The sequence below is a fragment of the Miniopterus schreibersii genome (assembly GCF_964146895.1).
Source record: "Miniopterus schreibersii genome assembly, chromosome: X".
NCBI lineage: Eukaryota > Metazoa > Chordata > Mammalia > Chiroptera > Miniopteridae > Miniopterus > Miniopterus schreibersii.
In genome coordinates, this window is record NC_138104.1 from 106,716,268 (window position 1) to 106,784,749 (window position 68,482).

The window sequence follows — 68,482 nt, forward strand, 5'->3', positions numbered from 1 at the left end:
CCCCCCCAGTATTTAAATTGCTTCCTCCTCAGAGACTGCGGTGGGCATTAGTCGCCCCCTCTTCTCAGTGTCCCGCTGCACGGCCTCCATGCTGGGACCCGAGGGCCTCCCGCTGAAGGAAGGGTGGCTAGCGCAGGGTGGGCTGAGGGTGTCCCCAGGGACGCGCTCAAGGTCGTGCCCCCCCAGGCCCACGACCCTGTAACACGTGGGGGAGTCGCCCTCAGAAAAGCGCTGGGGGCGGGGGCCTTGGTGATGCCCGAGGTCTCTGCTACCTCCCTTCCGCATCCGAAAACGAGGGGCCGGTGTGGCTGGGTGGTGGGAGCATCGGTCCGCACACGGAAGGGCCTCGGGCTTCATTCCTACTCAAGGGCAGGGACCTGGGTCGCAGGGTCGATCCCCGGCCGGCCGCAGGTGTGCCTCCCTCACATCCATGTTTCTCTCTCCCTCTCGCCGGCCCTTCCGCTCCCTCTGAAAAGCTAACGGAACAATAACAGGAGAAGTAAAATCTCCCTTCCCGCCTGGGAACCTCATTCAGACAGGTCCCTGGCCCCTCCGGGTACCGGCCACAGGGCACTGGGACAGACGCAGAGGGACACGGATGCGGGACCAGCGCCTTGGGCGGGCGCCGGCCTGCTCGGTATGGACCACGGTGGCCACCCCGGGCCTCCAGGCACGTCCGCCTCCCCTCAGAGGAGCCAGCCGCGTGCCTGTGACTCCCGCAGGCCGGGCTGTGGGAATCGTTCCTGACGTCCAGGCCTAATTAAGGGCTGCGAACCAGCCTCCCGTCTCCCCTCATCAAGAGGCCTCAGCCTCACCCAGGCACCCCCAGCCCCATCAGACAGGCCCGCGCTGGCGAATACCAATCGGCAGTCATTACCACAGCGTGCTGGGGACCCCATGCTGGTGGTGACCTGGGGCCTGGAGCTGTGCCCCATCCAGACCTTGCTCAACACACTGATGAGGGTTCCACGCCGGCCCGGGCGGGAAGCGGGCACCTTTGCGGGCCCTTCTGAGCGCACAGGTGTGAATGCCCAGGAGTCCCGTCTGCCCGCCCCAGGAGCAGCGGGTCCAGGGGCCTGTGGGACGCCTTCTCACCCGAGACCCAGAGCTCCGTCTCCCCAGGACACCCTGACCACTAAGCCAAATGCCCGTGACACCCATGCATGTCTCCGCCGACAGGCAGGAAACTCAAACACCTTTATTTGGGGCAGGTAGTCGTTGCCACCTGTGTTTTCATGGGCCGGACGGTCCCTCCCATGGAAGGTACGTTTCATTTTCTGCTCCCTGCCCTCCGTGACTCACCTCCCCTTCCCCTCCGGCCCCTCCAGGACCTCAGCACAGCCTGAATTCTTGCCCTGGCAGACAGACAGGCAGACACTGCAGGGTGGGCCCACGGGGACCCTGCTCCCCAGAGAAAGCGGGTCCCTGGGAACAGCCTGGATTTTCCGTCCCCGGAAGCAGTGTGAGGGATGCAGGTGCTCGGTCAGGCAGCAAACAGCCCCGCCAGCATCGAGGGGTGGGGTGGGGTGGAAGACTGCAGGTGTCCCCAGTAAGGCGCCTGATAAACCTGCTTTAATAAGGTATTTGAGGCGCAAAAGCTGATGGAGAGGTACCCCCCCCCTTGCCCCGTTCAGCCCTAATTTACTTATTCTAAGTCAGGCCAGGCACCCTAATTCCATAATAAAGGGCCCCCAGTGAAAGCTCACCTTATCCGGAGGTAATTAAGAGAAATCGTGTTGAATTAAAGATTTGAGCCCTTACCCGATGGCGGGGGGGTGAGGGGGGGTAAGGGACTCGGTCTCCAGGGCGCAAATTATGCCTAAAACAGACCAATTAACACTGTGTGTCTCCTTTAATGTTAACCTCAATTAAGGTTTGTTAAAATTTCTAAAGTAATTTTCCTCCTCAAAGTCTCCACATCAAAGGGCTGCCACTCGGCAGGAACACCACAGGTAACGCTCAGGTGCAGGCAGGTCTGTAGGGGCCCGAGAGAGAGGCCCGGGGGTCGGAGTGGGTGACCCAGGGGCTGGGGACAGAGCCGTCCCCAGGAGGATCCTGGATCAGGTTTGCAGCAATATCTCCAAAATTCAACCGGGAAGGGCTGGGGTGGGCAAGGGTCCAGGCGGGCACCAGGTGGGCAAGACTGCCAGGCTGCTTTCTTTAATCTCTGTTGGAAGAAGTGAGGGTGTCCGTCCAGAGGGCAGCTGGTGGCCAAGAAGGACCTGGAGCTAGTTGAGATCCAGGGGTCCCAGGGCCGAGCTCCCTCCAGAGGCTCCAGGGAGGGTCCTTCCTGCCTCTTCCAGCTCCTGGGGCTCCAGGCGTCCCTGGGCTGGTGGCCGCCTCCCTCCCGTCTCTGCCTCCGTCTCCACGTGGCTTCGTCTCTGTGTCTGTGTCTCCTCTTCTGCCTCTTACAAGGACCCTGCCCTTGGGTGTAGGGCCCCCCGACCCAGGACGACCGCATCTCAGAGCCTTCGCTTCATCCCATCTGCACATATTTTTTAAAAACAAACAAAAACGACATACTCCTCCTTTCCCCAGCTCCGTATCTGCACCAGCCTAGACTTCACCGTTGAAAATCACGGTTATTTTGCGTTAAGAAGCGCTCTTATCATTTATGGTACCGTAGGATGGGTCTATGATTACGATACTTAAGTAAACTGATAAATAATCTTTAAAATTTTACATTTCTCCATTTCAGTTCCCGGTGTGGTCACTGTGAAGCTCCCTGGGTTCTCAGCACAGTTCAGGACCGAAGGGGCTCTGCTCTGGGTGTTGTGTTGGTTTGTGTGCATTTATCTAGCACGAGTTACACACGTGTCACAATCGACACACGGATCACAATCAACATACATGTCAGAATCAACATGCTTGTGAAAATAGACAGGTGTCTGAGGTTGCTGTGTGTGTTAGAATCGACACACTTTGCCGCAATGGACACACATGTTGAAACTAACATGCTTTGTCACACATGACACACGTTGCAATCAACACATGGGTCACAGTTTACATATGAGTCTAAGCGTGTGTCACAACGAACATACATGTGATCAGACACGTGCATCATATTGCTTGATTCTTTTTTTTTGCAAGTTGTTGGGGGTTTTTAAAACATGTTTTTATTGATTTTTAGAGAGAGAGGAAGGGAGAGGGAGAGAGAGAAACATCGATGATGAGAGAGAGTCATTGACCAGCTGCCTCCTGCACGCCTGCTACTGGGGATCGAGCCCACAACCCGGGCCTGTGCCCTGACCAGGAATTGAACCCTGACCTCCTGGGTCATAGGTCTATGCTCAACCACTGAGCCACGCCTGCCGGGTGACCACGTGATTCTTAAGTGTAGTAAAGAGTGACCACGGCCAGATGACAATGTTGACAGCACTGTTACAGGTTTACGGGGTGTGCGAAAAGTCCGGAGAGAGGTCCCCTGTCCTTGCTGTTTTCACGGAGCTTTGTCCACCTTCAGGCACCAGATGTCTGGTTTCACCCTCTCCAATCCTGGGCCTGAGCCGGTTCAGGAGGCACAACTCATCCTTCCACCCTAGGGGTCGGCTGTCTCAATGTCACCCCACAACAACTGCTCCCCGTTACCCTCCCCAGCCCGGGTGCCGCTCTGCCAATCTGCTGAAAGTTGCTCCCATGCTTCACCCTCACATCTCCGAGTCGTGTCAAGAAGCCAGGAGATGCTGCCTTCGGGTGTTTTTTAAAGGATCCTCGGAGAACAAAGTGGCTGCTGAGAGCCGGCCAGCCGGACAAAAAAGGGACCCATTCTCTGCACGTGGAGGTCACTGTTTAATGGTGGCAGGAGATCCCTGTCTTCTGCTTAGAGCTGGCCGAGGACAGACACCTGGCCGTCTGGAACCACCTCACGGGCAGCTGCAAACAGCTCAGAGGGATGTTCAGTCCTGGACACAGCACGTGGAATCCAGCCCTTCCCTGGGCCTTTCCCTGCCTCTCACCATCACGATGCAGTAAAACAGTAAAGGTCACCCGGCCTGGTGGCTCAGTTGGTTGGAGCATCGGCCTGGGCACCGAAAGGTTACAGGTTTGACTCCAGGTCCGGCACATACCTGGGTTGTAGGTTCGATCCCCAGTAGGGGGCGCACGAGGGAGGCACCCGATCAATGACTCGCATTGATGTTTCTCTCTCTTTCTCTCCCTTTCACTCTCTCTAAAATCAATTTTAGAGAAACGTATCTTTGGATGAAGATTTTTTTTAAAAAAGTGTCTATCAACTTCCAGAACATTCCACCCGAAGCTTCTGAGAAACCAGCCAGACAGATGTGTGCAGAGAGCGACCACTCGAGGTTACAACCGTGAATACGTCACAGTATTTCCTCAATCGTTCACAAAAAGTGGACCCGCAGGCAGAACTGAAAGAAGGTTTCCTCGGACTTATGAGGGCACTTAAACAATTTCTGCAAAAAAATAAAACAAAAAGTTTCTGGAGGAAACACCAAAAAGCTCAGGAAACTCATGGGGCAAATGTGAGCTAGAAAGTCCCAGACAGGGACCCCCTGGACCCCTCGCAGAAGTGGGGGTGCACGTCAGCCCCTCGACTTCAGCTCTGGGGACATGAGGAGAGGCCGGGCCACCCTCCGATGTCTGGAAGCACCAAGAAAATTGCCTGGCACGGTCCTGACAATTTGGAGCCTGTGTTTGTAAAGTTCCTTCGTCGCTAGTGTGGGGCGGAGGGTGGGGAGTTCGGGGAACACTGGCGCCCCCTCGGTTTTAGTCTAATCTGTGAGATTAGCAGTAAGCCCAGCCGGCCTTTGTGTTGCGGGGAAAAGTCAGAAAGGCAGCCGGAGTCATAACAGTTTATTAGGGAAAAGCCTGCGGGCTCTCCAACATCAGTTCTGAATTAGCGGGTGAACCCTGCAGACTGGACCAACTTAGGAACTGGGGGCAGGAACAGGGGGGCCCATGCTGATTTGTAACGAACGTCACAAGCAAAACAAAACACCGGGCTTGTTAAACACGCAAAAGGGGGGCAGGCGCCTGGAGGTAAAGGGGGTGCAGAAAATAAGCATTTCCAAGTGCAGGAGCCCTGGGTCCCTGTCTTTCTGTGGGTCACACTGCCATCGTGTGGCCGCGCGGGGAACGGCAACCACAGGCGGGAAGTCCTGGTTCAAGTTCCAATCCCGGTGTGAGCTGGAGGTGGTGACGCTTCCTCCCCCGGCCAGGAAATGTCCTGCAGGACGCACCCCCTCGTCTGCCTGTTTGGAGAGAAACACAGCCGCGCCATGCATTTGGGGGGCGATTGTGGCAACTGGAATACGCAATGAGTATTCCGGGGGCGTGCACCATCGGTCAAGGGCACATACCTGGCTTGCAGGTTCGACCTCTGGACCCACTTGGGGTACGTGCAGGAGGCAACCGATCGGTGTGTCTCTCTCACATCAATGTTTCTCTCTCTCTCCCTCCTTTCTACTCTCTCTAAAAATCAATGAAAAAAATATCCTTGAGTGAAGATTAACACACATATACAGACTCGCTCACAACCTCAGACAGTTGAAAACATCAACCTTCTTACCTGAAATACCAGATCTACAGGAGGAGGTAAGGTGTGGGACCCCTGGGCCCCGTGTGGCTGGAGCAGGAGGGTCAGTTGTGTGTGAACAGGGCTGGACCCAACTCTGTTCTGTGAATGGCTTAGTTTTTCTTTCTCTGCTTTCGTTTCTTTCTTTCTTGAAAATATGTTTTTATTGATTTTTTTTTTTGGAGAGAGAGAAAGGGAGAGGGAGAGAGAGATAGAAACATCAGTGATGAGAATCATGGATCGGCCGCCTCCTGCATGCCCCCGACTGGGGATTGAACCCGCAACCCGGGCATGTGCCCCGACCCCGAATCGAAGTGCTGACCTCTTTGGTGCACAGGATGATGCTCCCCCACTGAGCCACACTGGCTGAGCTTGCCTTGTGTCCTTTACATTTGTGAGTCTGCACCATAGAATTTATGCAGAGAATTCACTTAAGCACCAACTCCTGGATCTGAGAGGAGACCCACTCAGGGTCACGGAGGAGATGGGCAAAACCTGAGCCTAAAGAGGCCGGGCCTGCCGCAGGAAGAGGCCTGACGCTGAGAGAGCACCGTGGCCCTCACCCTCGCCTGACCTGGGATAGAGGAAGCCCACCCGGGTGGCCCTGAGCACCCACCCAAGGTGACAGTGAGGATCTTCCTTCCAGGAGCTGCAAGGCCTAAGCCCAGCCCACCTGCTCCGTTGTCAGCCATGACCCCCCCACACCCTCTGCAGGTCAGCAGCCACCCCCAGGGCCACCGTCTTGTAACCACCTCGAGCCCCAGGAGCCAGGGGCATCCAGAGCCCCACACGCCCGTCTCTTAAACACGCTTTTATGACCTAATAAACTAAGAGTGTGTTTCCGAGGGCTCGCAGGGCTCGTGGGCACAGGAAGCTGCAAACATTTATTGGCACGAGAGAGAATCCCAGCAGAGGGTTTACAAGCCTTGGGAGAGAAATAAGGTTTGGTAGCTGGAGTGTTGAGCCCAGCACAGCAGGACCGGGTGGCTGGTCAGCACCGTTCTGTTCAGCTGCGTGGCTGTTACATCATCTGACCTTAAAGGGGACAGTGTGCATGGCACCCTGGAATCTCCTTTGAGCCGCCAAATAGTCCTGAGTCCTCAGGGCAGGCGAGTGAATCATTCTATTAACATTTATAGTCGAGGAAATCAAGGTTGGGGGTGGGGTGCACTGCATGCTTGTCATGGAGGTGGGGCCTCTGGGGGTGGGATCAGGTCACGGGGCGGTCATAAACCCTGTTGGGTTCCGTGCCAGGGGCCTGCAAATTAAAGTGACAAAGGACAGCCCAGCTGGTGTGGCGCAGTGGTTGAGTGTCTAACCAGGAACCGAGAGGTCACAGTGTGATTCCGGGTCAGGGCACATGCCTGTGTTTAGGGCTCGATCCCCTGTAGGAGGCGTGCAGGAGGCAGCCAATCAGTGACTCTCATCATCGATGTTTCTATCTCTCCCTCCCTCTCCCTTCCTCTCTCTCTAAAAATCAAAGCAGACATATTTTAAAGTGACAAAAGACAGTTAGATGGGATTTGTGCCTTATAAATAGGACCCCAGAGAGCCCCAGCCCCTGCCCCCACCTGAGGACACAGTGAGAAGACACCATCTATGCACCAGGCACAGAGCTCCCGTCAGACCGGGAATCTGCTGGTGCCTTGATCTCGGACTTCCAGCCTCCAAACTGTGAGAAATAAATGTCAGTTGTCCATAAGTCTCCCAGGCTGTGGTGTTTTGCTACAGCCACTCACACATGCACATGTCCATGGACCTGCCCAGCGTTAATCCTTCTTGTTCCAGGGTCGGCCATAGTTACTGTGTTTGAAGCCACATTGAAGACCCAGGGATGGTCCTGAGAACACAACCAGGGACCAGGGGCAAGAGCCTGACCCCAGGGTCGTCTCCATCTCTCATGCAAACTGGCCCCAAAACCATTCTCCTAAAAATGCACCAGAATGTGCCAACCCATCTCCGTGATTCCCGCTCTCTTAGCCACTCATCCAGGTCTTTGTAGGACAGGCCACGTGGGGGATCTGTGAGGCTGTGGGCACTTCATGTGGGAGGCGTCTCCAAGCCCTTCATGACTTAGGAAGGAGCCGTCCCCCTGTAACCAACAGCCCCTGGAAGGCCAGGCTGCGATGTCACTGTTTACAACAGCTGGTCCCTGGCGTCCACTCTTCTGTGGCCCCAGCTGACCCCTCTATTTATAATCCCGGCAGCTCCCAGCAACCACACAAACACAGCTCCGACAGCTGGGCTGCCGGGTGAAGGTGCGGGTCTCAGATGATTGCATTCTCTTCTTTAGATGGACCCAGAAAAAGACCTGAGCCCCACGGTGTCCCGGGTCCCCCCTGTGGACCCAATGTCCAGCTGTGGGGCAGCTGGATCCTCGGAGGCTGTGAGCAGCAGACAGCAGGACCAGACAAAAAGAAGAAACAGGGTGCCATTCTCGGTCCCCACCAGTGGGAGGGTCCAGCTCCTTCCTAATTCAGAGGGTGCCACATTCCCCCAGGCTGAGGTCTACGCTGGCTGCTGGCGGGTGGTGACAGATCTCAGGGTCACTGTGCCCAGCGGCCTGGCCTGGGGTCAGCCTGGCGTGGTGTGGGTGGAGCCATGGCCCGAAAGGCATCTTGTGGACACGGAGGAGCCCAGGTGCCTCAGCTCTGGGAGAGCTCCCCGTGCCTTTAAAAGGCAAACGCAGCATCTAAATTCGGACACACGCGTTCCTGCCCGTAATCTTGTCCCAGCTCATCCCCCTCTGCAGGCGCGTTCTTGGCCCCTGGGAATGTGTAAGGGAAATGCTGTCGCCAGGTGGGCCTGCTGCCCTCGGTGCCCTGGGCTATTTATAGCCGAAGCTCTCAGGACCTTTTCCCGGGAGGCACCCACCAGCCCGCCAGCCCGCCAGCCCCTTGACGCCCCAGGAAAGCAACCCTTTTGGAATTTCGGGCGCGGCCGTTGCCGGGACAGGCCTGGGAGAGCAGCAGACTGTCCCAGCTGTCCTCGGCCTCTGCGTTTCCATTTTTACTTTAATCTCTCTCCCTGGACCCCTGGAGACCCTAGAGCTATAGGGCCCATGGTAACCCACCTCCACCTCCTTCCACAGAAAGTGCACCTATTTCTGGTGTCACTCACTCAGCGTGAATGAGCCAATTCCTGCCTCCTGCTCACAGGTGTGCCCTGCTGACTGGTTCGGTCCTGGGCTCCTCAATCTCCACACATGTGTATTTAGCCAAGCGGCAAAGTCTGGGAGCTCTGTCTCCAAAATTCACCGCAAGCCCAGCCGCATCTTGCCCCCTCAGTCATCGCCTGGCATATGAGTTGCCACGGTCTCTCACCTGGGGTGTGACCCTGGGCTCTGGTCCACACTGTGGAATATTACGCAGCCATGAAAAGGAGTGAAGCTCTGACACAGGCCACAATGTCCACAGCAGGCCTGCAAGGCCAGCCGGGTCTGCTCCCCACCCCCACCTGTGCACCTCGGCCAGGTCACCTACACACCTGTAGGTCCTGAGTTCTTCCAGCTTCCTTCCCTGGGACACTTTCCCCTCGATGTCCACATGGGACAGAGCTCTGCTCAAATGCCACCTGAACACACACACTCACATGCCCACGCATGCACTCACACAACACATGGATGGATGGATGGATGGATGGATGGATGGATGGATGGATGGACGGATAAAAGACGGAGAAATACAGATTATTGATAAATACGTGGATAACATAGATGAGTGATTGGATAAATGTCTGAACCCCACAGCCCAGAGCACCCCTTGATAAGGCTCCCTGAATCCCACCCCATCCCTGCAACCCTGTCCTGCAGCAGGTCAGGAGTGGGCAGGTTTCCTGGGACAGAGAGTGTGTCTGCGTCACCCTTGCAGGATAGAAGGGTGGCAGAGACAGGAAATGTCACCCTGGGCGGCCATAGCGACGGGTAAACAGACTCCCGGCCGTTCGGACAGGAAGGAGCCCACGAGGCAACCTCTCCGTGCTCTGGAGGTCATGCCCCAGCTGTCCAGCGACAGCTGCTCGCCCCCACCCCAGCCCTCGCCTCCCAAGGCCATGACTCAAGGGGAAGCATGGCCATGAGACAGCCCGACGCACACACCTGAGTGGGGCCACGTCCCAGCTTAGTTACCTTCCCGGCGTAAACTGCTGTACGGGGTCGAATTTGCAGAGTCGCTGGGGCGCAGACACCAGCATGTGGGGGAGGACATTTCTGCGCAGGTCACGGCCAGGTTTTGTTTGCTAGTCCCTGTGACCAGGCTCTGATTGCGTGTGGAGCCCTGAAGGTGACATGCCCACTGAGAAGGGCGGGTAGGACTCTGCCGCGGGTGTCATCTCCGTCTGGTCCGCCAGGTGGCGCCGACCTCCCCGCAGCCCCTGGGCCTTAAACAGGCTGGTTCCCAGAGCAGGTGTAGGGTCCTGGGGCTTTATTCGTGCCCAGCCCACCCCACGTCCCTAAAGCCCGGCAGTGAGATCGTTTAGGAGTAAAAACTGACTGAACACACACATTGTAGTTAACAAAAAGGTAAGTGTGAGCATCTGCTGGTGCCCCAGGAGGTCATTGGTTTGATTCTTTGGTCAGGGCACATGCCCGGGTTGCAGGGGCATGACCCCCAGCAAGGGGCATGCAGGAGGCAGCCGATCAATGATTCTCTCTCATCCATGCTTCTATCTCTCTCTCCCTCTCCCTTCCTCTCTCTGAAATCAATAAAAACATAAAATAATAAAATAAAATAAAGTAGTAGGTGTGTAGTTCCATAATTCTTAACTGAGCTTCTCAAAGGTGAGCCTTATCATGCACTGCTGGTGGGAATTCAAAATGGTGCAATCGCTGGGGAAAAGTCATATGGTACTTCCTCAAAAATTAAAGAAAATTACCATGTGACCCAGCAAATCCAGTTCTGGGTATATTTAAAAGAATTCAAAGTAGAAACTCAAAGAGATGTTTGCACACCCAGGTTCACATTAGCATTATTCACAGTAGCCAAGAGGTAGAAACAATCCAAGTGTCCATTAGTAGATTAATAAACAGAATTAGGTCCATCCACACAATGGAATATTACTAAGCCATGAAAAGGAAATACATTCTGGCTGAGGCTACAATGCAGATGGACCTTGTGAGCATAATATATTGAATGAAATCAACAGACAGAAGCATAGACCTTCGATGTAATAGGCATTGGGCATCTAAGGTTACAGAAAACCAGGGAAAGAGGGAGGAGGGAAGAGGAAGGACCTTGGTAGTGACACAAAGGACATAGGAGACTCTGGCTGGAGTCCAGCTCACGGTTGACCCCAAGCTGCTTGCTCTACCCAGCCTGGTAGGCCCAGGAGGAGGAGACAGTTGGGATGCTGTGGGTCCCTGAGCACCTTAGGAACATCCAACAGCCCCAGGAATAGCCAAGACGGCACACAGAAGAGAAAGCACAGGCAGTGACCTTGACCAAGGTCACACTGTCAATCAGGGAGATTGCAGGGCACATTCCTTGTCAGAATGGGATCGGAAGGGAGTGGCCACAAACAACTGTGAATGGAAGGATGGCCTTGTGATGCCTTAGCCCCCCCAGGCTTGGCTACCTGTGTTTGGTCTCCCTCATGCCACCAAGGTCGGAGGGGAGGTGACTGGGATGCAGAAAGAGACTGAGGAAAAAGTAGACACCTGGCCCAGAGCCCATTTGTGCCCTGAGACCCTGACTAAGCCACTCTCTTCTCCTCACTGTCACGCCTTTAACATAGAGCGACAGTAACGCTAGCCTCTCTCCCAAGACCTGCATGAGAACCAGAGGTGGCCACGTGTGTGGACGGGATGGGTGAACACGGAGAAACCTCAGAACGTCCAGACAGATTTGGGACGTGTGAGGGGGCAGCCGGGAAGCATCGAGATCGGAACGGGCTGCCACCAAGTTCCTCCCGCTCAAAAAATAAAAGAAGATGCCCCATGATTGATTTTCATTCATCTGATGCCCGCGTCATGGAAAAACACAACTTCGTCACTGAGAACAAAGTAACAATGTCCACAAAGGAAATGAAGTAGTTTCATTTAAAACGAGTAACAAAGCAAATGTTACAACAGCTACTTACTTCCAAGCACTTTTATGTTACTTTGAGAAACAGATTTTACAAACGCTGCTACAATGTTTCAGATCAAAGCAGACATAAAGCTCCCTGCGCCCTTCTGCTTTTATTTTTTCTTGGTAGAACATTTTCCCATTAAAATCATTAAGTTTCGTCTGGAATTATGACCTCCTTGAACCAAAAGCACAGTTTGTTATTTTTTTGTCTCAGGAAGAAAAAAAAACACACAAAACATTATGCTATTCAATTTTTGGCTACAAAGATGTACTGTAATATGAAGTAATAAAAAAGAAAAAAAAACAATATAAAGTAAGAGTTAGACAGATTAAATTACCTAATAGAAACCTGAGACTGGGAGGCCGGTCGGCTTTATTGAGAAAGCTTTTACGAATGTGCAATCAATAATAAAGTTTATACATCCTGTTTTATGATTTGATTAAAAAATTCTTCCATTTATTAAATGAGTCCCCATCATTCTGAGAAGTAATGAAACAGCTGTGGTGGATCTCAGGTCATTTTTCTCTGGAGAACAGTCAGCATTCGGCACGACCCCTGTCTCCTCCAAATGCCGACTTTAACGTCTGGAACAAATCCAGTTTATGTCGGGGACGACCAAAGTCCGTGGTCACTGACTTTCCCAAAGAAAGAGGGAAACGCAGGTGCCAGAAGTCAGAACCCTACATTATCCAAAAGGCGTCGTTTGTGGGATGCGATCGCGTGGCTGTGATTTAAGACAATTTCTAGGTCCAAGCTGTAGGGAAATAACAAAGAGCTTTAATATCTGAGCTCAGAGCCTCTGGGCCGAGCTATTCAAACTGGGCCCTAATTCCCCAACCGAGGGTGCTCACCCTGCACTTTTTTAATGTGGCTGGAGACACCTGTCCCTTTGGAGGAGGAGGTCGCATCAGGAAGCCGCTCAGGTGCACACGAAGGGTCAGACTGCCCTAGATGTTCGTACCTGTGCAGTCTATCTCCCCGCCCCGGTGTCTGCCTTGCGGGGGCAGGTGGCTATTGGACCCACGGAGAGTGGGAGTTTGGGCTGCACACCAGGGAGCATCCCTCCATCCCTGTATCACCAGGACCTGCCTCGGGTCTCACCTCTGCGGCTTCCACCAGACTTCATGGAGCCCCGGCTGTGACATTGGAAGGATGACACCAACCTACAGAAACGCTTTGTCCATGCAAGTGTCCAGGGCCCACCAGGTACAGGAAACCTGCTGCCCATCGGCCACCTGGCCCTCTGAGGGCCCTGCACACCTTCTCTTCAGCACAGGAGGAGAGAAGAGGGCCAGCCGTAAATTCACTGCCGCTGGGTCCCCTTGGCAACCCCTCTCCACCACCCCTGGCCACACACACACTCTCGCATGGTCACGGTCACACACACACACACACACACACACACACACACACTCCCATGGTCACGGTCACACACACACACACACACACACACACACACACACTCTCCCATGGTCACGGTCACACACACACACACACACACACACTCCTGTCTACAAATATTTAATTCTGAAGCCAGAGTGTAAACAGACCGCAGAGGTGAGCAGTGAGATTGTGGGGTGACATTTTCCCGACTAGGAAAATGCTGACCATCGGAACTTCAGACACCTGCCTCGCTACCTCCCTCCCCCGCAAGAGGGGCAGGGCTCAGAACCCCTCACCAGAACCTTCTAGAATTCAGATGACTTCTCCACGTGACAAGAGCGTCCCTGAGATCCAGGGGTGCAGAGACGGTGGGGGAAAAAGCCACGTTTTCTTTTATGAGCAAACATCTTTTTCCAGCTCACCTCTATTCCCAGTCAACGGGTTAACTGCATAGCACGGCGGGGGGGCGGGGGGGAGGGCGGGGAACGGGACTGTTGGCTTCGGCACAGACAGCTTTGGTGGGGGCTGGTCCCCCCTGCTCTTCTGAGACCAGCCTCTTGGACAGCCCAGGAGGGAAACTGATTTAACATGGAAGGAAGGAAGCGTGAAGGGCCAGGGTCCTCAGGAGTTCATGTAAAAAATACGCTTTGTCCTGGCGGGTGGGCTCGGTTGGTTGGCGTGTCGGCCGGTGCACCACGAGGTTGCGGGCTTGACTCCCGGGCACTGCACAGACCTAGGTTGCGGGGTCCATCCCCGGACAGGGCCCGTAAGGGAGGCAACCCATCGATGCTTCTCTCTTCCCCCTTCCCCTGTCTCTAAAATCAATAGTAACATATCCTCGGGTGAGGATCTTTTAAAATTGCACTTTTTGCCTGGCCGGTGTGGCTCAGTGGTTGAGGATCAACCCATGAACCAGGAGGTCACAGTTAGAGTCTTGGTCAGGGCATGTGCCCAGCTTGACCCCCAGGAGGGGGGCGCTCAGGAGGCAGCCCATCAAACACTGCACCGGGCACCCCGAGTTGAATGCCAGAGAGGGTCCCCCCCAGGGGAGCTGGCACGCCAGCAAAAGTGTGGGGACCAGGCTGCTCAAAGGGCAGCGGGAAGACAGGACAAGCCCTTGGCAATAACGAGGGGAAATGTCACCTTCCAACTAGAAAAAGCATCATCTTTGCACAGAGCCCCTTGGCCTGGGACTCCCTCCCGGCGCTCCAACCCTACGATCAGAGGTTTCCTACCCCCAGCGCAGGAAGTCTAAAAAAATTAAAACATTAACAACAGTCGGAATCTGTCAGCGTCTCCACCCAAAATAACCAAACCGCCCGGCCCCTCCTTCCGCCAGCTGCCGGCCCAGAATAGAGCGGCTCCGAGCGACCGTATCAAGTGACCGCGCAGAGGTGTGTCCGACAGATGCCGTCCTCAGGCCCCACGGGGACGTCTGCAGGGTGTCGAAATCTGGGCCACTTGCGCTGTGGCTACAAATAAACCGACCCGCTCCAATCCGAGGCGTCCCGGAGCCGTGGGCCTGGCAGCGTCTGGGCCACCTCGGTGTGTGCGCCGACGGGGCGGGGCGCGGAGAGGTCACCTTGTCCCCCGCCTGCACGGCCACGTTCGTCCTGAGGGGTCACGCCAAAGGCTCCCCTTTTTTTCTTTTCTTTCCGGGCTGGTGTTGCTCAGTTGGTTCAGCATCATTGCGTGAACCAAGAAGTCGTTGGTTCGATTCCCGGTCAGGGCACGTGCCCGGGTTGTGGGTTCGATCCCCAGCAGGGGGCGAGCAGGAGGCAGCCCATCCATGACTCTCATCATTGATGTTTCTCTCTCTTTCCCTCTACCTTCCTCTCTCTGAAATAAAAAAAAACATATTTTTAAATATATATATATATTTTAAAAATCCCTTTTTTGCCCTGGATGGTGTCCTCAGTGGTTAGAGCGTCAGCCCTCGCACCCGAAGGGTCCTGGGTTTGATTCCCGGTCAAAGGCACGCACCTGGGTTGCAGGTTCGATCCCTGGCCCCCGTCGGGATACGTTCAGGAGGCAACCCATGGATGTGTCTCTCTCACATTGATCTTTCTCTCTCCCCCCCAACCCTTCCACTCTCTATGAAAATCAATGGAAAAAATGTCCTGGTGGAGGGTTAACAGAAAAAAAAGCATGTGGACAGGAGGGCAGCTCCCCGGCTCCCACCCCCTAAGTCCGCCTTGTCCCGTGTGGGTCGCTGGGCCTGGTGACCGTGGACAGCGCCATGCGCCCCATCAGCAGAACCCAGGAGAGTCTGCGTCTGTCTACCCCGGGAGGGCTCAGCAGGCAGGCGTCTCTGTCACAGGAGCGCCGACGGGGCTCCACGCCGAGGATTAGCGGCTGATGACATACCTGAGATTCCGGAGCCAGACCGAGAGGCAGCCTCGGTGGCTGTCACTTCCTGAGATCTGCTGCTACAGCTGGGAGGTGGGGGGCAGGAGCCACAGCCCTGGAAATAACCCGAGAATGTGCAGCCTCCACCTGACCTCGGCCCAGCTGCCCCTCCCTGCACGGCGCCCTGCCACCGGCTTCCCAGGAGGGCGCAACACCCGGGGACCAGGTCCAGCGTCCTCTGGAGCCTTGGGGACCGTAGTGACAAGAGGACCCAGGTGTCCGGGGCAGCCTCGTCTGACCAGTGTGTCACCAAACACCCCACCGTGTTGTTTAACAGCGTCATCTGGGAGTTCTGCTCATAGGCAGCAGCCAGGGGACATGTCACAGTCACTTCCCGATGTCCCCCGCTGTCCCTGCCCTGGGGCTGCTGTAACAAATGACCCCAGACTGGGGGCTTAGACAACAGACAATCATCCTCTCTCCATCCTGGACACCAGGAGTCTGAGATGAAGCTTTTTCTGGATGGGAAACTCAAGGAGCCTCCAGGGAGGGTCCTTCCTGCCCTTTCCAGCTCCTGGGGCTCCAGGCGTCCCTGGGCTGGTGGCCGCCTCCCTCCCGTCTCTGCCTCCGTCTCCCCGTGGCTTCTCTGTGTCCGTGTCTCCTCTTGTGTCTCTTACAAGCACCCTGCCCTTGGATGTAGGGCCACCAAGACCCAGGACGACCTCATCTCAGAGCCTTCACTTCATCCCATCTGCAGAGACCCTGTTTCCAAATAACCACATTTTGGGAGTCGAGAATGGCTCTGAGGGCTTCCCCGTGTCCGCTCATCAAACACTCGTCAGAATCCTGAGGGGAGGGCTCTGGTACAGGCGACGTCACCAAGGTGGAAATTGATGCTCCAAGGAGGTGAGTCAGGTCACGAGAGGGGGCTCACGGAGGCCACCAGGACCATGTCCATGTTGGGGTCACTTTGAGGTCATGTCTGAGAGCAGACTAGGGATAGTGGGGGTCTCAAAGGTCACCCCCGTGATGGTTTGGGGGTCACAGATGGACATACACCAACGTCACCTCCTCCCAGATGGTCTAGCCCGTGTCTGGGCGTCTGTCTGTCTGCTTCATCATTCAGCCCACAGAAGGGCAGAGCTGACCACACCGTTTTATACCTGGGATCCTGGACATCTCACATGACGGGCAACAAACATTTATTTGAGATCAGTAAGAGCAGAGACTCGGAGAGCACGGATTCAGGCAGGAGCCCAAACGGCGTCCCAATGAGACAGAGGTGACGGGTGTTTGTGAGGAAGGGACGGGCCACAGTGACACCCACAGTGGGAGGGCGTGGCTGTGGGTGCAGGTAACAGGACGTCGTGACGCTGATTCTAAATGTGTTTAATCTTCAGTCCTGTCCCCCCATCCAGTAGTCGTCACACCTGCTTCCCGGTCATCTTTGCAGGCAGCTCTTTGGGACACAATGTTGCTTTAGGCCCCATGCAAAGGTTACTTTGTCTCGTCAGTGGTCGTCACACCTGCTTCCCCGTCATCTTTGCAGGCAGCTCTTTTGGACACAATGTTGCTTTAGGCCCCGTGCAAAGGTTACTTTGTCTCCTCAGTGGTCATCACACCTGCTTTCCCATCATCTTAGCAGACAGCTCTTTTGGACACAATGTTGCTTTAGGCCCCATGCAAAGGTTACTTTGTCCCGTTTTAACATGAAAGTTCGAGTCTTCAGATGGGCAGGACAGTCTCTGGGACGGCAGCTCTGGCTCCCTCTTAAATTGACTTATTTTATTGTTTTCACCCCTAATGGCTTCTAAAATAACTAAATGGCAGAGTACAGCTGCCTGAGTCCACGTCTGCTGGTCCCAGGCTCCAAATTCATTTCAGCCACTAGCCGTGGACCCGACAGACACGGGTTTTTTATGCCCAACAGCCCGAGTCCTGCACCCGCCCCACCCCCTCCACCTCTGTGGGGATCGGACAGAAGCACTGTCGAGTTTTGCGACCGGGCAGCGGGATTTGCTGACAAGAACGTGCTTCTGATTCTCACTGGCCTCAAAGGGACCCATCTCCCGAAGGCCTTTCCTCAGTCCTCGGGAAACACGCGGCCGTCTCCCCGGGTCTCCCAGCCTCTCATTTCCAGCCGGGAGCCCGGGTTCCCTGCGATCTGCGTTTGGTCCCATAAACAGCGGTGGGCACCCACCTTTGCTCTGCGGGGCTGTTGCATGTTATGGGCTCTCGCCTACATTAATTCTTAATTTGTGACGGCGCTGTTATGGGCAAGGTAATAAGAGCGCACGGGGTCTCGTGCCGTAATGTGCGTTTCTGCGTTTTATGGGAATATTGAATAGACTTCATTATTTCTCCCGGTACCGGAGCCCGTCCTGCCTTTTGATTACGCGAACCAGCGGCATTTCCATATGCCATCCATCACCCTGACCGGGCCCGAGCGCTGAATATTCAGATTAAATTGGGGACTCTTTCCCTATGAATAAGGAATTTGATTCTATCCTATAATATACACCGTCTCCGGGGACAGGAAATTGAGTTGAAGGTGGCTGAAGGCAAGTGAGGGAATTTTATTATCCAAATACGAAATTCTTTTCCTCATCATCAGGGCCCCAGACGCTGCGGAGGGGAGCCAAGGGGTCAGGAGAGAATTCAATTAGACATGAAAATGGAAAAAGGGGCATTTTTTCAACGTACCTGTTATTTCCGCAAACAAGTGGCAGCGAGGAGCCTCAGGGGACAAAGGGGTATTTGTCAAGGTGTTTGACTGGCTTCCCACGGATCAGGGAGCTGATGCCACGAGTTAAAGGTGCAGGCAGAGCATCCAAACGGGGCTCCCTCCAGGGACCTAGCGAACTCCCTGTAGACCAGGGGACCCAGATAAGAGCAGCATTTGCCATCCGAGGGCTCCCAACCCTAATCCCCTCCCACCTCTCCTGTGTGGTGTCTGCAGGAGGCAGCTGGGCTCATCGTTGCTCCTGCGATTAATTCCCTAAATGTTCCAGCATCTTGCCCAGGTGGGGGTGGCAGCCTTTGTCTCCACTGCCCCCAACTCAAATAGTCACTCCTTATGCCCCTAGAAGCTGGAAAACACCAGGCACCAGTTCTGCCCTGGAGCTTGCAGAAGCCTCCAGCCTCGACTTCTCGACTCCAACCCAGCAAGTCTGATTTGGGGCTTCTGACGCCCAGAACTGTGACGGAGCACGGCTGTGTCGTTTCAAACGGCGGCGTGTGTGGCAACCTGTTACAGTGTCCCAAGGCCCGAACACACCCTCTGAAATCACAATAGCCTCCTCGTTGGTATCTAGAGTCTCACACCTGTCATGGATCTTCGTTCTCCAGACGTAAATGCCTCAGTCATATTTGATCGTCTCAGTGTCCGGTGTGAAAACCTTCATGGCTCTGCATCTTATGTATCAGTCAGCTAGCGGTGAGTAACAACCATCCCAACCTGAGTCGTGACACTAACAACCATTTATCCTCACTAGAGTGTCTGTACCGCGGCTGGGGCTTGGCTGTTTGGACTGGTCCTTCCAAGGTCACCTACGGGGATTCTGGCACATCAGGCTTCTTACCTTGCTGGGAGCCCTTGGACTCACTGGTATTGTTTCAAACGTTTTCACAAAGGGCGTTAAACCTTCGCTGGGGCTTGTCTCTGAGGCCGTTGTAATGGACACGCTTTTTAAAATTTTATTACTTTTTCTTGTTGCTGTTAATCCTCAGCTAAGGATATTTTTTCCCATGGAGGGAGGGAGGGCGGGAGGGAGACATCAATGTGAGAGACACATCGATTGGTTGCCTCCCTAACGTGCCCCGACTGGGGCTGGGGATCAAACCTGCAAACTAGGTACGTGCCCTTGATCAGGAATTGAGCCCACAACCTTTTGGTGCTCAGGGTGATGCTCCAACGGACTGAGCCACGCGGCCAGGGATGAACACACATCTGATGGAATGAAATAACCCTGTAATTTTGGGTCTGCCTGTGCTGTCTCTGAATTCTGCTTGCAAATGAGCCCATTCCTTGCAAACATCTCTTTCACCTGCTAACGTATCAAGGTGGCTAGTGACAACCAGCCCGCGGCTGTGGTTCCCGACCCTTTCCCAAAGCCGGAGCTGTACTGGGCACATTTTCCGCCTGCGTGATTATCACAAGCAACAGGTTCGCCTGACGTTTCAGCTCAGCCTAACAAGTGTCACTATGTTTCCAGCCTCCTAATTTAATTGCTTGTATGTGAGACGGTCCAGACGTCTTTGCGGATAACAGAGGCCCCTCACGAGAGAACTTTGAACGCTGTTTCTACGTCTGTTTCTTGTGGGCTCCTTCAATGCATTCTGATGTCCAGTATTAACCATCCTTAAAACCTCCACTGAAGCCCTGGCTGGGTAGCTCAGTTGGTTAGAGCGTCATCCTGAAATGACACAGTCGCAGGTTCGATTCCCGGTCAGGGCCCATATAAAAATCAACCAGTGAATGTATGAACAGGTGGGACACCAAATCAGTGTTTCTCTCCCCTCCCCTCCCTTCTTCTCTAAAACAAACAGCCCTGGTCAGCGTGGCTCAGTGGTTAAGTATTGGCCTGTGCACCAGAGGGTCTCGGGTTCGATTCCTGGTCAAGGGCACGTACCTCAGTTGCAGGCTCCATCCCCAGCCCCGTCAGGGTGCACGTGCAGGAGGCGACCAACCCATGTGTCCCTCTCACATCCATGTCTCTCTCTACCCCGTCCCTTCCACTCTCTCTAAAAATCAATGGAAAAAATACCCTCACTCCTACGGTGAGGATTTTTAACAAAGGACTCCACTTAAATGCCACTGCCTCTGCCAGGCTTCTCTCCCTTCCCTCCACCAGTCCTTCTCCTGTTTGTTTCCTATCTCAGTCCCACGCTGTGCTGTATAATTGCTCGCTGAACTACCTGGTTACACAATTCCCCTCGCCCTCCCCGCTACACTGCGAGTCCGGGAGATCACGAACCCTTCTATCCACCTCTGTCCTCGGGCTTCAGCCCATGCTCAGAAGAGCCGATTCCAACCAGTTTAATTAGGCCGCGTTCCGGCTTAATAGACACGCTGTGAGTAAATTAAGAGAGAAGAGACTGGTAGGGGCAGGCAAGCTGATGGGAAGAACCCACAGCTAGTAACAAGCATTCAGACGGCAGCTGGATAGACACCAAAAGAAAAAAGGTGCGGCAGTCAGTGGTCACTTAGAGGACGGGGGCCACACGGCCTGTGACCTCTGAGCATCCCAGCCCCTGCCAGTCATTGTTTAAAACTGGGATGTGGGCCAGGCCGGTGTGGCCCAGCGGTTAAGCGTCTACCTGTGAACCAAGAGGTCGCTGATTCGATTCCCGGTCAGGACACACGCCCGGGCTGTGGGCTCGATTCCCAGGACGGGGCGTGCAGGAGGCAGCCGGTCAATGGCTGTCATCATTGATGTTTCTCTCTCTCTCTCCCTATAAAATCAATAAAAACATGTATTTTTAAAAATCCTCACCCTAGGATATTTTTTCCATTGCTTTTCAGAGAGAGTGGAAGGGAGAGAGAGAGAGAAACATCGATGTGACAGGGACATCGATTGGTTGCCTCCCACACGTGCCCTGACGGGGCCGGGGATGGAGCCTGCAACTGAGGCAAGTGCCCTTGGCCGGAATCAAACCCGGGACCCTTCAGTCCATGGGCCGACGCTCTAACCACTGAGCCAAACCGGCGAGGGCAATAAAAACATATTTTTTAAAAACTGGGACGTTGAACACAGAAAGTGACTGTCTGAAAAGGTAGATCACAAATAGTAAAAAACAAACCAACCCCACAATAAAACAAAACAAGACCCCACATGTGTACACTACCTCTGTAAAAGCCTTTCTGTGGTTAATCAAAGGGCAACTTGGAGCAGTCCTCAACTTTTCTTTTTTTTCGGTTCTCTTTAGTTGGGCTAGAGCTAGTATAAATTAGTTTCAATCTTCCTGATCTGTGCAACTCTCATTCCTCTAAACCATATCAAAATGGGCTCTAAGAAAATAAACTTAGTTTTTTAAATGACCAGGCCCACCTGGCAGTTTACCTGACATGCGACTGCTTAGGTAGAAAACTTTAATGCACCCCCCCCCCCCCCCCCCCCCCGCCCTGGTTCTGGCCACAGCTAAACAATAGCCCATAAGGAGTGGCCATAAAGCAGTCTTAGCTGGAAAAAACCTTCAAAGGCCATCTGATTCATGGTTCTGTCGCTCAAAACCTATCGAGGAAAACCACTCTGCTTTTAATCAGGGGGTGCAGGGGTGCGGGGTTCACAAGAAGGAAACATTTCGGCGACAATAACGGGATAGGCAATATCCCCGTAATGGAATGTGTTTGCCCGTCCGCCGCACGTGGGGTCCACCGATGAGAAGGGCCCAGCAAAAGAGCAAATTCCTTCACTTTCAAATTGTCCCAAAGGCAGGCCGATGGAGCCAGAAACGAAACCAAATGTTGAAAAGGGAATCAGCCAGCAATAAAGCGAGTAGAAACGGGAAAAGGGCAAGACCGAGACGGAATTCATAAACAGAGCCCAGACCCGCCAATCAGAAGAGGACCTGGACACGCTGTATTAAATAGATGTCTTGTCAGCTACTTGGAGAGGCAACGGCTTGAGGTCTAGCACGTGTCCCTTAATGGTGACTCCAGCGTCCGTTTCGACGAGATCAGGACAAAAGGAGCGCAGTTAGGTGCACACACCTGGTGCGTATAAACTCCATCACTCTTCCACCTCTGGCCGCACAAGCCACTATGTTTGGAGCTTAGGGTCAGCTCCAGGCTGGAGAAGATCCACCTCTAGGACACGTTCTCTGGGACGTCCTCACTTCTCAGGCCCGACTGTGCAATCAAACGCCTGCATGTGGACAATAGAAGGGCCCCATGCTCACCCGACAAGCTCAGGGGAGGCCTGCGGGGCTGCCTTGCAAACTCAGAGACCTAAAGGAACCACAGAGGATGGTTTGAAATGAAAAAATTTTTAAACTAGAAGCAGTTTATCATGGGTAGTCGCGTCCTAGGCTGGCATCTTCCCCGACAAAGGTCCATCTTTACCAGAACTGAGCCTGTCTATTGTCTTTTTGCATCTATGATCACATACTGTTGGAATGGCAAAGTAATTTCCCTTTTCCTGGACCCCTCAGGGCACAGGCTCCCCTCTGTGGATACTACAAATCCCCTCGTTGTTACTAATTGTTGACTGTTAACTATCCTGCACCCACCTGAGTAAAAGAAGTGTGTCTATCATTTTACTTTCTACCCAATCCCAAGGTTTCCCCGCTTTGCTTTCTCCCGCCTCCCTCATCTATCACCCGTGGATTTCATGGGACCCCCTTAGGTCTCCTCTTTGGATTGTAATGCATAAAACAAGGTGCAGAACTGCCATTCTCTGGAGCATCACCTCAATCTGTTGAGATTCTGCTCCCAGACAATTGTCAACAGTTGGGCTCAAATACACGCACAGCAATTCTTCACAGGTGTGAATGTTTCTTCCGTTGACATGGGGCTGTGGCAGAAGCAGACTGTGTGTGATTCCTAGGGAAGGGATGGAGTGAGATCCAGGTGTGGCTGAAGCTGGAGGTGTGTCCCAGCTTTGAGAGGCCAGAGGAAGGACCCGGGCTCAGGTAACACACCATGGGAACCCACTCAGCTGTTGCTCAGCCCCCTCCTCCATGCAGTCCTCTGGAATTCTCCCATTTGCACCCTCCCCATCTCCACTCTTCTGTCCCCAGGATCTCCCGCCACCCCTGGCGGATGGAAGGAACCAGCTGAACCTCCATCTGTGCCATAGGCAGACTCCTGCTGCCATTGGGGGCTGGCTGTCCACATCTCAGGCCCCACAACACACCTTTGTCTTCCTGGAGCAGGATCCCTGAGCCAGCACAGACTGAAGGTGCATTCTGTTTGGGTCCTGCCGTTTATTTCTGTCCGGTTGGCAGCCGCACAGGCTCTCCCCTCGGCCTCCCCGCTGCCCCAGGAGGGATAAAGCCGTCTTGTGCAGGAGCCCGAAAACCCCTATTCCCCCCGAAACCGCTGATGAATGCACCCTGACAGGCAGCTCATTAAACACCGAGTGAAAGGGACGTCTGTTCATCGACAAGAGGTCTGTATGCGATAAAGTCAGACAGACATCGGCGAGGCTGTTTACTTCTCGCCAGAAGTGACAGCGTCCCCCACACAGGCCTTGGCTTCCAGGTTCACGGACAGAACTTCACAGAAACCCCTCCTGTGGCCCTGTCATCACCCAGGACACGCGGATTTCCATGCCCAACAAACTGAGTTTGAAACAGTTCCACACGCAAAATAGAACCGTATTTAAAAGAGTCATGGGGTGAATCTGGCTATGTTTATCCTACTGAGAGGCAGCAGAGCCCAGCTCATCAGACCTAAAAAATCACCAGCCCAGCTCAGGACCCCTAAAAGGGACCAAAACCAGGCAAAAAACTTTAGTAAAATTTTGTTTTAAAACAAATCTTGCAAAATAAAAAAAATCAGGAATAAAGGGAAAAAGTGCATATGTGCAACGTGGATGATTTACCGACCCTGTCACAAGTATAATCTGAAATAAACTAGGCATAGGGGAAAAAAAAAAGTCATTTCATTCATTTCACCTCCATCGGAACAGATTTATCATCTTTGCAATTTTAAAGACAGCCCCTCCTCCTCCTAAAAGGCCAGCGTTTATAGCTGCACGGCTCCAACCCACCGTTAGGGCTGAGAAACAAAATTAATGTCAACGAGCCTCCTGCGGTGGGAAGGTGCCCATTAGCTGCACAAACTCCAGCCTCGGTTCGCGCCCGCGCCCCGCACGCTCGCTCCCGTCCTCGGCGGGCACGCAGCGCGCATGCCCGCTCGTTCGGGAAGGGGGGGGGGGACGCAGCGCGCATGCCCGCTCGCTCCGGGTGCGCACGCAGCGCGCACGCCCATCCTCCCCCTCCCTTCCCTCGCAGGCCTCAGGGCCTCCAGCTCGCGCTCGGTGGGCACGCAGTGCGCATGCTCGACCTACCGACCTCCTCCCCCTCGCCCCCAGACCCCGGCGAGCAAGCAGCACCGCGCATGCTCGTACCTCCTAGGTCCTAGGGCCCCTTCGCCCGCTTGGGCCGCACCCCTAAAAAGCCTAAAAGGAAGACAACCCGGCTTGGGGCGGCCGCCCCCCCATCCCCGCCCCCGCCCCTACGCGCCCTCGGCCCCACCAAAGTGCCCCTGGGAAATCCCCGGCTGCCGGCTGCCTCTGCAGGCAGGGAGGCGTACGTGCCGCCGTGCAGCGACGTGCGCCGCCGTGATGACGCCACGCGTCGCGGTGACGCAAGACGTAGGCGACCTTGTTTGGGAGCGCGCCCGGCGCGGCCGTTTTGAAGCTGCCCAGAGCCGGCGTCTGCCCCGTCCGCCTGCGCCGGGTCCCCCGAGCCTGTGGAACCCCTGAGCGCGGGACACGCCCACTCCCCGGGCCCCAGGGCCCCGTCAGCCCGGACGCCGCCGCCTCCCGGACTCTGAGCCGCAGACGCGACAACTCCGCCGGGCGCTGCCTGCACCCCGCTCCTCGGACCCTGCGCCCCGGGCCTGCGACCCCAGTCCGGCCGGCGCCGCCTGCACCCCGGAGCTCGCCTGCACCCCGGAGCTTGCCTGCACGCGCCGCCGGGGCTCGGGGCCCCTCGGGCGGCCGTGGTCTGCACCCCCGAGGCCCCAGGAGGCCGGACTCTGCCCCTGGCGTGAGGAAAGGGGGCTCCCGGGGAGGCGGGGCCGAGCCTCGGAGATGCCGCCGGGCAAAGTGCTGCAGCCGGTGCTGAAGATGAAGGTGGACGAGCTGTTCCTGTGCTGGCTGAGCGAGGCCAGCACGCAGACGATGCTCTGGGACTGTCTGCAGAGGATCCAGACGCCCGCGCGCGCCGACGTGGGCGGGGGAGACGCGGGGCCCCCGTCGGCCCCCCCGGCCCCCGCCTGCAAGCCCAGCGTGTTCGACAGCCTGGGGGCGCCCGGCCCGGCCCCCGCGTCCAGCGCGCTGCCCCTGGGCGCCGCCTCTAGCCCCAGGCACGGGCCGCACGCCCGGGGCGCTCGTAGATCCGCGGGCACCAGAGTAGTAAGTCGCTCTTCTTTCCGCTAGCGCGCCCGCGAAGGCCGCTCCGGTCGCCTAGCAACGCGCGGCAGGTGCGGGAGGCTGGTGGACGTGACCCGACGAGGAAACGCTTTCGCATTGAATCGGCCCGCTCCCTCCCCTCCCCAAGAAAGCCCTACATACTGAAAAAATTTCCCCTGCTGCCCTGGCCGGTGGCTCAGTAGTTAGAGCATCGGCTGGCGCACCGAAGGGTCGCCGGTTCGATTCCCGGTCAAGGGCATGTACCTGGGTTGCAGGTTCGCTCCCCAGCCCCTGTCGGGGTTTGTGCAGGAGGCAAGCAATGGATGTGTCTCTCACATCTCACAAAAGCAATGGGTAAAATATCCTTGGGTAAGGATTAAAAAAACCTGACATTGGCAAAATTGTCAGGGTGCTGCTTGACAAATACAGTGTCTGCCACATGCTCGGGAAGTATTTTCCCTAAAATGGTGATTACAGAATAACGTTTTCACGTAAAATGCCTTGAGAGAAGGCCTGAGTTTATATTTTTGAGATATAGTACGAATTCAGTGAGGCCCACCCGAGGGGCAGCAAGAGGCGTGTGGGTCCTGCGCCCTGCACTGGGACCCCAGGACACCTGTGTTGTGGGAAGGGGGGAGGCGGGCCTTGGCTGATGCTATATCTGCACCTCCAGGCACAGAGCCCAGCCCATGGGTCCTACCTGGGTGCAGCAGGTGCACCCTGCTGCAGTCCCAGGTGTCTTCCTTGTGCAGGCCTGGGGATGGTGGCGGCATCAGAGAGTGGAGAGGCTGGTCCTCCCTGCTGGGTCTTTTCCTCACAAGCACCTTAACATGTTTCCAGCTCCAAGGGACCAGAGCATCCTTCAGGGAGAAGGTAACGCAGGCCAACTAGCACTCGGAGAACGTGGCCACGGGAACGGGTGCCCTCGATGTCACAGCTGCTGCCCTGCTGGTGGTCTGGCTCCTCAAGGAAGCCCTCCCAATCTGGGAATTTGGAGGAGCAGTTTCACAGTGTGTAGGCATGGCGGGACCCTTGACCTTTATTGAATAAGGGGCTCTAGGTGTCTAGTTGGCTGTTGTGATGCTGGCCCCCCTACCCCCTCACTCCATCCTGTCCACTGCCTTGGCTTTCCCCACAGCCCCGCCCTGCAGGCCTCACTGTGCTGATCCTCCTCTGGTCACCCCCTGCCTCACCCTCACCTCTGTAGTGCTCTCCCAGAGTTGTCCTCTCACTGACACTCCTCCTGTATGCTAGCCCATCCTGGGGGCACATAACAAAGTAGCACAGGCCTGGGGCTTAAAAACAGAAATCCCTCCTCTCTCCGTCCTGCAGACCAGGAGTCTGAGATCAAGGTGTCCCAGGGCTGAACTGCCTCTGGAGGCTCCAGTGAGGATCCTTGCAGCCTCTTCTAGCTCTTGGGGGCTCCAGGCGTCCCTGGGCTGGTGGCCACACCCCTTCTGTCTCTGCCTTTGTCTCCATGTGGCTTCTCCTCTGTTTCCTGTTCTGTCTCTTATAAGGACCCTGTCCTTGGATGTAGGGCCCCCTGACCCAGGAAGAGCTCATCTCAGATCCTTCACTTCATCCCATCTGCAAAGACCCTATTTCCAGACAAAGTCCCTTTCTAAGGTTCTAGATGGATGTACGCTTGGCTGGGGGCACTGTTTTCTCCCCTATTCAGAGCACTGGGCCCTGGCACCTTCACTGCTTTGCCTGTCATCTCAGGGTTTATTTTCTCATTCTGTGTCTCCCCAACTGAGTATGAGCTCTGTGCGGTGGGTGATTTATCCTTCTGCTCCCTGGAGCTCCCCGGATGCTTGGACATACAGGGCGGCTGCACCACTGTCTGGTGAATGCACGTGAAGGGGATGCAGCTGGGGATGTGGAAGCAGAGATGCTGGGGAGAGAATGGAGAATTGTTCTATGGGTTTTTAAAAACCAGCTCTGTTGAATTAGTTTACACACTGCACAGAGTGATGAGTGGCGTGTGTGCAGGGCACAGTGTGGCCTCCCTGCAGGAGCCAGTTACAATGCAGACCCGTCTCCTCCACCCCTGTTCTGGGCCCCTGGGGAACCTCTGGTCTAGGGTGTCCCTGTCCAGAATCTTGACCGTGCAGCCTCTTGTGTTGGGCAGTGTGAGGTTCACCCTGAGGTGTGTGATGTGGCCTTGGTCCCACTGCGCTGCTGAGTAGGGACTGTGGATGAGTCACAATCTGCCTGTCAGGGGAGTGTGGGTGGCCTCTGAGTTGTTCCTATCCTTACTGTGCACAGACCTGTATGTCTGTGTGTGGACATACGTTTCTAGCTCAGGAAGATGCTGAAAAGTGCAGTTACCAGATTTTACAGTAAATACATGCTAACCTTGTAAGAAACCGTCCAACTCCTCTCCGAGGTGGCTGTACTGTTTTATACTTTCGATCTGTGGGTGAGGCTCCAGTTCCTATGCATTGAGCCAGTGCCGCGTGTCATAGCCTGTCGACCTGGCCCTCCCTGGACATGACGAGCGGGCGTCTCGCTGTGGTGTAGGCGGGATGGTGAACCTAGGCTCTGCTTCCCCATTCTGCTTGGAAGCAGAGTCTCCTGTTCATTTTTCAAAGAAACTTCCCAGGGTGTCGGATCCCAGGCCACAGAGCATTCTGCACAAATGTGAAAATACTCCCTGCCCTGCAGACCGAGTTCTCTAACCCTGCTCGACGTTGAAGGCAGTGCGAGGTCAGTTTTCAGTGTGGGTTTTTTTTTTTTGGAATGAAAAATTGGAAGCTAAAATCAGACTTCTGAAACACTCCTGGGCGAAGGAAGAAATCACTGTGGGCTTTATTTTATTACGTTGCTCAGAACCACACAGAACAGACACGTAAAAAAAAAAAAAAAAAAAAGAAGGAAAGAAACAACAAAAAGGAAGGAACAGTTTCCTCAGGGCTGACCTGTCCGCATCCCGCATCTGTCCTGTAGAGGGGCCAGCAGACGTGATTAGAGCCTGTGGCCCGTTCTGTGTCGTGTCCCTGTGCCTCCCCCCCCCCCCCCACAAGGCAGTGGACTAAATACACAGCTTTAGAAGCCCCTCCCCCTCCCCCTCTAGCGGGGTCTCTGAGGTGGTTTTGGTGATAGTGAGTCCCAGCTTCCAAAAGCTTCCAGGTTGAGTAGCTACAGAGTCGGCCTGTGGTAGGGAAAGGGGTCTCCACCTGGGGAGGGGTCCTAGGGGTCAGTCGAGCCCCGGGTCCCCCGGTCCCCTGCCTGCCTGTCCCAGGCCTGCTCCGTCGCCTAGTAGCCCTGCAACTAGGGTCCTTCACCTGTGTGCCTCAGTTTCCTCACTTGTAAGTGGCAGCGTAACCAGCATCCTGCACTGTGCTCAGCATTTCCAGTTGATCCTGGGGAAAAAACACTTAAAAAGTAGTCAGAGTGGGGCCTGGCATCTCTCTCCATCCTGCCTTTTTCTCCATCATAAGTTACCTTTGAGAGTGCCTGGAACGAGTCGTCTTTCCCCAACGTTTATTTAGACATGGACAAAAGAGTGAAAAGTTTCTGTGTCTATTTGGGTTGAAGTTTGGGTTTGTAGCAAGATTTCAACAGGACACGTTAGCCCTGTTTCATGCTCTTTCTGCCTTACCTTGTATTGACCCCTACTATCGTGGGGCACATTTAAAGCTGAAACCGGGGACACTGTCGAAGGGCCCGCTCTCTGTAACCTCAGCACCAGGAGCAGGTTCAGATGGGACCAGGATTCCTTGTGGACAGGCCACAGGCACCGGCCAGGACTGAGCTGTGGGGGGAGCAGTCCCCTGGTGGAGCCTCAGGGTATGGGACCCAGATGGAGGCTTGTGGCTTGGTCGTCAGGGGCACCCAGGGAGGCCCTGCCCAGGGGGTGTCCTGTCAGTTTCCTTACAGGAATCGGCCACCACATGGCTGGTTCCCCTGGGGAGGCAGGATGTCCTGGAAGAGCGTCCTCTGGGCTGGCCGGGTGCCCCAAACATCATCCCCACTAATCCTGGGTGTCCCTGTGCCAGCACTGGGCGGGTGTGGTGTCCTCTGCCCGGAACAGAGCCCACGCTCAGTTACATGGCCACCGCCAGTGGAAGCCCCTCTGAGCTGTGCGTTCTCACATCTGTCTGTGTCCTTCAGGGTCTGGTTTCAGCCATGGGTGTAGGCTGGGCTGAGGTTCTACCCTGAGGCTACGAGTGCCTTAAGCCCAGTTATTGCTGAGAGATGTTACCCTTGGCTTTGTGAGACGCGGCCTCTCGTGGGCACCTGTTTCCTCCCTGGTGGAGACAGGGTGGGGACACCTGGCTGTGGGCTCCTCTGCATCTTCGGTCTGAGCCCCGCCTTCATCCCCTCATCTGTATGACAATCACTGGGTCGCATTCCACAGCACAGGTGGACAGCCCCAGGTACCAAATCCAAGCGCTCCCCCTCCCCAGTGTTGGAAAAGGGGCCAGCGCCCTGCCCCTTTTCACATCTGTCTTCTCAACTCTGCCCGTGCCATGCAGGGCAGGTGGGGAGGCATGCAGACCCCTCTGTCCTGTGTGTTCAGGGAGGGGCCAGCTGGGTCCTTGGCCAGCACGGGGACCTCGGGGCACGGAGCTGCGTGACAGGTTCCGTTCTGTGGAGGACAGACTTCACGTCTCTGGAGTGCCTCTGTCCCCTCCCTCCTCAGCACTAGCGGGCGGTGTCCCCAGATCTGCTCTCCCACCGACTTGCTCTCTCGCTCCGTCCCTTCCTCTGGGCTGAGCCAGGGACAGTCAGAAGGCCGCTGCGCCCACAGCTGCCTCTGCACCCCTCCGGCTTCTGCAGCCCTCCAGCCTTTGTGCCCCGCCAGCAGCCGGCACAGACAACTCGGGGAGAAGGTCGGAGCCGGGCCTCGGCGCTCCCTCCTGCCCGGACTCCGGCCGCCGAGTCCCCTCAGCTGCTCCCTCGGCCGCTCCCCCCACCTCCAGCATGTGCGCTCAGCCTGTGGAATGCGAGCGGCCCAGGGCCGGCCCCCAGAGCGTCCGCCGGGCTGTGCATGGATCGCGCTGAGCCCGGCCACCCTCTCAGCCCTGCCCGGCGCAGCTGCCGCCTCGACCCCGCCGGTCCCTGCCCGGCCCAGCCCCGCGAGCACGGCCCCCAGCCCGGGCGGCCCATGCGAGCCGACATGCGGCTCCCGGAGCTGTCCCTGCGGCAGGACCCCGACCTGAGGCAGGAGCTGGCCTCGCTGGCCCGCGGCTGCGACTTTGTCCTGCCCTCCCGCTTCAAGAAGAGGCTCAAGGCCTTCCAGCAGGTGCGGCGCGTCCTGTGCCTGCTTGTGGCTGCTCGTCTCGTCCCTCGCCGTCCCGGGAGGTCAGGTCGGGGGCGGGGGCTGCTCGTGCGGGGCTCACTGCTGGGGGTGCTCACCCTCCCAGAACAGCACCCACAGTGTGAGGAGGTCCCCAGTGAAGCTTCCTGGGGTGGTTTTTGTTTGTTTTTTAAAAGAGCTCCACTGTCCCCTCTCCTGTGTTTTAGCGGCTGGTACCGCCGTGGGCTGGGAACTGACTTCAGGGTGGGCTAGGGCTGTCCGTAGGCAGGCTGTGGCCGCACAGGAGCTTGAACTGTCTGTCAGTGCCGGGACCCTGCCCTTTGTAGGGGCCTGAGCGTGGCTCTCCCCACGGTTATTGAGCGGAGTCTTCTGTGTGATGCCTTAGCTTTGTCGGAATGGACACGATTCCCTGTACCCCAGCTTTACTGCGATGGGCAGCACTGTGCTATGAGTGATGTGTTTTTAGGGGGATTTATGAGATATCCACACACTGTACCAACCGGAGAACACAGACCCGTGGTTTTAGGAACTAATTGGCCTTTAAACCCGTAAGCACTCAGAGAGGTGTGTGTCTCCGTTTCCATACGTGGCACATGGTTCATGACTTAGTTTAACAGGACCACATACTGTAAAAGTGTGAGGCTTCCCGTGACCACTGTGGAATCAGTTTGTGGCTGGAGTTTTCTCTGTGGTGCGGCCTCCCCCCCCCTCACCCTGAGGTGGTGGCGGCCTGGGGGCTGGGGGGCTGGGGGGCTGGGGGCCTGGGGGCCGGGCACAGGGCAGGCTCAGCGTCTGCCAAGACTGCACATTAACATCACGTCGTGGCCTAAAAAAGGTCCCGTTCTATCAGACCCTGGTGCTCAGGGTAGACAAGGACCTTTTTGCTGATACTTAACTGGAGTTTGTTCTGGGATCACGATTCAGCTTTTACACACTTCTGAGTTTCTGCATTTGTCCCCTGTGCTCCCCTCTCCGCAATGTTGTCTGCACGTGGGTCGGGGTTGTCGTTGGCTCCTCGTTTTTAGGGAAGGCCTATGTGAGCGCATCTTCACTTAGACGTGGAGTCACGAGGTGTGATCATGAACTAACCCCCTCAGCAGGAAGTTGTCTCAGGTCACAGAGGATGGGCTTCAACAGTGTTTTCAGGGAAGACACTGTGTTATGTACAGCGAGAGTTCCCTAAGGTGAGAGGCAAATCAGGGGCCGTCGGGGTAGGACTTTTGTGGCGTCTCCACCCCAGTGTGTTTCAGGGTGGATGCCCGACATGGTCTGGGTGGGACGGGGAGATGGGGCGGCGGGAGATGATGGAGCTCGAGGGTGACAGTGGGGGGCAGTGTTTCAGATGTGACAGTTGCTCTGCCATGGCCTGGCCACTGGACAGCCCTGGCCTCATCTTTTTGAGGCAGCCAGAACTGCTCAGCCTGCCTCCCTGTCATCTGAGGGCTTCCTCTCCATCCCCCTCTGGCTTCTTAGAGCTCAGACACCCCAGGACACCTCTCCGGGTCTCTGTCATCTCGGAGCCAGGCTCTCTCCTGTGGTGGATAGGGGACCTTCAAACAAACGTTGCCACGGCCCAGCTTTCTCATCTTTATTTCTGGCTCCTCTGTTTTATTCGTTGACCCTTTGACTCTGTTTGGCCATCCCATGTTTGACAGCTGGTGTGGAGAGGACCGAGGAGCCCAGGAGAAAGCCCCTGGCCTGTAGGGCCTCCCATGGGGGTGGGAGGGGACATGTCCCTGTGAGCACTGAACTCGCCTGGAATCCTCATGCTGCTGTGTGGAGCTACCCGGTCAGGTCTGGTCTCAGGTGGGCGTCCACCCTGGGAAACCGAGGAGGTTCTCAGCCTGTGCCCAGTGTAGCTTTGCTTGGCCTGCTTGGTCCCCTCCCATGTGCTCCTCCTGCATGTCCGTGTGGTTGGGGTTGGAATGAGGTCATTTCCTGTGTCCCAGCACGTGCCCTCTGACCCCTCAGATACCTGGCCTCTGAGGCTGGTGTTTAGAGAAGTGTTTCTGTGGACACCACCTAGGCTGACTTCTCATGGACCTTTCCTGCTCTCCTGGCATCAGTCCCTCCGCAAACACACACAGGTTGTTTTACGTGAGACTTGTTTATAGTGGATCTGGATGTGTCTGCACACTGTGTGAGGGGGGGAGGCCCATGGGCATGTCTGCCATTCCTGGGATGGTGACGGGTCAGAAATAGCTCTGTGCGAGCAGAGTGTCGTCTTCATCGTTGCCCTGGTGACAGCCCTAGGCCACGTCGGATGCATGTTGAGTGGGGGCTGAGGTGCAGCGCCTGGGAGCCAAACACCTCAGCCCTGGCTGGTTTCCCTTCCTCTGAGGCCCTAGGCCTGCTTTAGAGCTCTGACACTGCACACACGTGCACACACATGCGCACGAATACAGTGTGCTATTTTTGCTGCCGTCACCAATGTGCAGCCCGACCATCGTGGTTGGGGAGCACTGTCCGCTGTCCCTCACAATGTGCTGAGCCCCATGGCCCAGCCGGGTGGTGGCCGGCTCCCAGCTCTGCCCCTCGAGCTACAGAAGCATGTGTCCTGAGCTGTGCTGGGCCGTGGTCTATTTATGTTCAGAGAGTAGGCTGTAAATCTCCTGTGTCCACACGGCCTGTTTGTTTCTCATGCCGTCAGCTCTGCTAGGTGCTGGGGAGCTGGGCTCGGCCTCCCTCTCTGCTGGATTTCGGCATTTCCCACCAGCGTCTGCCCTCTGGGCTGAGGCACGGGCCGCTCAGGGTGGTCACAGCTTCCACCACCCACCTCTCAGCATGCTGCGGTGACTCGTTAGTCACACCCGAGTCTCCCACCTGTTCTGTGGATGTTACTATACAGACGCTCCTCGGCTTACGATGGGGTTATGCACCCATAAAGCCGCTATACGTTGAAAGTATCGTGAGCTGAAAATGCACTTAATATACCGAACCCACCAAACATAGCCGGGCTGGTTTGTACTGAATGCGAATGGCTTTCGCACCATCGTAAAGGTGAAAGATCCCAAGTCCAGCTCTGGTGAGTCCCGTCAGCATGAACTGGGACGTCCACACACGCGCTCCACCGGCTTTCTCCTTGCCGCTGTTTGCCTGCGGTCTTTATCAGTCCTTTAAAATTTTTTCAGCCTGTGTCCTTGTACGTCTCTCACAAATAAATGTTACCTTTTCAGTTTGATCTTTGTCTCTTAACTGGAGTGTTAGTCCGTTTACATTTATTGTCATTGTTGATCCATTTTCCCTCGTCTTCAGTGTTCCTTTGTTTCTTTTTACCCCCTCCCTCCTTGCCTCCCCTCTGTGTGTCCTCTCCCAGCTCGGAGTGTTACCCTCTCTCCCAGCCTACTGCTTATCCTGCAAACATCAACCACTAGTGTTTGTAAGCACAACTGAAGTATCTACCCACTCATTTACATGCCGTCGTTGTTATCGTGAGAGGGCTTATAGCAGAATTAGAGTGACCTTCTCATGACTGGTTTATGGGGTCATGGTGTCTAGATTGACCCCCGTCTCTCAGCCTCCTGACCCTCTATCCCTCTGCAGTTCACACCTCCCCCTGGGGAACCCTTGCTCCTGCCGGAGGTACTTCCTCAGCATGTCCCTGAGTGAGTGTCTGCTAGCGGCACTCGCTCTTGTTTTGTTTGTCTGTTTTTTCCCTAGTGTAAACCCTTCAGAGTTACTCTTATGTGACTTCCCAGGAGGTAGGGTTCTAGGTGCGCATCTTTCCTTCCAGCTTCCTGTACCTGTCGTTTCTGCTGAAAAGCTGGCTGCAGGTCTGACTGTTTGCTCCTTGGAGTTACCCCCTTTTGTTTTGTTTTATTGTGGCCGCTTTGGAAAATCTGCTGCCTGTCAGGTGTGGGTCTAAGTGTGGGTCTCACCGTCCTGCATCAGGTGTGGCTCTCGCTTCCCTGCGTCAGGTTGTCCCTCTTGGTGCCTTGTTTTCCTGTGTGTGTGGTGATTTTTGACCATGAACTGCTTATTTTCATTAGAACTTGGGGACTTTTTTGGTCCTGAGGTGTGGGTCAGGATAGGGGGGACAGATACAGGTAGGGTCCTGGTGGGAGTGTGCATTGTTGCCTGTGGAGGCTGGTGACCTGGGGCGATGATTCCTGCGCAGGGGCAAAGGGTGGGGTCAACTGTGTGTTGGGGGAAGGGACATGTAACACCCATCCAGGGCATCTTTCCTGCTGGGGCCTGGGTGTGGCTGAGGTGCCTGCCTGCAGAGGGATGTTGAGAGAGACAGAAACCTGCAATGTGTGCCTGAGGCCTCGCAGGCCTTGGAGACTCCGGAGGTCCAGCCCTTTAGCTGCTCCCCCTGCCTGGGTGCCCTCCTCCCTCCTCCCCTCGCCCTCCATCAGATCCCCTGTGGCAGAGGTGGCCCTCTCAGTTCCTTGTGTTCCCATCTCCTGATGTGTCTCGGTTTTCTTCTCTGACGTTTTTGCTGTTCCCGGACAGTATGCTGGGGTCGCCTGGGTACCCAGGCTGTCCCCTCTCCGCAGGGCCCCGTCCAGGTCCCCTCCCCTCTGAGTGGGCCCTTGTGTGGGGTGGGATAAAGAAGCCCCCTCAGGTTGTAGAAGCAGGGTGCACTGAGCCGACTGATTGGCCGTGTGTGTCCTGGTCAGTTGGATGGTTTGCACTCCTGCATTCTGTGTGGGGTGAGCGCTTCAGTCAGCGACTCCTCGCGCTCAGTAAGGGTGCTGAGTGGCATGAGCCCCTCCGTGCGTAGAGAGCCTGTCCCCTCAGCTGTGCTGGCTGTGCGGGCGCCCTGCAGGTGTGGTCCCCACACGCCCCTTTCCGGTCATCATGGGCCCTCCTCTTGTTCAGTGTGTGCCTCTCCCACAGGCTCCTGTTGCTGGTTCCCTGGTCCTGCTGTGTGTATGCTTTGAAGTTCCCGCACCTTGTGTATGGGGGGGTGAGCCCGTCGTGCTCTACCTCCTGAGTGTGCTACGGGACTCCCCAGCCGCCGCCAGCCCCGCTCCCCGTGGCCTCAGGCACCAGCTTTTCACCCCTGGGTCTAGCACTTCCCGCTAGGAGGCTGGCTGTTCCTGCTGTGTTCACCCGTGGTGTCATGCCCCAACTGTCTAGAACACAGGGTGTGCAGTGGAGACGCATCCCCAGGCTGCATGGTGCTCCCCTGTCACTGCCAGTGGGGACGGCCAGACGCATAGCTCTTGGTGGCCCTATGTGAGCCATGGCCTCAGGGAGCTGTTTCCAGCACAGCAGGCCTGTGGGGTCAGCAGAGAGAGACAGTGTTTGGTCCCCTGGGGAGACAGAGCCCTACAGTGCTGGGGACAGCGAGGTCATTGACCAGGGCACAAGGAGCCTGGTTCTCCTGCCCCAAACCCACCCGGTGCCAGCTCCTGGCTGAAGTCCTGCAGGCGTTTCTTCTTTTTGTTAATGCTCACCCAGGGATATTTATTCCGTGGATTTTCAGAGAGAATGAGAGGGAGGGAGGGAGGGAGAAATATCTATGTGAGAGAGACACATCTATTGGTTGCCTTCCATAGGCACCCTGACTGGGGCCAGGGATGAAGCCTGCAACCCAGGTAATGTGCCCTTGACAAGGAATCGAACCCAGGACCTTTCAGTCCTCGGGATGATGCTTTAACCACTGAGCCACACCGGCCAGGGCAGCAGCAGGCATTTCCTAACGGTCCCATGAATATCAGCTCTACTAGGGCAGGTTCACAGTGCAGCCCTATTGTGTACAGAATGCACCCCTGACCTGCGACTGCAGCCGGACCAGCAGGTGAGCTCCCCAGGGATGTCCTCACACTTGGTCTGGGAAGGTGGGTCAGGAGGTCACGCAGCTCAAGGTTGGATGCTGTGGAGGTGTCGGCTCTGGCTGTGGGTAACTGGCCACACCCTGGCCCGCTACACCTCTGTTCATTACTTGTCTGCTGTTCCACATTCTGGGTAGGATAAGACCCTAGGGCGCAGGTCCTTTCTGGGGGGCCTTCTGCAGGGGGGTGGATGCCTGCCCAGTTTTCTGGGACTTGCAGGTGTGAGAACAAGGGAGCTCAAGACAGAGGAGCCCATCGGGATTTGAGTGACCTCCCTTCCACAGCCCACCTGTGCTGAGCTGACCTCCCAGGGGAGCTACAGTGCAGGGACCATGCTGGCAGCCTTGGTAGCAGCTGTCCCTTCCCTGGGATCCCACCTAAGCAGGATGGCAGGAAACTCAACACGTGACTCTCTTGGTGTGTCACCTCCTGCATGTGTCACCTCCCGTGTGCGTGGCTTGAGACGAGTCAGCATTCAGGACAGTTAGGAGTTCTCTGTGCAGACTCAGGGCAGGTGGGCTGGAAGCACTCACATCTAGATGAATTCCACGCCCTCCCACCCTGCACTAGTGCGGAGAAACTGTCAGTGTCCTGGGTTCTAACCAGGATGTCACCTATCTCCCTTCCCAGGTCCAGAGGAAGAAGGAAGAGCCCCGGCCGCCGGCCACCAGCCAGAGCATCCCCACCTTCTACTTCCCTCGTGGCCGGCCACAGGACACGGTGAGCACGGATGCTGTCATCGCCAGGATCGAGAGGACATTCGCCCAGTTCCCGCATGAGCGGGCCACCATGGAGGACATGGGCACAGTAGCCAAGGTGGGCGTCCTGGGTGAGCAAGCGGGTGCGTTTCTCTGGGCGCCTTCATCCTCGTGATCCGAGCGTGGGCTCCCATCCCCACCCTCTCCACGTCTTCAAAGTCAGACACACGGGGCCTTGCATTACTTTTTACCCTGAATATTGGGGGACAGATGCAGCTGTGTCACCTCCTGGATGTAGCGAAGGTTAGAATTTGTATCTTTTAGGGACTGGTCCCCAGGTTCTGCCCCGACTTCCGCCAGCCCTGTGTGCACCCCTGACCCTTGTCCCTCCCTGCCCGTCCAGAGCTCTGGGCAGATGAATGTGGACACTCCCTCTGTGTGATTTTAACTGCACCCGATGCCACACTGCACGCGTTGTCTTGGGGGGGGGGGGGGGGCCATGGCTGAGATTCTCGGGGGGGGGGGGGGGCATGGCTGAGATTCAGCTCTCCTCAGGACAGCTGGTGGCTGTGGTGGGTACTCTGCAGTGTGGCGTGTGTGTGTCATTACTCGCTCTGTCCGAGCATCCTTGGGACCTTCTTAAGCAGGGCTGCCGGATCCTAGGGTGACCTCACGCCCATGTGGTCTTGTGGTCACATCCCCCTAGGGCCTTGCCCCGTTTTTTCCATCAGCCTGTGGGTGAGTCACATACAGGCTCCAGCAGGCGTGTCCCCAGGCGTCTGGAGTTTCCCTCACATAGGTGGGTCCTGGCATTTGGGGAACCCTGGTCAGCATTTCTCTGAGAAATCTCTCATGTCCGTGAGGCGAGAGCTGCGTGTACTTGCTGCGTGCCCAGGTACTCTTGCCTGTGTGGTGCAAGGTGAAGTCAGTGGGTCATTCTGGTTCATCACTTCCACCATCTCCTGTGGCACAGGCTGACAGGGGGTCCCCTGTGCCCTGTCCCCACCCGCCCAGCCGGCCACTCCGGGTGCGTCTTCCACACGAGAGCGCGTCCTCTGTCTACACATATTGCGTTACATACGATTTTGGTTCTGCAGTCATTTTTTATTTACATTTTTTCTAAAACAACAGCTGCGTAGTTGATCCATTTATTATGTGAAGCTTTTCCTCATCGTTGTGATTTTTTAATCTTAATGAAATCTGCGCATATGACCCTCTTTTCCTGGGGTCATTTGTTTCTGCTCCTTTGCACCAGTCGTGCTGGAGACTGTTACCTTGTTTGGGTACGCACCTGTCGGCTTCCGGGGTTCCTTTAGTTCTTTGTCTCTCACGTCCCCACCTTTGTTAATTTCTTACACACTTTTCTCTTCCCTCTCTTTCTACCTCCTCGAGTGGGACGGTTACATCTTTGCTTCCGTAAGGTTTATTGGGATGTAATTTCTATACAGCAAGGTGGCCACTTTTAAGTATACAGGTGGTGTGTTTTAATAAACACACCGCCCCCTCCGTGTGTCCACCCTGAAGTCGAGGAAGGGGACACGTCCATTCCCCACGTTCTCTGTGCCTCGTGTGCTCCCCGCCCTGTGTGCACGGTCCCTCCCCTCAGGCCCGCCCAGCTCAGCCGTGTCAGCTCTCTGCCCTGCATTTTCCTTTCTGGAGTCTCATGTTGGGATCGTGCCGTGTGCAGATTGGAGTCTGGCTGCTCCCTCAGAGCGTAATTGTGATGCTCCTGCAGGTCCTTTAATGCCCAGGAGTGATCTGTGGGGCACAACCGTGGTCCATCTCCAGGAGCACTCATTGGTTTCTAGCTTTTTATTTTTGTTTCATTTTATTGATTTCCAGAGAGAGGGAGAGACATTGATTTGCTGTTCCACTTACTGATGCATTCACTGGTTGATTCTTGTATGAGCCCTGACGGGATCGAAGCCACAACCTTGGCGTATGCGGACGACGGTCCAGCCAACTGAGCCACCTGGCCAGGGCTGTTTCCATTTTTTGTCTTGGGATCAAGCTTCCCTGTACGTTGGTCTGAAGACTTGGGGTCACACATGTGTTCCCTGGGGTGATAAATACCTCAGAGGAAACTGCTGGGTCGTCTGGTGACCGCGTGTCTAATTTTACAAGATGCTGCGGTGAGGTTTTCCAGAGCGGCTTCTCCCCAGGGCCTGCTGGGCCTGCGGCGGGAGGGGCCGGCTGCCCGGGATGCGGGGCACTTGCTGCTGTCACTCCCTGTAGCCACGCGGGTGTGCGCAGGGCGGCCTCACCGTGGCTTCCTGTTCGCTCCCAAGGGTCACGTGGAGCCCGCCGTGTGTTTACTTCTTATCGGTGTATCGTTTCCCTGTTTGGCAGCATCCTGCGGTACAGTGGAGGGCGACCAACAGCACATGGTTCCTGTGTACAGTTACACGGGTGACGTGCGTGTCCCGTGGACAGCCAGCGGTCTGCTGTGTACAGTTACACGGGTGACGTGCGTGTCCCGTGGACAGCCAGCGGTCTGCTGTGTACAGTTACACGGGTGACGTGCGTGTCCCGTGGACAGCCAGCGGTCTGCTGTGTACAGTTACACGGGTGACGTGCGTGTCCCGTGGACAGCCAGCGGTCTGCTGTGTACAGTTACACGGGTGACGTGCGTGTCCCGTGGACAGCCAGCGGTCTGCTGTGTACAGTTACACGGGTGACGTGCGTGTCGCGTGGACAGCCAGCGGTCTGCTGTGTACAGTTACACGGGTGACGTGCGTGTCGCGTGGACAGCCAGCGGTCTGCTGTGTACAGTTACACGGGTGACGTGCGTGTCCCGTGGACAGCCAGCGGTCTGCTGTGTACAGTTACACGGGTGACGTGCGTGTCGCGTGGACAGCCAGCGGTCTGCTGTGTACAGTTACACGGGTGACGTGCGTGTCGCGTGGACAGCCAGCGGTCTGCTGTGTACAGTTACACGGGTGACGTGCGTGTCGCGTGGACAGCCAGCGGTCTGCTGTGTACAGTTACACGGGTGACGTGCGTGTCCCGTGGACAGCCAGCGGTCTGCTGTGTACAGTTACACGGGTGACGTGCGTGTCCCGTGGACAGCCAGCGGTCTGCTGTGTACAGTTACACGGGTGACGTGCGTGTCCCGTGGACAGCCAGCGGTCTGCTGTGTACAGTTACACGGGTGACGTGCGTGTCCCGTGGACAGCCAGCGGTCTGCTGTGTACAGTTACACGGGTGACGTGCGTGTCCCGTGGACAGCCAGCGGTCTGCTGTGTACAGTTACATGGGTGACGTGCGTGTCCCGTGACACCACCAGCCCAGCTGGGATAAGCACTCGCAGCCCCTGAACGCGTGCTTTGTTCCTCCCCTCTCCACCCCGCCCCGACCTGCTTCCTGTCACTGTAGGTTAGGGCCCGTTTCCTAGGATCTTACATGAACAGAGCTGTACAGTGGGAATTCTTTTATTGTGCTGAATCCACATGAAGTCTGTTGGCATTTTAACAATTTCTTTCTTTATTTTTAAATATGTTTTTATTGATTTCAGAGAGAGGAAGGGAGAGGGAGAGAGAGAGAAACATCAATGATGAGAGAGTCGTGGCTTGTCTGCCTCCTGCACGCCCCCTACTGGGGATCGAGCCCGAAACCAGACATGTGCCCTGACGGGGAATCGAACCTGTGACCTCCTGGTTCATAGGTCGATGCTCAATCACTGAGCCACGCCAGCCGGGCAGCATTTTAACCATTTAAAATGCACAGTTTAGAGATGTTTATTCCACGTGCAGGGGTCACAGCCTTCACCTGTGTGCCATTCCACAACAGTCACGCATCCCCATGTGTGTCCCCTCCCCAGCCCCTGACAACACCAACGTGACCCTTCTCTGTCTGGACTTCCTGTTGTGGGCATTTCACATAAATGAATCACACACCACGTCACCTTGTGTGTTGCTTCTGCCTTTGTTCAGCGTCCACCACGCTGTAGCCTGTGTCAGAGCCTCACTCCTTTCGTGGCTGCGTAATATTCCACTGCGTGGATAGACCCCGTTCTGTTCATCCATCACACACCTAGCAGTGGAGGTGCTGGGTTATGGGGTGATTCTGACTCACTGAGCTGATTTCCAGGAGGCTGCACTGCTTTGAGTCCCTACCAGCGGGTGTGAGGGTCCCCTGCTCCCCACACTCACGCCCCTGCTGTTCACTCCTTACTTGGGCCACTTGTCTCAGTTCAGCTGCTGGAACTCACACCATGGACGGAGCTGGAGCACAGTCACTGCTCTACGTGTGCAGGCTGGAGTCTGACCAGGTGCTGGCGGGTCAGGGAGGCCTCTCCTGGCTGCAGATACCCCTGCTCTCTGTGTCCTCACTTGTGGAGGGGGAGGAACTTTGGGGTCTCTTATCAGGTCACCGTCCCACTCATGGGGCTCCACCCTCACAACCGCCTCACCTCCTGTGGCCACCTCATGGCACCCTCAGGTGGGGGTCAGGATTCAGCACAGGAACTTAGGGGACATCAACACTAAGCACATCATACTGTTCTGATGGGCACGGAGACATCTCGTTGTTATTTCAGTTTGCAGTTTTGTAAGGACGATGTTGAGCATTGTGGGGGAGAAGGAAACTTCCCTTTACCACGAAGGTTCTTTTCTGGTCTAAGAATCAGGCATCACACAGAATAACTAGAGAAAATAACCACATTTAAGGCTTGTGTGTGAGAACCTCACATCTACAAGAGTCAGCGCACAGGTGGAGGCTCAGAGACAGAAAGGGGACGGGTGCATAAAACGTGCCGAGGGAGGGACAGGAAGGTCCCCGATGAGAAGGGCAGGTGTTTAGTAAACAGGTCTGCTGTGCACTCAGGCAGCCTGGGAGAGGAGATCTGGGGTGGTCTCCCCTGGATGAGGCCCTGCCTCAGGTTCCTCTCAGTTATTGGGGGTGGGGGCAGGAGTTTCCCCTGAGCCTGCAGCTGAAGCGGCCTGGGCTCAGGACAGTCCCCTGTGGCCACCTCGGGTGCTGGATCTGAGCCCCACGGCGTCCCCGTGGGCATTGGTCATCGTGCCCGTCCTGGGAGGACTGGCCGCTCCAGTCACCTGCCCTGTGAAAAACGAGGGGGTTTCCTTGTGCTGAGCTATTTGTGCTCTGACATGTTCCAGCAGCAGGTCCTGGAGACGTAGGTGTTGGGCACGCTTCTCCCAGCTGTGTCCCGTCCTTCATGTCCCTCACCGTGTCTGGAATGGCAAACATGTCTAATGTTGATAGAGTTGGCTCCACAGTTTCCTTGGGTAGTTCACACACTGTGTCCCGTGGGGGGGCCGTGCACACCCACGGCCACTGTGTTTCCTGCTGCGTTTCTCCCGGAGGTTCATACGCTCAGGTTGCACCCTGCGGGCTGGGCTCTGTGTTGAGTTGATTTCTGCACTGGGGTGAGGCGGGCGACCTGGTGTGTTTGTATGTGACCTTCAGACCGTTTGTGGAGATGCATGTCCCCTTCACGCTGCGTGGCCTGGGTGGCTTCACACGTATTGACCACGTGTCCGGGCTCTGCTGTGTTGGGGCGTGAGCCTGTCACACAGCACCTGTCCTATGAGAGGAGGTTCACAGTGACACCCATGTGGGCCCCGCTTGTCTTCGTGTCTCCTCCTCAGAGGAGATGCTCTCTTTCTCTGCATTCCCGGGCGGGGGCAGAAGCACCTCTGCTCCCACAGAGCCCTGGTTTGCGTCGGGCGTGCTCCCGTGTACAGGTGGGTCTGGGAGAGGCAGGCCCTTTGCAGCATCACGTCACCGCTTAGGAGCGTTCGTGCCTCCGTCTGAGGCCTCCTCTCTGCCTCTCAGTGCTGCTCTGATTTAGGGGCTTGCTCACTTTATGCCAATTATGTAAAACTTCTGTTGGTTTCTTTAATGCTCACCCAAGGATGTGTTTATATTGATTTGCAGGCAGAGAGGACAGGAGAGAGACATTGATTCATTGCTTCCCGTGTGCACCATCCAGGGGTCGAACTGGAAACCTAGGTGTGTGCCCTGACTGGGAATCGAACCCGCAGCCTTTCGGCGGACAGGGTGCCTCTCCAGCCAGCTGAGCCACACCGGCCGGTCACTGCAGCTGGTTTTTATGGGTGACTGTCTCTCTCCTGGGCCGACCCCACTCTGGTCAGATCCCTGTGTTGAGGTTGGTGGGCGTCTGGTGGACGGTCACGTCCTGTTCAGACATGGACAGTGACCTGTGTGCGGTGGCCTCGCGTCCCCCGTGCCGTCTGTGCCCCTTCGCTGGCTGGTCTGAGGGGGTCGGGGGGCTTGCACCCTGCACCCCTTCCTGGCCTTGAGGTGTGAGTCCCCGAGAGCGGGGGACGGCAGCTGCGGGCTTTTTACAGCTGCCTCGTGAGCCCTTCTGTTTCTCTCCGGCTTGCTGACCGCGCCTTCCGTCCTCACCAGCTCTCCCGTGCGTTTGCAGCACTCCCAGCGCTTTCTGCAGAAAACGGGGGGGGGGGGGGGCCTGCGGGTCTCTTCCTCAGTCTGTGACCACGCAGATTAAACGTGTCCAGGTCCCGCTTCCCCGGGAATCCGTCTCTCTCCTGCGCTGGGATCCTGAGTGCTGGCGTCTGCTCAGGGCTCGGGTCCCGGCCGTCCTCGGCAGCTCTGGACTTTCCCTGCCTGCAGTGGTAGCCGGTGCTCTGGCCTCACGGAGTCGCAGGCCGTCTTCTCGCTGTTGCCTCTCCCCCAGCCGGCTCCTTGGAACCGGGCTCATTTCTCACAGTGGAGCCCTCGGGCTTCTCTCTGGGAGGCTCCTCCCTGCGGCTTCAGGTCCCGTGGTGACAGCTTGTTTACAGAGCCGTGAGGGAGCCCAGTCTCGGCAGAGCGGCCGAGCTGTGTGCGGCTCCGTTCTGAGCGGGGAGTTCATTGCGTCCTGGCCTTGATCAGATCCCACACCCTCAGGGCCTCTGGTGTTGACATTTCTGTCTTTTGTCTCTACTCTCAGACGCTTCGTCCAGAAGTTGTTTTATTTCCTTGATCTTTTCTGAGAACTAGGTTTTACTTTTAGGGACTTTTCTGCAGTGATTTTCTGTGACGTTGATTTCCGACGTCTTCTGTGTTGCGTCCACTCTTGCTGACGTGAGTTAATTTCCCCTGCAGTTTCTCTGCGAGGCAGCTCTGGCCGGTCAGCGTCCTGTTTGGCTTCCTCAGCACTTCACGCTGTAACCTCCTCCCGGGCTGCCTGAGCGGCCTCCACACCTGCCTGTGGGCTTTTCATTCCCGTTCAGGGATCACTGGATTCCAGTTTGTCTTCTGATTTCTCCTTTGCCCGGTGGCTCATTCAGAATTTTGTCGTTTTAGTTTTCAGAATCGACAGCTTCCTTACTTATCTTTGGTTGCTGATTTCTGACTTAATCTGTGGGCAGAGAAGTGCTATGATTTCAGCTTCGTAAGGAACGTGCTAGGTCGATGGGGTGAGGAGTGGCCACCTCCCCAAGTCCCCTGAGCTCCAGTGGACTCATCCCTCCTGACTGGGAGGCGCTCACGTGGTTTGCCGGGTTTTAGGTGTTTCCATTCCTGACGATTCTGCACTTCTTCTGCCCGTTATCGAGGTAGGGTGCACAGCCATGGCCATGGCCACCTCCTGCTCTCAGCCCCCTAACCCACTCGCGAGGCCCTGGTTGTCACCGGTGCTTCTGACCGACCAGCTGAGAATTTAGGGGGCTCCCAGCACCCCTCCTGCTTCCATAGTTGCTGCAGCGGCTCCCAGAGCTCAGGGGGACACTGACCACACTGGCCAGGTTATTAGAAGACTCGGACAACACAGGAGGCCAATTAGAGAAAGACAAGGTGAGGCGGGTGGTCCAGTGTGGAGCCTCTGTCTCCAGGACTTGGGTGCTTCCTCTCCTGGCCCGAGGGTGGGCTCACACCCAGAGGCTCCCTGACCCTGGTGCTTTAGGGGTACGAGGCTTCATCCCGTGGACACAATCGATCTTGCTTTATCTCATGTCTGCTTTTCATTTTCTTACCCTTTTGAGTACGAGTGGGTCAGCTAGGTGTCAGCCCCCTTTCCTAGTCCATCTACCTGATGTCTAGGCGCCAGTCCTGGTGGCGGCTGCACCCCGTGAGCTGTGAGGCGGTCAGTGTCGCATCCACCACGTCCTCGATTTCACGTGTCCCTCTCTCACTTGCGGTCATCAGGAGCTGCTTCCTTTCCAGAGCTGGGGGCCTGTGTGTTGCCGGGTGCCCACTGCTGCCCTGCTCAGGGCTGCTCTGTTGCCAGCGGGCTGTTCCCAGCGCCGTCACAGCGGGATGAGCCTGTGTTCTGCTCGTGTTGTCCCCCCCCCGCCCCCTGTATGAGAGTGAACTGCGGGGAGGGTAGTGAACCGCGCTCATGTCCCCTCCCCGCTTGTCCACAGGCCTGCGGATGCCCGCGGTACTGGAAGGGGCCGCTTTTCTACGCCGCCGGGGGAGAGCGCACAGGCTCTGTCTCCGTCCACAAGTTCGTGGCCATGTGGAGAAAGTGAGTCCCTGCAGGGAGCCCGTGGGAGGGGAGGGGCTTCACAGCCATGGGGACTGGGGAGGTGGCGCTGGATAGGCCAGCCGGGCCATCGCTCTGTCCCCGCCGTCCTGCCGGGGCCTCTGTTCTTGCGCCTCATGTCAGAGCCCTGTCCCTGGGCTGGGCAGGCGGTGTGGACGCCCAGGTTGAGGATGCAGACGCCCTCTGTGCCTCCAGGATCCTGCAGAACTGCCATGACGAGGCCACCAGGTTTGTCCACCTGCTCATGAACCCTGGCTGCAACTACCTGGTGCAGGAGGACTTCGTCCCCTTTCTGCAGGTAGGCCCTGGCTGCAGGCATGTACCTCACACCCTGTCCGCACCGCACGCCCTCACCCCACCCCTTCTCACGGGTGTGGTCCAGCGTGTGCCCCGCGCACGGGCTGGGAGCCTGGCTCCCTCCCTTGGGTGCTGCCTCCCACAGAGCTGGTCCACTGACTGACCCCCTCCAGCCTCAGTGCGGGTGGCACACATCCCTGTGACCTGTGGGATGGAGGAAGGAGCATCCTGGGTGTGGCTCACTCCCTGAAGCAGGTTGTGGGTCACAGGACGTGGTTGAGCAGATGCGCCCACAGCTCAGACACTAGTACATCATGTACACACTGGCTGGCAGTGACCGGGGTCCACATCAGGTCCCCGGTCCCCAGGGACACCCCCAGGCTGTCCCGGCAGAATGTTTCAGGGTCCCTGTGACTAGTTCTCCGTGCAGGGCGCCTGTCTCAGGTGCACCTATGTTGTCTGTTCTATATATATCAAATGAACTCGACTGAGGTGAGAGCGGGCCTTTCACGGAAGCCGTCCTGGGCTTTTCTGGCCCATGTTCTACCTGGTTTTCCATCCTCACATGTCTGTGGCTGCATGTGTGCAAACAGTGGCCTCGGAGCAGACCATGCAGGGTTCCGGGTGGAGCATCAGCGGTCCCCTGGCACCTCCCATGCAGAGCTGTGTGCTCCCTCTGTACAGGACGTGGTGAACACCCACCCCGGCCTGGCCTTCCTGAAGGAGGCATCTGAGTTCCACTCTCGCTACATCACCACCGTGAGTACTGGGCCCGGGTCCCAGCCCCCAGCATAGTGAGGGAGGGAGGGAGGGGGGGGGGCTGGGGCACAGGCTCCATCCCCTCCCAGACCCATCTGCTAACCATACATGAGCTGTGTCCTCTCAGGGGACTCCTGCAAGTGGCGACAAGGGGCAGATATCTGGGCCAGGTGGCCCTAGTCAGCAGCACAGTGAGGCACAAGCTGGACATTCCCAGACCCCTCCTTCCCCCTCTGGGCAGGAAAGCTCGGCTGCTCAGCCTGAGGATGTCCTAGCTTTAGGGGAGCACCTGCCCTTCCTCGAAGCATCATGTTGTCTGAGCACCAGGCACTGTCCGCCCCGGGACACAGCAGACGCACAGCCCACCTGCCCCAGGACCCAGCACTAGTGAGCACAGCCTGGGGATGACCATCTCTTGCCCACATGGTCCTGTCCCATGGGCACCTGTCTCCTCTGAGCGAGAGCGGCCCTGGCAGCCCAGCATCTGCTTGGGGCTCATGCTGGGAGTGCACATCCTGTAACACAAATGCACATGTGAGGAGCCCGTGTGCCATCACTCCAGACGCAGCGTGCTCCCCCGTCTCTGTCACGGAGGCTGTCCCTGTGCTGGGTATAAACAAGGCTTTATGTTTACATGTGGGTGCTCCATGCACATTCTCACCTCACTGCACAGGAATAGGTGAGGTTCTGTCCTGGGTGAGGATAGGTGAGGGGACGTCCTGGGAGAGGACAGGTGAGGGGATGTCCTAGAGTGAGGACAGATGAGGGGACGTCCTGGGAGAGGACAGGTGAGGGGATGTCCTAGAGTGAGGACAGGTGAGGGGACTTCCTAGGAGAGGACAGGTGAGGGGATGACCTGGGAGAGTACAGGTGAGGGGAGAGGACAGGTGAGGATATCCACGCTGGGAGCAGTGCTGAGCCCTGTGCGCAGGTGGACTCGCTGTTTGATGGGATGGGTCACAGGCCCACCTTAACTTCATGCTTTTCCTCTGCTGGTCAGTTAGTGTTTGTGGACATGTTTAGAGCATTTTTTTTTTAATCAAATGCAGCTGTGAGGACTTGCAGCCTTTTAGGACTGTTGTCCACACCTTCCTCGCAGCTCAGGTGTGTCCATCTCATGCACCTGCCCCCTGCCCCCTGCCCCCTGGGTGCTTCCCTGCTACCCTGGCAGGACCTCCTTCCTGACCGCCTCTCTGATACCTGTGGAGCAGGCGCCCTCTGCCGGCCACGGGGGTCCCTGCGGCCCCCTGCCCTGTGCTCTGCTGACAGCCCCCCTCCTGCAGGTCATCCAGAGGATCTTCTACACAGTCAACAGGTCCTGGTCCGGGAGGATCACCTGTGCAGAGCTCCGGAGGAGCACCTTCCTGCAGGTAGGCGGCCGCTGGTAGGGGCACAGGGCCTAACACTCACCTACCACCCATCCAAACTCACCCCCATCCATCCATCAATCCGTCCATCCATTCTTCCTTCCGCCTGTCGCGGAGGCACGGCCCGAGGGAGCCATGGATGGGGCCCCTCCACACTGAGGACAGGTGCTCACCTGCATGTGTTGGGGCCCAGCTGTGACAGTGTTCTTATCCCCAGTCCCGTCCCCATTGGCAGTGGGCAGCCCTGACCCAGGCGCCAGGCTCCCGACCCTCAAGCAGGTCCTGGTCGCTCTGAGCCCTGCAGCTCCCGTGGGAGATTCTGGGGTCCCCCAGCGGAGGCCCGTCCCGGGAACCACAGTGGTGTCTCGGGTTTGTGTGCAGAACGTGGCCCTGCTAGAGGAGGAGGCAGACATCAACCAGCTGACCGAGTACTTCTCCTATGAGCATTTCTATGTCATCTACTGCAAGTTCTGGGAGCTGGACACTGACCACGACCTGCTCATCGACCAGCAGGACCTGGCCCGGCACAACGACCACGGTGAGCTTGTGGCCGGGGCAGGCGGGGACACAGGCTGGCAGGCCGTGCGTGGAGGGGACAGGTGGGTGGGGCAGGGTTCTCACCCCTGTACCTCCGAGGTAGGCTGAGGCCCTGGGACTGGAGAGCTCGGGGTGAGGGGTGTGGGCAGGATATTCTGGGGCACGGGATTTGCCCCAGCTAGTCTCAGCATTTCAGACCCCACCTGCCCAGCTCCCTGTGAGGTGCAGCCTGGCACTGACCCCGTCTCTCCTGCAGCCATCTCCACGAAAATGATCGAGAGGATCTTCTCGGGAGCCGTGACGAGGTACGTCTCACGCAGGCTCATTTCCTCCGATGGTCGTGCGTGGCCGCATTGGTGTGCAAGTCCAGTTCCACCTCACAGAAGCTTGTGTTGTGGCATTGGGTGCCTGACGTCACAATGGGTCACACATGCAGCTGTCACTTTTCACATGAGGTCATTGGTAAGGGGAGACACATACCATTGCCACAGAACGTCATAAAGGGGGCATACGTCTTGGCCATGTGAGGTTATTGGTAAGGGGACCCATGGCGGTGGCCCGTGTCAGGCCCTGGGCGTCTGAGTTGCCCTGGAGCTGGGGCACCTGAGGTCTGTGAGGTGCTGTGATCGAGGCCCCAGCAGTTACTGCTCACCTGGGTTCCCAGGGAGCCTCCTCCACAGTTCAGAACCTCAGGCTCCTCCCCAGTGGGGACCAAGCAGCCCTGGGCAAATGCTGGGCTCTGCTCACCCAGCGGGTGGACGGGCTCCCGCCTGAGCTGCTCCCCCGACAGTGTCTCATCTCTCTATCCCACCCCTGAACCCAGAGGCAGAAAAGTCCAGAAGGAAGGAAAGATAAGCTATGCCGACTTCGTCTGGTTTCTCATCTCTGAGGAAGACAAGAAAACCCCGACCAGGTAGGTATTCGCTGTCCTGTGCTCCTGGTAGTGGGTGGGCAGCCCGGGCTAGAGGTCATCCCTGTGCGAGCGTGCGCCACCTGGGGCCCGTGCCAGGAGACGCTCAATGCCAGCGGGTCAGTCCCAGGTGGACTTGGTCCTGGGAGGGGGCCCGTCCTGCGGGGGTGGTGTCAGTGCCCGGAGGGGGTCCATCCCGGGCGGCAGGCTCACCGAGGCTCCGCCCACCCTGTGTGGCAGCATTGAGTACTGGTTCCGGTGCATGGACCTGGATGGGGACGGGGCGCTGTCCATGTTTGAGCTCGAGTACTTCTACGAGGAGCAGTGCCGCCGGCTGGACTGCATGGCCATCGAGGCCCTGCCCTTCGAGGACTGCCTGTGCCAGATGCTGGACCTGGTGAAGCCTCAGAGTGAAGGTGATGCACTGTGCGTGTGGGGGGTGCCCCGACTTGGGGGGCCCACTCTGGGAAGGCCATCCCCTCTCTGAGGTGACAGCTGAGCAAGGCTGCAAGACGCTTGTTCCATGTCACTGGAGACCCCACCCAGGGCAGGGACAGCAGCACCCTTGTTTGGGGGCAGTTGCTATGTTTGACACAGGTGAGGGTGGGTCCCATTCCTTCCTGTCCTCTCCACCCTCCCCCTCAGCCGTCCGCAAGGATGGGGTCCCATCCTGCAGGTGAGCTCACAGTCAGGAATCCAGTGTCTCCGACCACCGACCACCGCACGTCCCTCTGCCTGTGCCCCTGGCTTTCCCATCTCACCCCTGCTGGGGCGGTGTGGAGTCACCTGCCGCTGGGTCTCCCCCTCCTCAACCTGCTGAAGTCCAGGCCCTGCACTGGGACCCCAGGTCAACCCGGGACGTCCTCACACCCTCACCTGAAAGGTTCCGCCAGGAGGTGGCCAAGGGTTCACCTTGAGGGACCCAGGACCCCTGAGGTCAGACAGAGTCTCTAGACTTGGAGGCCTCAGTGCCGTCTGTGGTGTGAATACCGTTGAATCCGGGGCCTTGGAATGAATGGTCCTGGGACCTGCTCCCCTTGCCCCGGTTCCCTCCTGCCCGAGTCCCCACAGCTCAGAGGACGCATGTGCAGCGCCCCCTGGTGGCCAGAGTTTCTCTTGTTCTGGTTCTGTCCACTGCTGGCCTCTGTGCACTGAGGTCCTTGTGGTGGCAGGGGCCCAGGGCTCTGTCCTCTGTCCCCTGTCCCCATCCCTCCCCACCCCACCCAGGCTCCATCCATGCCTGGGACGACCTCCTGCACCCGTTTTTCACGTCACTCAGGGCGTGTCAGGAGACGTAGTTGTGGTTTTGAAGGCGTGAGAGGGACCCTGTGCGAGGGCTGCAGGCGTGACTGTCCCACCCCTGTCCTCCCGCAGGGAAGATCACGCTCCGAGACCTCAAGAGGTGCAAGCTCGCCAATGTCTTCTTCGACACCTTTTTCAACATTGAGAAGTACCTGGACCACGAGCAGAAGGAGCAGGCGTCCCTGCTCAGGGTGAATGGGTGGGGCGGGGTGTCCCTGCTCAGGGTGGGCGAGCGAGTGGGGCAGGTGTCCCTGCTCAGGGTGGTAAGTGAGCGGGGTGGCGCATCCCTGCTCAGGGTTGGTGAGCGAGCGGGGCCGGGAGCCTGTGGGGCCGTGCTGCTGGCCGCGTCCACCCCGTGTGACATGTATGTCCCACGCAGGAGACGGAGACTGAGGGCCCCGAGCTGTCGGACTGGGAGAAGTACGCAGCCGAGGAGTATGACATCCTGGTGGCCGAGGAGGCTGTGGGGGAGCCCTGGGATGACGGGTGAGCGGGGCCGTGGGGACAGGGATGCCTGGAGGACGGGAGAATGGGTGAGTGGGCACGGAAAGAGGGAGATGGGACAAGCAGGCCGAGGTGGCAGGAGCTTGTTCCATGCACTGCCAGTGTGTCCCGGGAACAGGCACTGCAGTCCCTTTATTCACCAAGCGACGGACAGCCTTTGGCTGCCCCTCCGCGCTTCCAGCTTTAGGCAGCTTGACACCAAAGTCACCCTGAGACGTCCGCACTGGTTTCCGTGTGGCTGTAAGTCTTCACCTTGGCAGATGCCTGGGAGAGGTTCTGGGCCCTGGGGTCAGGTGGCTGCCCCTTGTCAGTGGTGCACCGTCTGGTCCCTGCCAACCTGGAGCAGTTCCCCCAGCTGCTCGTCCTCGCCCCCCCGCCCCCCGCGATCGTGTGGACTGTTAATTCCCACTATGGTCGTCCCAAGTTGGAGTTGTGTTCGTACACGGCGGCGTCTGTGGGTCTTGTTTGGTGCGATTCCACCTTTCCCATCTCCAGTTTGGATCTTTTTTTATTATCGAGCCTCGAGGCTTCTTCTGGACACGCCCTTTATCGGGGCGCGGTTTGCCACTGTTCTGCCCCAGTCTGGGTGTCTGTGTCCTCACCTCCTTCTGACTTTGATGGGCCGGTGACCCACGGGTCCCTTTCATTGGCCGTCTGAGAGATTGCAGCTGAACCAAAGCCAGTTGGAGGGTCACCTTGAGTCTGTGTGCTTTTCACTAGGTTTCCCTGTGACACGAGGACACAGGTTCTGTCTTTAACGCACGTGGGTGTCTGATTGCTCCAACTCCATGTTACATGAAGGCACCAGAGGCTCTGCATCTTTTCTAAAAACCACCGGCCTCTGGACCCCTCACCATGCCCCTTGGGTCCTCCCTGAGCCCGTGTCCCCACCACGTACCCCCTCGTGCCCCCAGTGGCCTCCTCGCGCTCTCACCGCACCCCCCCTGCAGGTACGAGGCGGAGCTGAGCCCCGTGGACCAGAAGCTGAGCGCCCTGCGGACGCCCCTGGCCCAGAGGTCCTTCTTCGAGACGCCGTCTGCGCTGGGCGCTGTCCACCTGTATGACTACGAGTGCGAGTGCGATTGCAGCGACGAGGACCTGCAGCCCTCCTGACCCCCCGTCCCCGAGGGCCCACCCGGGCGGCGGCCGCGGGCGGCGGCCTCTGTGTGGAAACAGACCTGTGTTTGATGGTGTTGGCGGCTGAGCTTCTACAGACCTGAGCTGTGTGTACAGAACTACAAGTCCTATTTATTCAACACGGGGGCTGGTGGAGGGGGTCCCCGCAGGCAGTGTCACCGTGGCCCGGTGGGCAGAGGAGATGCCGGGACCCGCTGGGGACTCCCCGCACGTCGGGCCCCTCAGCTCACTGTCCGGCTTCCGAGTGGAGGTGTTTGGAGACAGATGGGTCCTGGCTGGGTTCACGCTGGAGGGAGCTGATTTCTGCCCTGTCCTGTGACCTGCACTGACCATGGGCATGGAGACTGCCTGCTCCTCAGCAGTGACGTGTCCCGGAGCTGCCCCTCCTACCTGCACGCTCGCCCCTGCACAGGGCTGCCCCCTCGGGTACCCGTGTGACCACTTCCTCCTAAATGTACAAAACCTGTAAAGTTAACTTTTATTTGCCGTGTAGAGCGATTTTAAAACATTTTAATAGATCACATTTGTATTTTCAAATAAATAATTTAAGGATTTCCAGCCTCAGGCTCTGCTCATCCGGCCGGCCTCCCACAGAGCAGGCTCTCAGGCCCTGGGGTGCAGGTCCTGTCACATCGGCTCTGGTTCCCTGAAACAAGACTGGCTCAGGGGAGACACCTTCCGGTCAGCAGCTCCACTCAATGTCCTCATTAAGCCGAGTGGCACAGATTCAGTGGCCCCTCTGGGAGAACCTTAAGGTACAAGCTCTGAGCCCCCCAACCGCCGGTGAGCAGGGTCATCCCTCCTGCAAATGTACCTTAGAGCCTCCTTTCCCCCCTTTGTCCGCCCCACTGGCCTCCTGGCCTCTGTCCCCACACCCCGCCCCACACACTGGGCATGGATGCTCCCCCTCAGGAGCAGGAAAATCACCTGCAGTCCCCTCAGCCCTCAGCTGGGCGGCTGTCACCTGCTTGAGGCCTGCAGAGCGCCGTGGCCTGAGGCGCCTGCCCACAGCGCGCTGACCTTTGTCCTGCCCGAGCAGCTCTGTGAACACACAGGAATCTGCCTAAACCTCTTCCAGGGGGTTCCAGCCCCAGGTCTGATGGGTGAACGTCGACTCTTTAAGTTCAACAGCAAAGGGAGATGTCGTGACGCCCACTTGGTCCAGACCCCACTGGGAAACTCCCTCTTGGACCAGCCTCGGGCCACAGGACCACATCGTCCTGAGTTCTCAGGATGCGCCAGCATAATCCCTGTCCCCAAGTGCTTGTCAGGCCCCAACACCATGTCCCCTGCTGGTTTTGCCTCCGGGTCACACCCACCTCAACTTTGGGTCCCACCCTGCGGGGTGTAGGGTAGAAGCCCCATCCCCAGAGCTGGAAGCTCAGGAAGCACACGGCCTGGCTGCGTAGCTCAGTTGGTTAGAGCATTGTCCTGATACACCAAGGTTGCGGGTTCGATCTGTGGTCAGGGCACATACAAAAAGCAGCCACTGATGCATCAGTAAGTGGAGCAACAAATCCATGTTTCTCCCTCTGTATCTGTCTCCCTCCCTCTCCCTCTTTCCCCCTTCCTCTCTCTCTAAGTCAATAAATAACGATTTAGGAAATAAGTACAGATAATTTCTCTGCAGGGACTGAGTGGGGTGCCCTGGTCATCGGTGTCTCTCCCCCGTCCCCCTTTGTTCCAAGATGAACCCCACGTCCAGAGAAAGCTGTGGGCAGGACGGTCCCACGCCGACTCCTGCTGCATCCCGGGCTCCCTCCCCTCCCCCCCATGCATTGACCTAACACCTTTGGGGCTTGTCTGCCTGCCTCTCGATTCCAAGGACGGGTGCCCAGCCCTGTGAGGAGCCAGCAGCTCAGCCACCCAGCCGAGAGGGAGCCTTTCCCCAAATCGGAGCCCCTCGGAATCCCACTGACATGTGAGAGCTCCTTATGCATCTGCCATTTAATTGTTTCTTTCTCTCAGTCAATAAATAAAAATTTAAAAAGGAAAGCAAGTGCTTGGGTGCCAGGGGTTGGGGAGGGCGTGGAGTCTTTGACCTGATGGGAAGGTCGTGGGCTGGTGCCCATGGCTGCCAACCCTGAGAACATACCCACAGCGCCAGGCTCTGCCTTGAAACAGAGTCGGCACAATAAATGGTATGTTATGGGCATGTTGTTATTACAGTTAAAAATGAGAAGTTTTATAAATGACATCTTGCTCATTGAGCTTCCATTCTGATCCCACTTTGTTACAAATGTGCCAGGCCCTCTGTGCATGTCCTGCAAACTGCTGTGAGGACCAGCTTGCTGCGGTGGGGTATCATCTATACTCTCCCATAGTGCATGGGGACCACCCTTTAGGGGGCTGCTCTGTCCTGCCTGAGCTTCCGGGAGGACCCAGACAGCAGAGTGCCTCCCCCAAATAAGAGCAGGACAGACTCCGACTCCTTAGTGGTCCCTCTCCCCATGTCATTAGGACGAGACCTAAGAAAGGAGAAAATACCCGGCTGATGTGGCTCTGGTTGAGCATTGCCCTATGGTCCTGGAGTTCATGGTTCGATTCCCAGTCGGCGCACATGCCTGGGTTGTGGGCTCGATCCCCAGTAGGGGGCGTGCAGGAGGCAGCCCATCAGTGACTCTCATCATTGACGTTTCTCTCTCTCTCCCTCTCCCCCTCTCTCTGAAATCAAAACATTTGAAAAAAGGGAAAGGACTGGTTCAGGGCAACACCCCACATTCAGGTCTTGGAGCAATCAGAAAGGAGCAATGTGCAGACGGGGTTTCTCAGGGACATGAGACAACCAGAAAAATTGGGAGACACCAATAGGCCCCATATCCCTGCCCCTAGGGTCCTAAGTGCTACTCACCAGATGACCCGCCTTCCAGACCCTCCCGAGTGGGCCCATGTCCGCAGGAGGAATCCACAGGCCTGAGCACAGAATCTGTCAATGGGCCCTCCCGCCCCACTCCACGTGCCCAGCAGTTGATCAGGAAAACCTGCCGCACGCCGTTTGTGCTGCATGAATTTGGTCAAAATTACCCAGTAGGCCCACCTGCCGTCTCCACGAGACCCTAGGAGACCCCATGGGAAGGGGGGCCCCACAGGGAGGCCAATGGGGAGGCACAAGACAGAGGCAGGACCCTAGAAGGTGTGTCCAGGGCCCATGCAGTCACCGACGCCCAGCGGTTATCAATTGGGCAGGTCCCCCTGTGCCACCGCACCCCAGCTCCACCCATGTATGTGTACGTGTGTGTATATGGGACTGGACGGATATAGACCAAAATCTCAGGCTACCTGTGTGGTCACATTCTAAGTGGCTTTTATTTCCTTCTGTGTTCCTTTCTGCACCTAATTACAGGAATACGTCACTTTTTCCCTCAGAGCACATTGTACGATTTAGAGTCCGAGTGACGAGTAAACTCGACCAGGTTCTCACTGTCACCAATCCTCTAATAATGAGCATTTGCAAACACTTCCTTGGAGACTGTACTTGGGGTTTCATCACATCTTGGCCAGACCTTCCATGTAGAGGAAGGAAACTCAAGATTTCTAAACGAGGCCCTTGAGGCTGTAAACCAGGTAATGAGTGGCCCAGCCAACCACAAACTCATGAAACCCTCCGCAGGGGTACAGACATTCCAGCCCTGGGACTTTAAATACAGGGTTCTGCACTAGACATTCTGACATGTTGGTCAGTCGAGGGAACAAAGTTGCCCACGTCAGACCAGGGACCTCGAGGTTTCCCCATGGACCCATCCACCCACATTCCTTGTGCAGTCCGGAGCAGCAGGGGGACCAGCCAGAAGCCACGGACATTTCTGCACATTTAAAAAGGAACGTTTGGATTAAAACTGTCCTGCGTGAAAACAAGACTCCCCCCGACCCTCACCCAGTGACAGCTGGGATTTCTGTGCCCCTTTGAAGGCTGCACTTTGTTTTGCAGAAAGGAGACCGCTGACAGCAGTCTGAACAGGAGGGGCACTTTCTTTTTAAAAAATGTTCTTACTGATTTCAGAGAGAGGAAGGGAGAGAAACATCAGTGATGAGAGTCATGGCTCAGCTGCCTCCTGCTCGCCCCCGACGGGGGATCGAGCCCACAGCCCAGGGCATGTGTCCCGGCCTGGAATCGAACCCTGACCCCCTGCTTCCTGGGTCTAAAACGGGCGCTTTATAAACACCAGCCCACCTCTCTCTGCTGCACGCAGTGGGCTCTGCTATCATTGCCCAGGACACAGCGACCAGCTGGGTTTGTTCGGGTCCCCTGGCGATGGCCTCTGATGCCGAAGGCAAGGTCTGGGGCCCCTGGCGACGGAATCGCAGCCCCAAGGATGAATCTGGGACCCACTGGGCGCACTTGGCACACCCTCCCCCAAGCGCTCTTAGACGCCCAAATCTGGATCAGGGGCCCCCAGGACTGCGATAGGACCCCCCCAAGGCAGAGTCTGGGACCCCTTGGGGGCACTTGGACCCCCAAAGGTGGGCCAGGGAACCCCAGGAATGGGATGGGATCCCTAGGGGGCACTTGGACGCCCAAGGCTACACCTGGGACCTCCAGAAATTGGATGTGACCCCCCCCAAGGCAGTCTGAAACTCCGGGGACACACAGACCCCCAAGCTGGATCTGGGACCCTCTAGGAATGGGATGGGAGCCCCAAGGCAGAGTCCGGGACCCTCGGGGACAGGGTAGCACCCCAAGGCAAAATCTGGGACCGCCAGGGATGCAATGGGACCCCCAAAACAAAATCTGGGGCCCCCGGGACAGGGATGGCACCCAGGACCGACCCCCGACCTCGCGCAGAGGCCAGGAAGGCGCCAGGTGGAGGGAGCGCCCGCCGAGCGTCCGGGCCGGAGCCTGCTCGCCTGCGGTGTTTCCCGTCGCGGGTTCCGCCCGGAGCCCCCCGCGCCGAAGAGAATCACATCCCCGCTCGGGCACCGCGCGCTCCATCGCCCCAGCCAGCGACCGCAAGTCAATCAGGCAGCGACGAGCACGTGACACCGCGCGGCCAATGGGGAGTCCGTACGTGGCACGTCCCCGAGGCCCCGCCCCATGGCGTTCGCCACGCGCGGGATGTGGACCCTGCGGGCCGCCGTCCGCCCGGGGGCCTGGCTCACTCGCGTGGTCAGGGGCCGCTGGGCTCTGAGGGCCGCGCCGCCGCCGTCACCACCACCTTGTCCCGAGCGCACGCTCGCCGCCTTCGGCCGCGGGGGTGCGGGGGGCTTGCAGGGGCGAGGGGGCGGAGGCCGCGGCCCACGGGCGGAGGGCCGGAGAAGCGGAGCCGGAGAGGCGGAGGAGGAGCCAGAAGATGCGGAGGAGGAAGAGGAAGAGCTGCTGCGGACGGAGCCCCTGCTGCCCGCCGGCGCCCAGCGCGTGTGCCTGGTTCACCCTGAGGTCAAGTGGGGACCGGGGAAGCCGCAGCTGACGCGAGGTGACCGGGCGCGGGGGGCGGGGCTCCGAGGGCGGCTTTAAAGGCTGGACCTCAGGGGGCGGGGCTTCAGGGGCGGGGTCGCCGAGGGCTGGAACTCATAGGGCGGGGAGCAGAGGGGCGGGGTTTCACAGGTTTTACCAGATAGGACGGGGAGGCGAGGGGCGGGGCCCAGGGCGGGCTTTAAAAGCTGGACCTCAGGGGGCGGGGCTTCAGGGGCGGGGACGCCGAGGGCTGGAACTCAGGGCGGGGAGCAGAGGGGCGGGGTTTCACTGGGTTGACCCTATGGGGCGGGGAGACGGGGGCATTTAAGGGCCGGACCTCATAGGGCGAGATTCAAGGGGTTTCAATGGCTTGACCTTATGGGGCCAGGCTCCGAGGGCCGGAAGCCTGGGGGCGGGGCTTCGGGGACTGGAACTGGACCGGGAGCTGAGACCGGGTTTCCGCGGCAGTACTAATAGGGCGGGGCCTCGGGGGCGGGGCCTCAGGGGTGGACGGCCGGGCGCTGAGGGGGCGGGGCTTGTAACTGGGGCGGGGCTTCGGGGTTCGTTATAATAAGGTGAGGAGCCGAGGGGCGGGCTCCAGGGGGCGGGGCTCCACGTGCCAAGCTCAGGGGCGGCAGCTCGAGGCTCTGGCTCCCAGGACAGATGCAGAGGGGCTGGGCTCTGAGAGGGGGCGCTCCATGGGGGCGCAGGGCTCCGAGGGGCCGGGGCTGTGGGGCTTAAGTGTCCCCCGTCCCTGCCTGCCCCCGAGCCCGCCGGAAGCGCCGTCACCAAGGACGCGTCTCTCCCCGAAGCCGAGTGGCAGGTGGCGGAGGCGAAAGCGCTGGTCCACACGCTGGACAGCTGGGCGGTGGTGGAGACGATGGTGGTGCCGACCAAGACGCCCGACAGCAAGCTCATCTTCGGCAAGGGCACCCTGGAGCACCTGACGGGTGGGTCCAGGGCGCTGTCCCTGCCCCTTCCCCCTCCTCCCTGGAGGAGCAGCACCCACAGGCTGTCGCTGGGCAGGACGGAGGCGGCCTCACCAGGACTTGGATCTGAGGTCCACGGAGCCCCCGGGGGCAGCTGAGTGGGGCGGCCCCTAGCCCTGCCCTCCCTCCCGGCTGCCCACTCTAGACACCTGATGTGGGTCCTGCCCATAAACCCCTTTTTCCTGGGACCCCTGACAGTCCCCACCCCATGTTGTTGTGGGTAGCGAGCCAGCAGGAGGGTGCTCCCTGCCTGTGTCTCCCCAAGTCTTAGGTGCATTCAGTCCCCGTGGGGCCATGTTATGGGGTCATGTCACCTCTGTGAGTGTTTTTGAGACCCACATGCCTGGACATGGATCCCGGGGTTCCTCTGGACCCCAGTGCACATCCCAGCTGCCCGAACACCCTTCTCAGAGAGTCCGGGGACAGAGCCAATCGAAGTGCAACACGTGTCCCTGAAATGGAGACCCTGATGAGATCCCCTCTCCCTTAGAGAAAATTAGGGGATTGTCGGGAATCACGGCTATTTTCCTGAACGTGGAGAGGATGTCTGCGCCCACCAAGGTACTCGGGGTCCACTGTGCTGTCCACCGTCTTTGCCGGGGCCTGGGGTCAGCCTTCCCAGGAGGGACAGAGGACATGGGGTTTCAGACAGTGATAGGTCCCCCTTCCCGGAGACCCAGGGGTGGGGCTGGGCTCCCCAGCAGGTCCCCTCACACACTCTCCTTCTCCAGAAAGAGCTGGAGGCCGCCTGGCGCGTGCAGGTGTTTGACCGATTCACGGTGGTCCTGCACATCTTCCGCTGCAACGCCCGGACCAAGGAGGCACGGCTGCAGGTGGCCCTGGCCGAGCTCCCCCTGCTCAGGTACTGGTACAATACCAGCTGTTGACAGACAACAGACCCCCCTGCTTGTTTTCTTGTGTTCGACTGTTGCTCGGGTGTAGTAAGGACAGAACCTGGCTGGACATGTCCTCTTGGATAGCATAGCTTGCTGGACACCTGCTGCGGCTCGTCCCTCCTTGAGAAACGTTGCCCACTGTGGGACCTTGTGTCCCTGACAGTGAAGGCACATGCAGGAGAGAACCCCTGTGAACTCATTCTGTCCGTCAGAGGCCCCACCCAAAGTTCTGTCCCCACCCTCACATTTGACTGTTGAGCCTGCTCCATGCTCCCCGATGGGCCTGTGCATCTTCTCTCATATGCTGAGTGGCCCTGTTTCCACGACAGGTCCAAAATGAAAAACAACCTGGACGGATATCGAGGTAGCTCTCGCTACATCATGGGGTCAGGTAACGTGTCCAGGGTTTTGTCACCAGGTGCTGGGAAGTGGGGAAGTCACGGCAGCCACCTCTGGGAAGGGGACAGCGTCCCCGAACAGTCCTAGTGAGGCCAGGCCTGCACGTGGGCCTTGTCTGCCATCACATGAAACAAGTTCGGGGTCCAGGTGCTCTTGGGGCAGTTGTAACAAATGACCACAAACCAAGGGTTAAAACAAGAGACATTCAAGCCCTCTCTGTCCTGAAGACCAGATGTCTGAGATTCAGGGGTCCCAGGGCCGCACTCCCTCCAGAGGCTCCAGGGAGGGTCCTTCCTGCCTCTTCCAGCTTCTGGGGCTCGAGGCGTCCCTGGGCGGGTGGCCGCATCCCCCCCGTCTCTGTTTCTATCTCCACGTGACTTCTCTATGTCTGTGTCTCCTTTTCTGTCTCTTATAAGGACCCTGTCCTTGGATGTAGGGCCACCCTGACCCAGGACAACTTCCTCTGAGATCCTTCACTTAATCCATCTGCAAAGACCCTGTTTCCATATAAAGTCCTGATCCTAGGTTCAGGAGGCCAGGATATGGACGTATATGTTTGGGGGTACCACTCAGCCCACTGAGGATATCAGGAGTTGTTCTTCCAAGCCTCCTACTTCCTGCTGAGGGAAGGGGAACCCAGGTGACCTCAGAAGGCAGAAGTTAGAGGCATGGCCCGGCTGGTGTTGCTCAGTGGTTGAGCTCATGTGTGGAGAGGTCATCAGTTTGATTCCAAGTCAGGGCACATGCCCAGGTTGTGGGCTTGATTCCCAGTAGAGGGCATGCAGGAGGTAGCCGATTGATGGTTCTTTCTATTATTGATGTTTCGCTCTCTCTCTCTCTCTAAAAAAATTAATAAAAACATTTTTAAAAAAAGTTGGAGCCTAGGCTGCCTTTTGCTGGGCAGAGCTGTTCTCAGAACATGAGGTGCTGCGGTGGCAGCCGCCTAGGGTGTTGGGCACACTGTCTGTGTCCTGCAGGGGCCTCTGTTACATAGCTGGTCTTGCATTTTCCTCCCGAACCGGCTCCCTGACTCACCACGTTGGCTGTTTTTAGGAGAATCCTTCATGCAGGTGCAGCAGCGTCTCATGAAAGAAAAGGAAATGAAGATTCGCAAGGCCCTGGAGAGACTCCGGAGGAAGCGGCAGCTCCTGGGGCGGCAGCGCAGGCGGCGGGAGTTTCCGGTCGTCTCTGTGGTGGGGTACACCAACTGTGGTGAGTGGGTGCACCTGAGACGTGGAGGGCCTGCCCCTATGCTGGGCTGGTGTGGTTTTTATTTTTGTTTTGTTTTTTAAATCTTCACCCGAGGATATTTTTTTCACTAATTTTTAGAGAGTAGAAAGGAAGGAGGGAAGGAGAGAGAAAAACATGGATGTGACAGAGACCTGTCAATGGGTTTCCTCCTGCATGTGCCCCAACTGGGCCGGGGATTGAACCTGCAACCCAGGTACTTGCCCTTCACCAGGAATTGAACCCTGGACCCTTTGGTGCACAGGCCAACTCCAAGCACTAAACCACGCCGGCCAGGGCTGGGCTGGTGTGTTTTAGGGGAACCCACCTGCCAAGACGACGGCTGTGGTGGTCACCAAGGACCAGGTGACAGTGAGAACATACTAGACAGTGCTCTTGGCTGCTCAGGCCCACGGCTCCTGTCATGTTAGCAGTGTGTTTGTTCAGCTCCGGACAGTGGGCCAGATGCCCTCATTAATGGATATTTTCAATCTCTGAGCAACAGTCCAGGCCGGTGTGGCTCAGTGGTTAAGTGGTTAGTGTCGGCCTGCAGACTGAAGGGTTCGGGTTCAATTCCCAGTCAAGGGCAGGTACCTGGGTTGCAGGTTTGATCCCAGGCCTGGTCAGGTCATGTGCGGGAGGCAACCAATCCATGTGTCTCTCTCACATCAATGTGTCACTCTCTCATCAATGTTTCCCTCTTTCTCTCTCTCATCAGTGTTTCCCTCTCTCTCTCTCATCAATGTTTCCCTCTCTTTCTCTTCCTTCCACTCTGAAAAGCAATGGGAAAATATCCTCGGGTGGGGATTAACAAAAATAGTCATAATGACATACGTGTAAATTCCTGCCTTCCAGGGAGTGCAAACACTACCTGGCTGTGTAGGCGAACAGCCGGGGTCCTTCCCCTGCAGCAGGCGTGGGAGATGTGTGGAGACTCTCACGCACGCGTGTCATTGTCCCCAATGTGCAGGGAAAACCACGCTGATCAAGGCTCTGACGGGGGACTTGGCTGTGCAACCCCGGGACCAGCTGTTCGCGACGTTGGACATCACGGCCCACGCGGGTTCCCTGCCGTCCCGCATGACCGTCATCTACATGGACACCATCGGCTTCCTGTCCCAGCTGCCCCACAGCCTGATCGAGTCCTTCTCTGCCACCCTGGAGGACGTGGCCCACTCGGTGAGTGGGGGTGGGCGGGGCTGGCCATCTGAGCCACACTGGGGATACTCAGGAGAAGTCCCAGTGCCGCCCTGGGCACGACAAACTCCCCAGTGACGTCAGAGGTACTGCAGCGGCGGCTGGGGCCACGAGGCAACTCTTGCTTCCTTCACAAGTTCATGTTTCCTGAAAATCTAAGACTTTTATGAAATAGAACATTTTAAAAAATTTAAGTTCCCCCCAAAAAGAGCCCAGAAGTGAATACCCCAGATATCTGTGGTATCTTTTTCTAGAGGCCGAATCACAGGTGGCTTTTGTATCTTTTCTGCATTTCCCAAATTTTGCATAATGAATCAACCTGTAAAATGTGGAAAAGTAGGAAGAAAGCAACCTTGAAAATGTGAAATTACGGAAACTTTGAAGATTTCACTGAAGGTTGAAACAGTCCAAAGCTTTGAGTGAAGCCCTGTTGGGTGGCTGGTTGGCCAGCACCTGGGGGGTGGGGGTGGGGGTGGGGACAGGATGAGGAGGCTCCTGAGTCCCTTGTACCAGGAGTGGCCAGGGCAGGACCCCAACGAGAGGCCTTGTCCACAGGAACTAGGTGTGTGGTCTCCGGAGCCCCGCCCTCAGGTCCCACCCAGGCCTGGGGTCAGCGTGGGGCAGCTCCCACCTTCTCCCGACCTATCCTGGGCGGGTCTCTGTGTGGGGCCGAGACTGGTGGCCCTGCAAGTCCCGGCCACATGGCCCTTCTCCTCCTCAGGACGTAATTGTGCATGTGCGAGACCTGAGCCACCCCGAGACGGAGCTGCAGAAGGTCAGCGTGCTCGCGGCCCTGCGCGGCCTGGGTCTTCCTGCCCCGCTCCTAGACTCCGTGCTGGAGGTGCACAACAAGGTGGACCTGGTGCCCGGGTGAGTGGCCCCGCCCAGGCCCTACCCGGGACCTGGGGCCTCCATTCCCACAGTAGCTGGCTGGCTCAGGAGGGGAAGGGGATCAGAGCACCCTTCTCACAGATGCTGCCTGTCACAGCAACCACTAAAGGACCCCCAGAGTGGCATGCGTGGGGGTGACCTGCTCTGCACTCTGCAGGCCCTATATTTCACCCTAGCCTCTTCGTGGTTTAACCATTGCTCCCTTTATCTGCCCCTCTGGTGGGGCTGTGCCTCCCCTGGGACTGACTGAAGGTCACAGTCGGGGTCCTGTGGGCAGGGTCCTGTGGGAACCTCACTCGGCTGTCCTCGGCTGAGCCATGTCTGCGGCCGTCTGCACACAGGTATTGTCCGTCAGAGCCAGGTGCCATCGCCGTGTCTGCCCTCCTGGGGCTGGGCCTGGAGGAGCTTAAGGCTGAGCTGGAGGACGCCGTGTTGAGAGCCACGGGGAGACAGGTCCTGACCCTCCGAGTGCGGCTGGCAGGGCCCCAGCTGAGGTGCGTGGAGCTGTGGGGCGGCGGGGGGGGGGGGGCTGGTGCCAGGGGGGCTGTGCAGCCTGTGGTGCGTGCGGGATGCTCAGAGAGCTCTGTGTTCTGAGCACAAATCTGACTTAATCGCCCCGCATGTGACTGCCAGGGGCCCCGCTGGGCTGTGCCACCATGAGAGCGGAGGTCTGAGTGTGGGCTGGGTCACCCAGGGCAAAAAGTTACCCTGAGCTTGCAGTTTAGTGCCAACCTGTCTCCCTAACCTGCCCTTTCCCCCCAGCTGGCTGCACAGAGAGGCCACGGTGCAGGACGTGCATGTGGTCCCAGAGGCCAACGTTGCTGACGTCAAGGTCATCATCAGCAACTCCGCCTACGGGAAATTCCGGAAGCTCTTTCCAGAATGACTGGACAGCTGTGGCCTGGGGATAGTCCTTTCAGCCTGAGAATTAGGCCGGTCCCTCCTCTGTGATCGTAGCTGGATATCGGTGGTCGTGGTCAGACATGTGGGCGCCTCCTGTGGACTAGTTTCCCGCCCGGACATTTCAGCTACTGGATGTTAAACCTCGGTTCTTGTGTTCACAAACTAGCCTTTGTCCAAAGGAAATCTAACTTCTGGATTCGTTCACAGCAGGAAGTCACATCCTGGAGCAAAACTGCAGAGACTGCTGCTCTGAATGCCGACAGGCCCGAGACAGTCCTGGCCTCACGAACCTAGCCGAGGTCTTTCAGCTTTTGGAGACTCACATGCTTCCCAGAGACCCGAGAGTGAGCACGTTCCTAAATGAAATGCTGAAGGGAAGGGAGGCTCTCTCCCTTTTCTCACCCAGAAAAAGTTTTTATGTAATTTTTTTCCTTAGCTGTGTTTTTGCTGTTACAGGGTGTTTCTTAAGTTGTCCCAGACGTCAGCATCCTGAGAAAATACTCTCTCCCCGTCTCCTGAGCTTGTAGGCAGCATGTGGGTAAACCTCCTAAACACTCCAGAGCAGGTCCTTGTTTATGAGGCTCCAAGACACACAGTGAACAGGCCCTGTCACGTCCTCACCCCACCCCACCCCTGGCTGCCTGACTCAGCCATGCTGGGGAAACTCAACTTGGGAAGGTATGGAAGCCAGAATCCTGTCCCCAGAGATGTCCGCATCCTGACCCTGGGGACCTGTGATGTCACCTTAATGGGCAAAAGGACCATGCAGACAAGACCAAGGTCAGGGTCCTGAGATGGGGATGAGTGCGTTACCCTGGTGGCCCTACATGGGTTCCTTTATTAGGTCCTCACAGGGTCCTAATAAAGGGAGGTGGCAGGTCACAGTCAGACAGGATGTGAGGACAGACCCAGAAGCTGAGTCAGAGGAAGCTGAGAGCCATGGTGCTGGCTCTGCAGACGCAGGAGGGGCCACCTACCCAGCCTTGCAAGTGCCTCCAGAAGCTGGAGACAAGAACACAGACTGTCCCTGCAGCCTCCAGAGGAGCCAGCCCTGGGACACCTGACAGCCCTGTGAGACCCACTCAGACTCCTGACTCTAGAACTGAGTAAATCTGTGCTGTTTGAAGCTTCCAACTGTGGTCACGTGTTATAGCCGCCCAGGCACAGCCACACATGTGGGATCCTGAGTGTGGGACGGGAGTACAAGGGCCCCTGAGAGCCGCCCACGTGGGACACAGTTTACCCGGCGCCCCCCGAGAGCTGGGCTCCAGGGACCCCGCAGGCTGAGTGCAGAGCTGGGACAGAGTCCTGGCCTCACCACTCCCCACCCCAGATGGGCTTGTCCCCTCCCAGTTACGGGTCCACTGTGCCCAGAGGAGCCAGGGCCCTGAGAACAACCCTGAGTGGGTGGGAGGGAGGCAGGTGGTGGGGCTGGGCAGACCCCGCAGTGCCCACCACCTATCTGACAAGGGACAGTATTGGGAGAGGAAGAACATCCCTCAAACACAAAAGTCTCACAGACTCATCTTTAAAATTAAATACAGCCCAGCGAGGCGTGGCTCAGCGGTTGAGCGTCGGCCTAGGATCCAGGAGATCGTGGTTTGATTCCCGGTCAGGGCACATGCCTGGGTTGCAGGCTTGATCCCCAGTCGGGGGCGTGCAGGAGGCAGCCGATCAATGACGCTCTCATCATTGATGTTTCTGTCTCTCCCTCTTCCTCTGTTTGAAATCAATAAAGATATATTAAAAAAACACACAGAATCTTTGAAGTTAAAAATATGACGGTACTAAAAGCATTGATCTGGTCTTTGGATTTATAAAGCAAAGATGAACAGGTGGGAGGAGGTACAATTCAATTGTTTAAATACATTTTCATTGATTTCAGAGAGAGGGAGAGAGAGAGAAACATCGATCAGCTGCCTCCTGCACGCCCCATACTGGAGATCGAGCCCGAAACCCCGGCACAGAGCTCCGTGGGTGGCTGACCCAGCAGAGTGGACACCTGAGGTGGCCCGTGGCTGGCCCCGGCTCCATGTATGGGTCGCAGGGGCCCTTGTTAAGTAATGACATCCTTTTGGGAAGTGACTCATTTAATCCCAAAGAGAACACATTCCAACACAGATTCAGCAGTGATTTTCAAGACCGTCCTAAGAAGCCCTTGTGTCGGGTGCCCTTACATTTACGAGGGATGTTCCCGAACAGGAGCCGCACGAGAACCTGTCGCTGCCCTGGCCAGTGTGGGTCAGCGGTTAGAGCGTGAGCCCAGGCACCAAAGGAAGGATCTTGGGTTCCGACTCCTTCCACCCCACTCCTACGTCAGGGCGCATGGGGGAGGCAACCTGTTGCGGTGTCTCACACCGAAGTTCCTGTCTCCCCCGCCCTCCCTGCACTTTCTCTAAAAAAGAAATGGAAAAAATATCCTTCTGTGAGGATTAAAAAAAAAAATACAGCGATGATAGCTGTCCCTGTGAACGGATGCCTCGTAGTCAGAGACGGGAGATGGGACTGTCCCTGTGAACGGATCCTCGTAGACAAGAGAGATGGGAGATGGGACTGTCCCTGGAAGGGGAGGGTTAGCTGTGAGCTTGCTGCCTGATTTTCACCCCTGGGGGCTGGGAAGCCCCACTCCGGGCCCTCGCCAGGCGTGAAGGTCCTGCCTGGCCGTGTGCCCGGGAGGAGCGGGCCCTGGGGACCTCACTGGAGGTGCCACGTGACAGTGGATGTGCACAGAGGAGGGACAGCTGTGAGGTCGGGGATGGAGGCAGCCCCAGCTGGCAGGACGACCTCGTAGGACACGGCCCACACCCGTGTGCTCACCTGCATGAAGCACATGCAAAGGCGGCCTCTGGGAAATGGGGGCAGTGTGCTCAACACGTTCACGTTGGTCCTACCAGGACACTCCCAGGGTCCCTTAGGTTCCTTCCGACCTTCACAGCCAGAAACAGCAGCAACGGCAGCCACCCCAGGAAGCCTGCCGGCCGGGGTGGAGGGGAAGAAGGGACAGGCCCTGGTTTCTCTGGAATTAGAAACAGTCCCTGTTTTTTAATTTAATTTTATTTTATATTTTATTTTATTTGGTGAATACTCACCTAAGGATATTTTTTCCATTGATTTTTACAGAGTGGAAGGGAGGTTGAGAGCGAGCGAAACATGGATGTGAGGGAGACACACCGACTGGTTGCCTCCTGCATGCCCCCCAACCAGGGCTGGGGACTGAACCTGCAACCCAGGTACGTGCCCTTGACTGGGAACCGAAGCTGCGGCCCTTCGGTGTGCAGGCTGGCGCTCTAACCACTGAGCCCGCTGGCCAGGGCCCCCCGTCCTTTGCTCAGGAGAGTCCATTGCGCTCAGTCCCATCCCACTGGCATGATCCCACCGAGGCCTCCAGCAGCCCCTGGAAGCGTCAGGATGCCACTCGGCTGCTCCGGAAGCCCCCAGGTGAGGGGACACCTCTGAGCATTTCTCGTGGGTGACCACGGACAGCAGGTCCAAACCTGGAGAACAGAACCCACAATTCCAGGTAACTCCTTCCGTGAAGACGTGACCCCGTAGTCGTTTAATCTTCAGCATAGTCACTGAATTCACCAGAGACACTGAGGCCAGTGAAGCCAGGGCCACCACTGGGGGCTCCCAGGGGGCTGAGGGATGCTGCCCGCGACGCCCCCCCCATTCTTTCGTGCCCAAGCAGCCAAGAGGGAGGAAGGGTGAGTCCTGGCGCCACCCACGTGCGGAGACGGAGGGAGGTCAGCACCCAAGCAGCTTCTCGTTGAGTGTTATGACGTCGCTGACGAAGGTGTCGGCGCCAATGAAGTCGCCCGCGATGATGTTGGTGCAGCTGGGGCCTGGCCCCGGGCACTGCTCACGGACCCACTCGCTCAGGCGCGGCAGGTTGGGCAGCGTCATCTTCTTGAGGGACTCGGACGGGTGCGCGAGGATGTACTCCAGGTTCTCCGTGAGGTTGATGCCGGCCACAAACAGCCCGCCTGCAGCAGGGGGAGACAGGGACTGTGACTGAACCTCCACCTGAGCTACCTAGGCACCCGCTCTCTTCCCCCGAGGGGCCTGCTTCAGAAATGAGAACTGGCAATGGGGTGAAACTCGGGTATCCCTCCCACACAGAGGGTGCGGCGAGAAAATGA

General features: G+C 57.3%; 3 protein-coding genes and 1 long non-coding RNA gene across 7 annotated transcripts in view; 2 read left to right on the forward strand and 2 right to left on the reverse strand.

Annotated features, from left to right (window-relative positions):
* Positions 1-21,571: 21,571 nt before the first annotated feature.
* LOC308550819 lies at positions 21,572-23,864 on the reverse strand. Its single transcript, XR_013997965.1, has 3 exons — positions 23,191-23,864; positions 22,744-22,877; positions 21,572-22,283 (listed from the first exon to the last, which is right to left on the reverse strand). It is a non-coding gene; the product is annotated as an uncharacterized lncRNA (long non-coding RNA).
* A 917-nt stretch (positions 23,865-24,781) lies between these two features.
* LOC308550818 (serine/threonine-protein phosphatase 2A regulatory subunit B'' subunit beta-like) lies at positions 24,782-53,006 on the forward strand. Of its 2 annotated transcripts, none has more exons than XM_081125089.1 (13): positions 24,782-25,419; positions 37,096-37,281; positions 45,515-45,618; positions 45,832-45,934; positions 46,618-46,692; positions 47,976-48,062; positions 48,441-48,597; positions 48,853-48,901; positions 49,420-49,509; positions 49,747-49,922; positions 50,881-50,999; positions 51,188-51,294; positions 52,263-53,006. In XM_081125089.1, exons 1-13 carry the CDS (start codon positions 25,096-25,098, stop codon positions 52,423-52,425), a joined length of 1,740 nt encoding a protein of 579 aa, XP_080981215.1. In that variant the 5' UTR covers positions 24,782-25,095; the 3' UTR covers positions 52,426-53,006. The 2 variants fall into 2 exon arrangements, with proteins under 2 accessions (XP_080981215.1, XP_080981214.1); XM_081125088.1 differs by having other exon boundaries at positions 24,997-25,419; positions 48,528-48,597; positions 52,263-53,003.
* A 4,458-nt stretch (positions 53,007-57,464) lies between these two features.
* On the forward strand, positions 57,465-66,088 carry LOC308551929 (putative GTP-binding protein 6). 2 transcript variants are annotated; one of them, XM_081126812.1, is made up of 10 exons: positions 57,465-57,860; positions 58,654-58,791; positions 59,321-59,391; positions 59,562-59,692; positions 60,056-60,117; positions 61,179-61,337; positions 62,323-62,531; positions 63,271-63,419; positions 63,782-63,934; positions 64,203-66,088. In XM_081126812.1, the coding sequence occupies exons 1-10, from the start codon at positions 57,482-57,484 to the stop codon at positions 64,324-64,326; spliced, it is 1,575 nt and encodes a 524-aa protein (XP_080982938.1). In that variant the 5' UTR covers positions 57,465-57,481; the 3' UTR covers positions 64,327-66,088. The 2 variants fall into 2 exon arrangements, 1 of the variants encoding a protein (XP_080982938.1); XR_013998072.1 differs by lacking the exon at positions 60,056-60,117 and having other exon boundaries at positions 57,503-57,860; positions 64,203-65,474.
* A 1,293-nt stretch (positions 66,089-67,381) lies between these two features.
* Positions 67,382-68,482, reverse strand: part of LOC308551931 (PI-PLC X domain-containing protein 1-like) — a 10,738-nt gene continuing 9,637 nt past the window's right edge. Inside the window, exons 7-8 of one of the 2 annotated variants that reach the window (XM_081126818.1) lie at positions 68,095-68,326; positions 67,382-67,837 (exon numbers count right to left, since the gene is read on the reverse strand). In XM_081126818.1, the coding sequence (XP_080982944.1) occupies positions 67,747-67,837; positions 68,095-68,326 (323 nt within the window). In that variant the 3' untranslated portion in view covers positions 67,382-67,746. Of the gene's footprint in view, positions 67,838-68,068; positions 68,327-68,482 lie in introns of both variants that reach the window. The other variant, XM_081126819.1, reaches the window with a different exon arrangement.

Excerpts from the sequence above, each read along its gene's own strand:
- LOC308550818 (XM_081125089.1), top strand. The coding sequence starts at position 25,096 with ATGCCGCCGGGCAAAGTGCTGCAGCCGGTGCTGAAGATGAAGGTGGAC. Across the intron at positions 48,598-48,852 it reads GGCCCGGCACAACGACCACG|CCATCTCCACGAAAATGATC; the intron begins GTGAGCTTGTGG and ends TCTCTCCTGCAG. Across the intron at positions 51,000-51,187 it reads AGCAGGCGTCCCTGCTCAGG|GAGACGGAGACTGAGGGCCC; the intron begins GTGAATGGGTGG and ends TGTCCCACGCAG.
- LOC308551929 (XM_081126812.1), top strand. The coding sequence starts at position 57,482 with ATGGCGTTCGCCACGCGCGGGATGTGGACCCTGCGGGCCGCCGTCCGC. Across the intron at positions 59,392-59,561 it reads GGATGTCTGCGCCCACCAAG|AAAGAGCTGGAGGCCGCCTG; the intron begins GTACTCGGGGTC and ends CTCCTTCTCCAG. Across the intron at positions 61,338-62,322 it reads GGTGGGGTACACCAACTGTG|GGAAAACCACGCTGATCAAG; the intron begins GTGAGTGGGTGC and ends CCCAATGTGCAG.